The 62,364-nt window shown below is 40.3% G+C and overlaps 1 protein-coding gene across 3 annotated transcripts; it reads left to right on the forward strand.

The window, feature by feature from the left end:
* Nucleotides 1-1,143: 1,143 nt before the first annotated feature.
* Nucleotides 1,144-55,686, forward strand: pkn3 (protein kinase N3). Of its 3 annotated transcripts, XM_039764334.1 has the most exons (22): nt 1,144-1,390; nt 4,920-5,196; nt 9,300-9,445; nt 12,182-12,323; nt 17,799-17,950; nt 18,068-18,272; nt 18,490-18,660; nt 20,085-20,194; nt 21,116-21,259; nt 21,653-21,728; nt 25,856-26,045; nt 28,966-29,065; nt 29,601-29,656; nt 29,953-30,025; nt 34,546-34,637; nt 34,714-34,890; nt 39,620-39,682; nt 44,236-44,312; nt 46,182-46,324; nt 50,236-50,343; nt 50,554-50,634; nt 54,177-55,686. In XM_039764334.1, the coding sequence occupies exons 1-22, from the start codon at nt 1,370-1,372 to the stop codon at nt 54,384-54,386; spliced, it is 2,814 nt and encodes a 937-aa protein (XP_039620268.1). In that variant the 5' UTR covers nt 1,144-1,369; the 3' UTR covers nt 54,387-55,686. The 3 variants fall into 3 exon arrangements, with proteins under 3 accessions (XP_039620268.1, XP_039620269.1, XP_039620270.1); XM_039764335.1 differs by lacking the exons at nt 1,144-1,390; nt 4,920-5,196; nt 9,300-9,445 and adding exons at nt 11,677-11,813; nt 11,961-11,980; XM_039764336.1 differs by lacking the exons at nt 1,144-1,390; nt 4,920-5,196; nt 9,300-9,445 and adding exons at nt 11,782-11,813; nt 11,961-12,006.
* Nucleotides 55,687-62,364: the final 6,678 nt, after the last annotated feature.

Genomic DNA, 62,364 nt, shown 5'->3' on the forward strand with positions numbered 1-62,364 from the left:
CACTAGTTCAAATGGAATGGAACTGTGTGAGTTTTTTTACAGTGGCTGCAGTGCCAATCCTGCCACCAACGCCTACATTTTCCCGGCAGCAGTATAACGTCATACCCAGGATGGTGCAATTGCAGATTAAGGGCCTTGCTCAAGAGCCCAATGAAGTGGAATCACTTCTGTCATTTACAGGATTTGAAACAATTGGAAAAAAACAAAAGAAATGTGACCAACTGCATTTCAAATGTTGTATTTTGCTTTGGGTAAAAGAATTGGCCAAATAAAAAAATTGAAGTGCTTTGCTTAGAAAAATTGTACTAAATTAGTTACTAAAATGTTTTGAATGCCATGCTTTTAAATCTTAAGAATTAAGAGCACCCTATTTAGAAAAATGGGACTTCAGTTTGAAGAGGTGAAAGGAAGAACAGAAGGTGTGCATGGGGAAGGGAGAATGAGTTTGATGGTGGGCCATGATGGTGGATTTACGGGAGGATTGATCCAATTCCAGACTGGGAGGAGAGTGATATAGTTTTGCGTCTGGCAGAGACACTTTCCATTCCTAATATTTGGTCTTTTACCATTTCTAACAAAGTGAGAAAGGAAGAATCTAATTTCAGACCAATATTTAGTTGAAGAAAGGGGATGCTTAAGCAGGAGACCATTTTCATTTTAATAATTGCCCATCAGGAAGTGAAAATAAAGAGGGAGATGGGTTCGTTAACATTAACATTCCTGAATATACTGCGACAAGTGATGGCTAAATAACAATGTCGAGGAATTTAAATGTGTGTTTCAGTGAGATGGAGCGCATGCGTATTTTTCAGAATTGCGTCATGGAGGTCCATTGTTATCCGACAAGGCGCTTTATTTGCACGAGAAGCTGTTGGCACCATGTCAGACCACAAAAGTAAATCTCTTAAACTTTCCTTAAATGCAATAAAATGATAATTTATGTATTATTTTACTTGAATTTTAGCTAAAACACGACTCATATTCCTAGTAGGTTTTCCAATACTTCCAGTCGTCCAGTTTCTCCACCCACCTCAAACGTTCATTCGTCACAAACTCGATGATGGACACCGTTCTCCTCCAATCGAATGAAAGGATATGAGGCGGGTACCAACATTTTAAACTCTCGGCGAAGGAGACGAAAGAGAGAGAGAGAAAGAGAGCGGGCGAGCAAGAGAACGAACGAAGGAACGCAAACAAGTGCAGCAGCAGCTGTGGAAAAGTACAGGGAAAGTTACGAAGACGTGCAGCAGCCTTTGTGACAGCTGCATTAGTTCGATGGGAAAATGTTTTCTCAATTTGCCGGCTTGAATGACAGTCACCGGAAAGGTGGAAAATAAATCAACAGGAAAAGTAGAGGAAACGTGTTGGAATGGCGGGGGGCAAGTTGCAGGTAAGCCGCGAGCTCGTAGACGATCTTTCAGTCCTTCGCCGCGCTCTTTTAAAAATAAGGCAAAAGTTTGTATATTTTAATAAGCGTTCCGTTAATCTAATGGTGCGCATTCATTTGCTGACCACGCACCGAAAGGCGCTATACAAATATGAGCACTTCTGCAGTGCTAATGTCCCAACTAAATAGAAGATCGTGGCTACTAGAAATATAGAACTAGTGAGAGTTTGTTGAGTACTTACCTAATGGAAGAGTGAACGTTTCTAAGATTTTCAGGCACGGAGTCTTTTTATAAGAGCGCTGATCGTATGCATTTTAAATATAGCTTTTTTTTTTTAACTCCGATTTGATGATAATTTTTAATACTAGGGAATCAGTGGATTAATTGACTGGCCTTGAGTTTCAAACCCTTTGCCCACTTGTAGCATAGCTGCTTGTCTGGGATGCAGGAAGTGAACTGACCTGCCTCAGGATGTATGAATTGTGCATGAAGTCCACCCTGGGATATAAGGATATGATGTGATGCAGTTCAGAAAATGCAGGGAAGTTACAGTAGTTATTGAACTGGGATTTGAAATGGTCTTCTGGGCTTATAAACAAATACTGTGATGTCAGGTAGTTAAGAGGTGTGCAGGGAGTCTGGGACAAAGCTAGGAGTCCCCAGATTAAATCTTTAAAGCAGTGAATATTTGGAAGTGTAAAGTGTCTGAGCTGAATGACACATTAAAATTTAACTTTTTAACTACTTGGGACATCTTTCTATTTGGGACTTATGCCATGGCTCAAGGACACATAGGTGGTATTTGGTGGCTAAATTAATATGATTTTGTGAGAGGTGATTTTTTCTGTTAAATATGATCTTTGTGGTTTTATTATATTCCAATCATATTGGATGACTTGTATCCTTGTTAAATGTAGCTGTTAACTATTAGCCTTAATCTTTATCACTCATAGAAGTTATTTTAATTAAAGCCTCTTGATCTGTGACCCAGTCCTGCTGTTATTTTTGCACAAGGTTAAGTATTGATAAGAGTACCAGTGTAGCAGAATTCTGACTCTGAGGGTTTGTTTATCAGTAACCTGCTAGAACATGAGAAATGAAGCCAATCACATACTTATGTAACCATGTATTTAAGAACTGTAGTTCAGCCATTTCCTTCCGTTTACAGTGTGACTCCACACATGCATCAATAAATGTATTCTTCCCATCCTAAACTGGATTTGTGAATCTGAGTATGACAATTTCTAGCCCCTTTAACTAAAACTAACATAACTCTAGGTCAAGGGCACAGAAAATAAAGTTAAGTGACATAGGGACATTTAAGAATTCACTAAAGTTAATGAAAGAGCTGTAATTTCCAACCCCTTAACTTGCTGGACACAAATCAGTGAGGTAATTTGTCTTAAAGACATGAAAGGAGTGAATGACTGATCCAGGAGGCACAGGATTCCAAGCCCTTTATCTTATTATAAAGTACTTGCTGGAGAAATACCTTGACTGGAGAATCTAATGATGCGAAGTGGCAGATTAACTGGTAACCAAACCTTTTAAACACTGGGAACACCTCTGCCGGTTTGGGACACAAATTCGTAAAGTGAAGACAGAAAGATAGTCGGTGATTGAAATAGCCTCTGATTTCAGACCTTGTGTGTGCATATGAGTGGTGCATGTGAAGGACTGGGATACAGTCCAACATTGTTTTTTGTTTTGTGTCTTCTGATGATAGATCGCTCCTGATCACCTGCTTCCCTGAACTAAATTAACCTGGTCTCAGAATATTATGTTGTCTTGTGTGGTAACTGAAATTATGGCCTGTTTTACACTTGGTTTGGAGACATATGGAAGATGGGCAGTAACTGAATTTATGAGTTTCCAGGTTTTTAAACCTTTTAATCTCCCCGTCTGAAACACGGGTAATTGAAATGCTTGGCTCGGGAGTATGCAGAAAATTGGGAGACTGAACTGGTGGTCCTCACATTTCAAACATGTTAATGACTAGAACCAAAGCTTTCTCTTTAGGGTGCTAAGGAAGTAGTTTGATGTTGCTTGGAGCTTCTTTTAAGTGCAGTGGTTTAATATGGTGACTCTACTTACGTTTTATGCCGTGTATGGTTGTCCTTTCATTAAACTTTATGCATGTAACATTTGTAAGTCTTTTTAAATAAATAACATCGTTCAGCTTGCTTAATGGAATTCATGCCTGTGGGGGTAAGTCTTTCCTGGTAGTATTGGGTGCAATGTGGGAACCTGCCTTGGATTGGATGCAAATCCATATATATCCATATATATATATGCTTACTCACATTGAAGGCAATTTGGAATCGTCACTTATAGCAACCTCGATGTCTTTAATGATGCCAGAGAAAATATCACAAAGACTTAAGGAGAGTGTGCATACTTCATGTATAGGGTGGTCCAAATCTAATTCTGCAGTTTTCATTACGTTATAACTTATTAAGTTTATTGCATAGAAAATCACCTGAAAAGTTCCGGACCATCAAAGTGTGTGAACTGACGACATGAAGAATCATCTTTGCACCGAACTGGAATCGTCCCTGCATAAATCAAAGTCATCCAGATGATCTGGATCTGCATAATTAGATCTGGACCACCCTGTATTTGTGTAAATGTGTTCGAATAAGAAAGTAAAAATATTGGGAGTCAAATCTATAACTCAAAACTGACATACAGTTAAGGTGGAAGAGTGCTGGATTAACTTTTTTTGCCTTCTGCTTTTGCTTATTTTTTAATTGAATATCTGATATTTTATGTTGCAGCTTGTCATATATGTTCAACACATTATCATTATATATGAGAACAGATTATCGATAGACATCCTTGATGTAAATTTAAATATATTAAATTAATTGGACATGGCGTCAGTATGTCGTGGGGCTTCTACTGAGCACTGCCAAATGGCCTTTCATGTACGTCTAGCATTTGGGAATGCAATTTTCTTTTTTTTTTAATTAGATTGAGTATCTTCTTTAATGACTTGATGGAGAGGTCCAGTGTATCTGTATTTGAACATAACACCAGATAGAGAAGAATATGAAAATAACCTGCAACTCTGGGATGAAATACATTGCTAAATAAAAGCCAAGTGGTTTTAAATGCGAGAGCTGAAGTGTGACTCATTGCTTTGGTGGCAATAAATCATTTGCTTTGGGAGCGTTTTTCTGCTACATTTGCAGACCGAGTACTTGGTTGAAAAACAAGCATTTTATAACTTGGCATTTCTAATTTTGGCCTCATTTGACTTTCTCCTGCACCATCTTTAATTGGGCCAGATCTTAAATTTTAAAATCTAATGTTAACCTATGAACCTATTGTGCAATGCAGACTATGCAGAACTAAGGGCAGTTGTACAACTTGTATAGCTCCTTGGCAAGCCTTCTCCAGGTTACACTCCTCTCCATTGCCCCACATTTATGCAACGTATTACTAATTAGTCTGTAGCAAACATATTAAGGTCTGTTTACTCAATCCTCCGTTGTTGTTGTTGTGTGTTTTTTACTTTTTGTCCTTCAGAACAGCTGTCGGTTTGCCCTCAACGAAGGCAATATCCTTGACCCAATCTTCCAGCAACATCTAGACGATGCACGGGAGCAGATCCGCAGGGAGATTCTGAAAGAGCTGAAGATTAAGGAGGGAGCAGAGAACCTGCGCAAAGCCGTTAGTGACAAAAACCACTTGGCAAATGTGGAGGGGGTTCTGAAGGCCTCCAAGCGTAAATTGGAAAAGCTGCATTGGGAGCTGCAGGAACTCAATGCACGAGCTGTGGCCAGAGAAAAAGAGAATGGGCCAGGTATGTTACAGTAGATGTGTAGATTCAGTACTCCGATTTTTCCAGACAAGCTGGTCACTGTCGCAGTATCTGACAAAAATGAAATGGGCGGTAGACGTTTCTGAAAAATGCACTTTATTTTCTGATTTCTGGCACCAGTATTCTGTCGTGTGCTTGTTCTTCTTCTGTTGCCATGTTGGGATTTTTTTCTCCCATTTTTCAAAGAAGGTCCTATTAGTTTGATTGACATTCCTAAATTGGCTTATGTTGATGTGTACCTACGTGGGCCCTGCAATGGACTGTTCAGAGTTGCTTCTTTCTTTGTTTTTCCGCTGTGATCAGAAGTTGGATTAAGAATGATCTGTTATGTCTAGAGACCTTAAATTAACGACATGTATATCAGGATGGGTGGCAACTAAGTTGGCCTGCTTTTCAAATGTTATGCATCTGGGTCTGTGCCATGACTCTGCTGTGCATTAAGGGGTGGAGATTCTCCTTGTGCTAAGTGCTGTGAGGATTGGCTTTGGCTTCCTGTAATGGAGTAAGCAAGATCAGTAGATATGTGGTTGGATAAATGGATTTCTATTGATGCTGAGCCATCATGTGTATGTACAGTGGTGTGAAACTATTTGCCCCCTTCCTGATTTCTTATTCTTTTGCATGTTTGTCACACAAAATGTTTCTGATCATCAAACACATTTAACCTTTAGTCAAATATAACACAAGTAAACACAAAATGCAGTTTTTAAATGATGGTTTTTATTATTTAGGGAGAAAAAAAATCCAAACCTACATGGCCCCGTGTGTTAAAAAATAACCTAACTGTGGTGTATCACACCTGAGTTCAATTTCCGTAGCCACCCCCAGGCCTGATTACTGCCACACCTGTTTCAATCAAGAAATCACTTAAATAAGAGCTGCCTGACACAGAGAAGTAGACCAAAAGCACCTCAAAAGCTAGACCTCATGCCAAGATCCAAAGAAATTCAGGAACAAATGAGAACAGAAGTAATTGAGATCTATCAGTCTGGTAAAGGTTATAAAGCCATTTCTAAAGCTTTGGGACTCCAGCGAACCACAGTGAGAGCCATCCATCCATCCATCCATTTTCTATCCCCCTGAATCCGAATACAGGGTCACGGGGGGTCTGCTGGAGCCAACACAGAGCACAAGGCAGGAACCAATCCAGGGCAGGGTGCCAACCCACCGCAGGACACACACAAACACACCCACCACACACTAGGGCCAATTTAGAATCACCAATCCCCCTAACCTGCATGTATTTGGATTGTGGGAGGAAACCGGAGCGCCCGGAGGAAACCCACGTAGACATGGGGAGAACATGCAAACTCCACGCAGGGAGGACCCGGGAGGCGAACCCGGGTCTCCTAACTCCGAGGCAGCAGCGCTGCCACTGCACCACCGTGCCGCCCTCACAGTGAGAGCCATTATCCACAAATAGCAAAAACAAGGAACAGTGGTGAACCTTCCTAGGAGTGGCCGGCCGACCAAAATTACCCCAAGAGCGCAGAGACGACTCATCCGAGAGGTCACAAAAGACCCCAGGACAACGTCTAAAGAACTGCAGGTCTCACTTGCCTCAATTAAGGTCAGTGTTCACGACTCCACCATAAGAAAGAGACTGGGCAAAAACGGCCTGCATGACAGATTTCCAAGACGCAAACCACTGTTAAGCAAAAAGAACATTAGGGCTCGTCTCAATTTTGCTAAGCAACATCTCAATGATTGCCAAGACTTTTGGGAAAATACCTTGTGGACTGATGAGACAAAAGTTGAACTTTTTGGAAGGCAAATGTCCCGTTACATCTGGCGTAAAAGGAACACAGCATTTCAGAAAAAGAACATCATACCAACAGTAAAATGTGGTGGTGGTAGTGTGATGGTCTGGGGTTGTTTTGCTGCTTCAGGAACTGGAAGGCTTGCTGTGATAGATGGAACCATGAATTCTACTGTCTACCAAAAAATCCTGAAGGAGAATGTCCGGCCATCTGTTCGTCAACTCAAGCTGAAGCGATCTTGTGTGCTGCAACAGGACAATGACCCAAAACACACCAGCAAATCCACCTCTGAATGGCTGAAGAAAAACAAAATGAAGACTTTGGAGTGGCCTAGTCAAAGTCCTGACCTGAATCCAATTGAGATGCTATGGCATGACCTTAAAAAGGCGGTTCATGCTAGAAAACCCTCAAATAAAGCTGAATTACAACAATTCTGCAAAGATGAGTGGGCCAAAATTCCTCCAGAGCGCTGTAAAAGACTCATTGCAAGTTATCGCAAACGCTTGATTGCAGTTATTGCTGCTAAGGGTGGCCCAACCAGTTATTAGGTTCAGGGGGCAATTACTTTTCACACAGGGCCATGTAGGTTTGGATTTTTTTTTTCTCCCTAAATAATAATAATAACCATCATTTAAAAACTGCATTTTGTGTTTACTTGTGTTATATTTGACTAATGGTTAAATGTGTTTGATGATCAGAAACATTTTGTGTGACAAACGTGCAAAAGAATAAGAAATCAGGAAGGGGCAAATAGTTTTTCAGACCACTGTATGTATAAAAAAATGGGAGAAATGCAGTTTTTGAAAGACTGGCTTATAATTCTACTGAATAAATCAAATATATGTTGTGAGTAAAAATACCTGGAAAAATGAATACCAGTGTTCATTTTAAACTGGGTTTTGGCCTCCCCACCCCCTTTCATTCACTTTGCTTGTGTTAAATTTATGGAGGGTTTTTTTCCCCAGTTTCAAAAACTGATTTCAAGCCCTTGTGTAGTAGGTAATAGTATGACTGTGGGGGCTGAAAACTCTGGTCCTGGGAGACTAGTGTCCTTCCTTTATAGCTGTTGATGTAATTTATTTACATTGCTTATTCAATTTATTTTTGTATACTACAATGGGCGTAGGTACAGAGTGCTGTAACAAATTCTTAGGTAAAATGCAAGTGTAAATTTTACAAATTTACTACATATAGAATTAGTACACGAAAAGAGAATAGTAGTTTGAAACTGATAAACATTGCTTTTCATTTATGTTAATCTATCAATTACTTGTTGAACTATGGACATTTGACAATGGGATTCCTGTTCTTATTTTGATAATTTTAATATGGGCACATCACCAATATGTTTAAATGACTTTGAAGAGATTTGTATTCCTGCCATTTCTTTTTTTTTTTTCTTCTCTCTATTTAAAATTTCCAGTATTAAGTTATCTGACATTTGCTAAAACATCATCCATTGCAAACAATAACAATGGTGCTGATCATCTGTTGGAATGAAAACTGCAGTGCATTACATTACTTATCCCATTTTTTTAGAATATTATATAATGCATGTATCTCAAGTGCTGAATATGCCCAACAGAGTGCGACAAACAGAAATATATACACACAAAGTATCCAAACTCCTTCAATTTTTCAAATGTTATGTCGGTCATAATCAATACAATGGGATGCATCTGAGTCAAGTTTTAAGTGTCTTAGCTATGGTTCTGAATACTTGTGCCAATGTGATATTTCAGCTTAGTTTTTTATGCGTTTGTCTATCTTATGTCTAAGATCCTGTTTTCACTTTGTCATTCTGGGGTATTAAATGTTGCCTTATAAACTAAAAAGTTTATTTAAATGATTTTAAAGCTGCAAACGTAAATGTTTTAAAAAGTAAAATAATCTGAACACTTTCTGAAGTCACTGATATACTGTACACACATTTTGTTAATGCAGGATAAACGCTACTACATTGTGGCTGCGGACTTTAATTTAAGGAATACAGGCTTGAAGCAGGAAGCCTGACCTCAAGAGCATTTATTGAATATGCAGTTGACTTTAGCCTATAACTAAAATGTTAGTTTTTGAGTTCTTTTTAAAGTATTGTGATGCTATTGATGCTGTGATAGATTATTAAGGAAGGCCATTGTAATCCATGATGTTTATACTTAATCTTCCTCTTTGGTTTCATTAATGGTGAAATTAAACATGCCATTTCTAGATTCAAAATTCATACACTTGATTTGTTTCTGTTTTTTTTTGCTAGAAACTGGAAAATAGACTTGTATGTATTTAAATGCTGTTTCTATTTGGAAGACTTTTTTTTTATTGATTCAGATGATGTCAGTCCCTGTCTTTGGAAAGAAACAACCACCCCTGCAACTGGCCGAATTCAATCCTTGAAAAGACAGCTTAACATAGAGATGAAAGTAAAGCAAGGAGCAGAGAATATTCTACAGATGTATAATAATGGAGCATCCAAGGTAGGCCACTCTGCACCAACTAGTCCCATATGTTAACACCTAACCTTTCTTCTAGGTATATAGAGATGGTAACTGAGCAGAAGTAACATTTTATAACTCTACAGTATGTTCTAAAACTAAACCATGTTGGGTTATGGCAAAGAATTTATAATAGTAATAATAAAAAGAAAAAACTGCTGACCTTGCATTTGCAATCTTGGCCAATGGAACATTGATTTGGAAACTATAGAGTAAACCCTTCAAGGTAACAACTTTAGTTTCTTAAATATAACATAAGGTTTAGGCAATTAGATGCATGCCCTTGTAGCTGAAATACTCTGTGACTAAACACATTCCTGTCTTGAGCCGTTTTTTGTTTTTTTTCACCACAAAATACAATAATAATATTATTAGTTTTCCCAAAGCCAAATTTGTGAATCTGAATCGAGACATCCGAAACAGGTTAAAATTAAAACCAGAGACCACAATTAATATTTATGATTTAAGGGTATTTGTTAAAGTAGCCAGTAGTTTACCTGCCTGAAGAATCTAACCAACTGCATTCCAATATCCTAAAGATGTCAGGCCTGACTCTCTGTGCTCTTTTTGAATAAAATGATTAAAAGGCTTCACATAACGGTGAAGATGCTTTGTTTAGAAAAGTTCTTGCCTTCCTTCAAAAAGCAAGTTGATTTTTATAAAAAAAAATATATATATATATACACTGATGAGCACTGTTGATAAAATATGGAGACAGACAATGAGTGTGTTTATATGCACTTCAATCACTTATTTAATTAAGGAAATCTGGTTTCTGAAACGCCATGTAAACCCTTAAATTGGTTAGAAAAATAGAAATATTGGTCTCTGACAAACTGGATTAACACACAGATTTGTCCACGAGTAACCCAGTGGCCATGTAAACCCTTAACTGGGTTACAGTTAACAATTTTGTAGTCTGTGCATGTTGGTTACATTCTGTTAGCCTGTGCATGTGTTAGCTTTGCACTCGCTTCTAGCAGCCACAGGTAGAAGACAGTGGAAATGTCCACAAAGATAAATTTCCTGAGGCAAATGTTCAGGCGACTGCATTATTCCTTTTCCTGGTTAATATAATCTGTCTCAAGATTTTAGAAATGGCTAAATTGTATGCTGTTGAACTGAACCTACAGTGCTAAGCTCGGCAGTACAAACTCTAGGGGGTAGTAGGATAATCCATTAAATAGACTTAAAGTAGTACTTATTTTCTTAAATTAAAAATACCCATTATTACAGTAGTACTTGGTGTAAGGCAAGAAGCGAACATTCTGCCACGCCACACCTTTGCATGGCTCAATCACATAGTCAAGCAGAAAAGAGTGTTCTGTGTGCATTTCTGTAACAGAAACATATTTAATATAGGGTCAGCTTAGCTCTTATCTAGCTATCTGCTATAGACCTTCTGAAACGGTGTGATGTATCAGCCAGTGTTTATACTGTAAATCAATGCCTCCGGTCGGGGATATGAAAAGGGGATTGATGTGACGTACTTCACAGCACATGAAGGGCTAAACTTATGTACAAAACACAATAAAATTATCACAGGTTTCATGCTTGACTTTGAAATCATGACGGCTAATGACATTTAGCTCTTTCTGAATATTTGTTTGTTTGTGCAGTTTAATGACGTTGGAGTGTTTTTCCAAAGGATAATTCTCATAACTTTATTTATGCATGTAAGCAGGTGTGGGTTTTTTTTTTTTTTTTTTTTTTTTTTTTTTTTTTTTAAACGGGTTTCTGCCCTGACCAGGTTACTGTTCTTATCCTGGTTTTTTGTGTGCACATAAACACACTGATTGATGCGCAAAGGCTTGTGATGAGCCCAGGATCTCTGTATTTTTTTTTCTACTTCATTAAAAGTAAGTTTTTCTAGCTCATGATATATTATTGCTAAAATTTACACAATAATCATTTTATTTATATAGTGCCTTTCCCATGCTCAAGGCACTTAACTTATTAAGCTGTCATAATGATTAGCAACAGTTTATATAAAGAGGATGAAATCTCACAATGGGCAACATTATTTATCTCACTCCCACCCCCTGCCCCGTTCAACTCTCCCTCTGGTGTAAACGTTTCCCTGATTTTATTTCTTTTCGTCATTGATTTGTTTGTGCTTTCCTGCATTCCCTTAGTTTTCTTCCTCACACACACCCTCCCCCTCCCTTTGAGTTTTCCTGCTCACTGCAGTGTGTGTGTGTGTGTGTGTGTCACTGCAGAGCTATGTATTTACCACAAGGATGCTGGAGAGAAGGAATCGGAACAGGCCAGTGCTGCGGATGCTTAGACAGCACAGAGGCCAGAAATTACTACAGCTTATGGAAGGACTGGAGGGCCTCTGCAAGCTCTTGTGAGAATCTCATTGAAAGTCACACGAACCCATTTTTTTTTTTTTTTGGTATTGCTCCTTTCTTTTTAAAGACACAGTAGGAGTGTCTTGCATCAGTACCCAAAGAAGTTGCAGGTTAATGTCTCTTGTGCTCTTACTTATTGGCAGGTGTCTTTGAAGGATTTCTGGTAAGAGAGAGCACCCTCATATCAGGGTATGTGTTGTGCAAAATAGAAGCATTGTTTCTTTATTAACATTTAATCTAGTTTGGTTTTGTTTGTCTGTCTGTCTCTCTCATTAAAAGTTAGTAAGAGACAACCACTGGAAATTATTTATATTGCTCTCCTTTATTTTTTGTTTTTCTTTTCTTTCCCCAATTTTCTTTAAAGGACCGCAAGATGCTTTCAACAGCTCAGCAGATGCTCCAGGATAGCAAGACTAAGATTGAGTTGATTCGCATGCAGATATTCAAAGTTGCCCAGTCTCCAGGGGGAGCAGAGGAGACCTCTGAGCTTGAAAATGATAACGGAGGTATGTTAAGATATAGCAAGTTTGTTTTTTTTCTAGTAGCCTTTTGGTTTTCTTCTTATAATGGGGCAAACTGCCCAATGTGTGCATACATTGCATGGAGTTACTGTACAGGGAAAATTAAATCGGATCTTTATTTTCTGTTTTTTGGTGTGGAGTCGCATCCTTTACAGTAACCCACATTCCCAGACTGAAAATCTGTCCCGTATATTGTGGAAGAGGCAGGTCCCTTTTGCCCCCTAAATTGCGTATTTTCTTTAGGTTTCCATGACTGATGTATATTCTCCTGTCATCTGCATGTACTCGGGTGAGTTTTCACTGTAGTTGGCAGAAACTTGGAGGCCACTTTATAGATCCACTTGTCCAGCACGGAGCATGATCAGATTTTTTTTTTTTATTCCTTTCAATGACCCACGAAACTTCTTCCTCCAAAAAAAAAAAGGGGGGTTCTTTGAGGTATATTCGGCAAGGTCCTGAAAGCACTGGTCCATGTTGGTTTGATAACATCATGTTGTGAAACATCTATTCTACCATAGCCCATAAAGGATCAGATGGTCTGAAATCTAGGGAGTGTGCACGTTATTGGAGAAAACTGAAGTCATTATCACGCTACTGGAGCCAGCTTAAGATGATGCATGCTTTCTGACATGGTGTGTTATCCTTTTGAAGAAGAGTACACTGTGGCTGTAAAGTAATACAAATGATCAGCAGCAGTGTGTGGGCATGCTATGGCCTTTAAATATCCAGGTTTCCAACCAAGGAGTTTTTGCGAAAAAATATTTAGCGCTTCAAATTTTAGCTGATGGAAATGCTAATTATCGATAAAATGTTGTACATGTCGACATATTTTTCCGTTTAACTTTAGCACATAAATTCCATATCGATACTTCAGATGTCGCATAAACTACATTGGAAACACTTTTTGTCGGAAAAAAGGGCTTTAACGCAAATAAATGTGTCACATGATACATTTTCATCACGTGCAATCAAAACGAGAATAGCGGAGCGGTTCGCATGGTCTGATGAAGAGACTCGTTATTACTCGTGATGAGCCAATGCAGTAGCGGATAGGCTGGGTCTCCTGCTACTAAAAGGGGTACCTGAACTCCCTCCACATCAACTGTAGCCTGGGGGTGTGTCTCAGGATGTCTAAATAATACAAAAACCGCAAAGGTAATTTACTGTGCCAGTCAAAATATTTAATAAACCGTGTGTTTCATTATCTAAACATTTTTTTCTTATTATTAAATGGCAGATGTTTTAGTATATATGAGAAATTCTCTCATTATTATTAAGTTTAGTTTTTTTTCGATTAAACATCTTAATTTTGTATTAATTCAAATTTTAGTTTTAATTGAAAACCTTAAGGGAAGCAGGTTACAGTACTAATTCAGTTGTTATCGCACTGAGAAGGGATGTTGAAAGGTAGGCTCACCTGTACAGATCCGATGCTGCAAACACAGCTGCATCATGGGCACTTCCAGGAGTGCCAATGCAAATGTCTCGTTTTATGCTCCTGTCATCAACAAGGGCCTAAAGAACAATAGATGGCCACCATTTGCGATTAATGTAATCGTGGTAGCCTTCTGTCGGGGGAAGAATAGGCACATGCGTGCCATCCAGCGCACCGTAAATCTGTGGCACAAGATGCACCAAGGAATTGCGGTATGCAATTTCATTGGCCTCCGCTACAGTCGGAAGTCTGATATAACGCCGCGTTAATTTTTCTTTAATAGCAGTGCACACAGCATATACACATCGATGGACGGTAGTTTTACTAACCCCAAAAGTTTCTCCAACTACTCTATACTCGGCACAGGTTGCCAGCTTGTAAAGGGCGATGGCAATCCGCTTTGGGGTTGGAACCGGTGGTCGGTGACAACCTATGATGGGCACAACATCAGGACTGATGAATCCACACAACATCTCAAACATCGGCCGTGTCATTCTAAAATGTTGCAGCCAGAGATTTTCCGTGAAGTGTCTCCCCACCACCTCCATCCAGAAGGTCTTATTCGTCGTCTCTCCCATACCCGTGGGTTTCGTCGCACTGGGGTACTTTCTTCGAGCTCTAGGGCTATCAGACAAGCAACTGCTTCATTCTGCTGTCGTCTTCGGATATTATGTACAATTCCAATTATTTGTGAAACTGAAATAACAGTAAGCTGGCAAATTTCAAAAAACTCTCTGAATAATCTCTCCATTTCTTTGTTTCTTTGTTTAGTGGAGGGGGTGTAACGTGGAAAACAAAAGGTAGATAATTTGCGACATACACAAAATTATGTATGGAAACGGCTCAAGGGCAGATTTTTTTTCGCGATACAACAAAACTTATGCGACAGTTCGTTTTGGAGGGGATGACGTCATCACGCACACCATTTTATCAATAAAAAGCCAGTTGGATGGAAACAGGCTGGAGACAGCAAATTTCGCACATTTTTTTTACGTATATTCTGCTTGTCGATAACAAAACGTCGCAAAAAACTGGATGGAAACTTGGCTACTGATTATTAGTTTGCTATTATGAGGTGTAATATGTGTAATATCCCCAACATCATTTACACTACTAGCTCCAGCCCGTACTACTGACACAAACAGGATCAGATGTCTTCATAAACAGCATAAATCCATCCCAGCATTGGCATGTTATATTTGACTGTTGTTGGATCAGGCAGTATTTTTCCAAATTTAATTTGTCTGGTAATTCTCTGTCCACTGTAGATGAATCTTCTTGTTTTTAGTGGATAGGAGCGAAATATGGTGTGGTCTTCCAGATACTATAGACCATTCATTTTGGAGATGCCTTTCCACACACTGCTTTTGTGAGAGGAGTCATTTGTAGCCTTCCATCTCTGAACCTGCTCACAGAACCATTACTGACTGTCCTTGGTTTGTTTTTTTTTTTGTTTATTTATCACCACATTCGCTCTGTTGGCTCTAGAGACTAATGCTTGAAAATAATCCCTGGAGTTTGAGATGTTGACACTAAAATGTCTACTATCTCGGTCATTCCAAGATCAAAAAGCACTTGAGGCCATGTCACATTATATAACTTATCCAGCGTTTTTTTTTTACTCTTAATCTTCATTTACGTAATCCTAGTGAATCGAAGGCAGACGTGGCGCACTCCCTTGACCGCCAGTCATGGACTGTGACGTCCTCAGCGACTTGGTCCAACTAGCCAGTAATTCTCCCCAACCAAATCAATCTGTTTGGTTTAGTTGTAGCGTCAGGTTCTTTGCTCACGAGAAATGGTAACTTCAGCCAGAAGTATGATACATTTACAGTGACAAGGAGTAAGGGCGTTTTAGACTTTGCAAGCGTTTGTGTGATATTTTGTGTTTTATAAATCATGAAAGAATGGAGGGGGGAAAAGGGCTAAGGGCTAAATACCTGTAAACCTTTGCACAGGCCTTGGCTCTTTTTATTGTCCTTCTTGCCATCATGGAGTTTGCAGATGTTGTTGTATATTATCTCTATTTGTCTATCGAAAGATATGGATGATGTATACTGCTCAAAAAAAAATTAAAGGTACACTTTTTAATCAGAGTATAGCATCAAGTCAGTGAAACTTCCTCTGGGATATTGATCTGGTGAGTTAAGTAGCATAGGGTGGTGTTAATTTCAATAACACCAAAGCAACTGAAACTGATTAACAACAGGCGCACTAGAGGGGCAACAATGAGACAACCCCCAGAATAGGAATGGTTTAACAGGTGGATGCCATTTTTCCTTCCTCGTCATTTCTGACTGTTTTTTACGAGTTTTGCATTTGGCTATGTTCAGTGTCACTACTGGTAGCATGAGGCGATACCTGGACCCTACAGAGGTTGCACAGGTAGTCTAACTTCTCCAGGATGGCACATCAATACGTGCCATTGCCAGAAGGTTTGGTGTGGCTTCCAGCACAGTCTCAAGGGCATGGAGGAGATTCCAGGAGTCAGGCAGTTACTCCAGGAGAGCTGGACAGGGCCGTAGAAGGTCCTTAACCCATCAGCAGGACCGCTATCTGCTCCTTTGGGCAAGGAGGAACAGGATGAGCACTGCCAAAGCCCTACAAAATGACCTCCAGCAGGCCACTGGTGTGAATGTCTCTGACCAAACAATTAGAAACAGAGTTCATGAGGGTGGCCTGAGGGCCCAGCATCCTCTAGTGGGCCCTGTGCTCACTGCCCGGCACCGTGGAGCTTGATTGGCATTTGCCATCGAATATCAGAATTCGTAGGTACACCACTTGCGCCCTGTGCTTTTCACAGATGAGAGAAGGTTCACCCTGAGCACATGTGACAGACGTGAAAGGGTCTGGAGAAGCCGTAGAGGATGTCATGCTGCCTGTAACATCGTTCAGCATGACCGGTTTGGTGGTGGGTCAGTGATGGTCTAGGGAGGCATATCCACGGAGGGGCGCACAGACCTCTACAGGCTAGACAACAGCACCTTGACTGCCTTTGGGTATTAGGATGAAATCTTTCGACCCATTGTCAGACCCTGTGCTGGTGCAGTGGGTCGTGGGTTCCTTGTGATGCACGACAATGCCCGGCCTCATGTGGCGAGAGTATGCAAGTAGTTCCTGGAGGATGAAGGAACTGATACCATTGACTGGCCCCCACACTCACTCGCCTGATCTAAATCCAATAGAACACCTCTGGGATATTGTTATATAAATTATGTTAGTGTATTATATAGATGATGGAAGATGCAGAAGAAATATTTTGAAAATCGGAGTACACAGAGTAGATGAAGCAGTTTCATTAATAAGTTTCAGATTTCAGACAAAGCATGATCAGATTACCCATGGCTTTATAATCTGAAAAGGTTGATGAAGTAACTGTCTACAGGTCACACAGAGAGTCATTGGGATAGAACTAGTGACATTGGAAGTCTTCAGATCAACAATGAAATTTATTTTATTGTCTGATTGGACTGCTCAGCATGTGTTTGTGATATGGAATGAACTGAAAAGGTTCTGCAGTTTTAATCTCGCCACTTAACTCCTCCCCTCCAGACCTGGCAACAGCCTAGTTGCTGATCTCTTGAATTCTCTGGAATTTTTCTAGTACTGTTACATCTTTTTTGTAGCCTGTAGTTCAAAACTCCCTATGGTACTCCAGATGAGGCGTCACCAGTGCATTATAAGGCTTGAACATAACCTCCTTTGGCTTGTACTCCTTATGCTATATAACCTGACAGTCTGTTAGCCTTCTTAATGGCTGCGGAACTCTGTCTGGCAGTTGATAGTGATGAGTCCTCTAAGTCTCCTAAATCCTTTTCATAGGTAGCACTTTCAATTTGCACACCTCCCCATTTTGTATTCAAATGTAACATTTTTACATCCAACGTGTAACACTTTATATTTATATCTGACACAAGTCTGCTGTTTTTAGTTAACATTTTTACTTTTATTTTTTAAATTACTGTGACAGAAACCTTAAACACTGAATTTCCTCTGAAGACCTCTCTCTCTCTGTCTGCCTACAGCTCGAATTTCTGGTACCCTTAGTCCCTTGGAGTTGCGGGTTGAGGAGCTGCGACACCGCCTGCACATTGAGGCTGCAGTGGCAGAAGGAGCCAAAAATGTAGTGAAGCTGCTGGGTGGACGCAGGGTGCAGGACCGCAGGGCACTTGCTGAGGTAGTTGGGATTACTGGTTTTCCTTTATGTTAAGCTTCCTTGCTTGTGTAACACAAATTTTGCTTTTAAGAATGGAGGTTTCCTGACTGATCATCTTCTCCCCTACACTTTTTAAAGGCGCAGTCCCGTCTGCAAGAATCCTCTCAAAAACTAGACCTTCTACGGCTGTCACTGGAGTGCAGGCTGAATGAACTGCCCCATGAGCACCCCAAACGGGACCTAATCAAGCAAGATTTGATCTCTGGAAGCTCCCCATCTGTTTGTCTCCAGAATAGCCGCATCCAGACCGCCTCAGCGTTCCTGAAGCCTGCTTCCCTTACAGGTATTACTCTCTTAAGAGGGTGCTGTATAGGGGTCTGTAGGTGATAAGTAGTACTTGAGGAGAAACTAATTAACCGGTCAAGTAACAGCCAATAGTTGGGGATCTGGGGATGAGAGCAGAATCATTTGAGTGAATAAAATGGCATGTGTCAGAGTAACTCAAGGTCTGCTGGCACATGATGTGGGCTAATGCCATACTTTTGGAATTGTCTGTCCAGGCAAGCTTGAAGTCCGGCTCATGGGCTGCCAAGACCTGCTGGAGTCTGTGCCAGGTCGAAGCCGATTAGCAAGTGTATCGTTTGTGCCAGGAAGCCCCTCTGATGCCAAATCCTCCCTGAAGGCACGGACTGGAATGTCCAGTCGTCACTTAAAGTCTGATGAACCAAGCAGTAAGTCTTCATGGCTCTTCATGCCTTTTTTATCTTTGGAGAAATGAGCTGGAGAACTACGTGATCTGGTTAAACTGTTTTCTGAAATATGTTGGAGAGCTGTCCACTGCACTTTGATTTGTGGTCAATGTATTGTCTAGACAAAAATGAAATGTTTAATAAAATTAGGAGCTCAGACTTTCTAGTCTCCAATTGGCTGGCATCCTATTGAGGGATTGTTTTTGACTTGTGCCCTATGCTTGCTGGAATATGCTCAGCTTCTTGCCCTGCTCAGAATAAAGCAGATTTAGAAAATGGATGGATGTGTGGATCTTCTAAACAGTAAAGTACAGCACATATCAGGTCAGAAAACGCCAGCCTGTTTTGAGGTTGAGTGAGGGCACTATATCAGTTTTGCAATAATAAACAATGGTGCCATATCTCTAAGTTACTTATTGGTGGTACTTATTTTTGCACTGATGCTTCACAGTTTCAGCCCAGCTTTCTGTTTGTGTGGAGTTTATGAATATATATATATTTTTTTTTTTGTTGCTGCATATTCCATAGGTATGCAGGTGAGGTTAATGGGTAATTCTAAATTGGAATTGTGCTCATGCATGTTAGTCAATGGCACCTTATCCAGGGCTGAGAACCTGCCTGTGCCTCATGCTCCTATGGTAGGCTCCAGCTCCTTATAAGCCTAAAATGGAACAAGTACATCAAGGCAATGAATGAATAAATAATATCAACATTTTTGATTTGCCATATCTCATCATGTCAAGTACATATTTTATTGTAATGATTTAAATATTCAGCCTTGAAATCCAATTTAAGTTCAAAAATGATTAATACAGCAAGCAACTGTGCCAGCTACAGACTGCCTTCATTATTTGCTCATTTTAATATCTAATCTCCTAACCTAGTATACATTTTAACTTGGGTTGTCTTCAAATATACACATAAACTTTACATTGTTCTCAATGGTAGTTATGTGCAAAATTTTTCTGGACATATGTGTATATTTAAAATTTCTAGATTTGTTTGCTCTCCCTTAATGTGAGTGTTTCCTTTTGCAGTTGTGCTAGCAAAACAGACCCTTAAATAGTCTGTGATAAAAAAAAATTGTCCATCCATTACTTAAACCTGCCTGATCTGGTTTATAGGTACGTAACGGTAAACTGATGCCAATTCTGAAAGCATTGGGCTCAAGACACAATCCAGCCCTGGTACTGACTACAGTCCATCAATGGGCACACCAATATACATGCCCATATGCACTTATATCGGAACACTTTATTGTTGACAGTCAACCTAACTTGATTGTAAAACTGGAGTATTTGGTGAAAAAATCCACTCAATTATGTATTTATTAATTTCCCATAGTTCTATTACAGTGGGAGAAAATATTGCTGATAATTTGTCCTTTTTGTGTTTTTATGTCAAAGTGGAGATCAGTGCTGTTCTAAAACTGGATAACAAAATGGTTGGTAGGACCAACTGGAGACCTATCAGTAACCAGGCTTGGGACCAGTGCTTCTGTATCGAACTGGAAAGGGTAGGTGTTGTAAATGTATTTTATTTTTTTTCTCTTTGTAGGATGCGTTTCTTTTTATTTTTAAGTAGCCAAATGATTGGGGGGTTGGGGGAGAGGTGTGGTGGTAAAGGTGTCTTTAGAAATAATTGGAACAAGTGCTTATAACAAGTAAGTGAGTTCAAATCAAGAAAATTAAAACGTGCAGGTTGATTCTTCAGTGAAACATAAGAGCATATTGGTATGTGTGTGAATGTGCCTTTCAGTGGGCTGGTGTTTCTCACTCTGTGTTCAGTCCTGGAATGATGGACTTTAGCTTCCCTGTGATCGGAAAGCAGGCAATACAATAGTGAACAGTGGATACAGAAAATGAATAAAGAGCTTAGATGCACCTTTTGTAGGGATAAAAAAGTATGACAGAAAGGAGCTGACTGATAAAACCAAGAGCAATAATGTGATTTGACATTTAGAATGAAGACCAGCACCACATCTTAAAAAAAAACAACAAAAGAAAAAACCCATGATCTCACAACTTCAGTATCTGTACTGTGATTTCAGCTGGAGATCTTTCGAATGTAAAAGCTTTGGCATCCCCTACATTCTCTTAATATTGTGTAATGTCATCCAGTACTCGCTACATGCTCTGAACTAATAAAGCAAGACATTTCACTTAACTCGGAGTAACTGGGTATCTCAGTGTCATGATGTCAAATGAATTTTTAAGGCATCTGTAAATGGCAGAGGAATGTGGGTAGAGGAATATGAATTAGCTGAGCTGAAACTGGACCTGATATATATATTTTTTTTTAATATGCTGCTTATTGTTCTGAAATTTAAATTATAAGCAGAGATGTGTGTTCTTTTTGTCTTGCATATCATTTTTGAAGCCAGCATCAGCTAAGTAATCCTCTATTATATCAAAAATGTGTTCCCTTTCTCTTTCAGTCTCGCGAGCTAGAAATTGGGGTATACTGGCGGGACTGGAGAGAACTATGTGCTGTTAAATTCCTGCGACTAGAAGACTTTCTTGACAATGAGCGGCATGGCATGTGTCTGTACCTGGAGCCACAGGGAATGCTGTTTGCGGAGGTAAGTGAATTAATGACAGAGCTGAATCTAATATTCTCTGGTGAAAGGGATTCCACTGTATGAGACTGGTTAGCATTGAGATATTGTGGGTCTTTTTAGAGAAGGTCCCTTATGGAGGATGTCCACGTATTTAACATGTTCTGTTTATGGTACTTTCCAGGGCTTTCCTCTATATTTCCAAATCATTTTATCAGGTGTTTTGATTTTTAATTAATACTGCTTTTTGAATGGGAAATCCTAATGATTTATCATATTGTAAATAGCTTAGTTGATATTTTTTTCCTGGGGAGGCAAGTTAAAATCCTTGTTCTTCCAAGTAATCAAAAAGATAAGCTAGGTTTCTTGCTGTTGTTGTTGCTTTCAGTTAACATGTTGACTATCTACATTTGTTAGGTGACTTTCATAAACCCTGTGATTGAACGTCACCCAAAACTTCAACGGCAGAAACGTATCTTTCCTAAGGAGAAAGGTAATATATGTACAGTGTGTATGTGTTTTTTTTTTATTTATTTATTTTTTTTTTTTAATTTCATCATGGAGTTTCAAAAAGACAAACTGGCCTGCTTTTTTTGTAAATCTTCATAAGGGCCTAGGATGAATTCCTCTGACCAGTGAAGGCTATGAAGGGTCTGTAGGCACAATAAGTACAGCAAAGAAGCCTATTTCTACAGGAGATCGAAAAGCGCTTATTCCTGGATGTAGTGAGACCAGCAAAAATGTGTATTGGAAGCTTTATGAAAATGTGAAACTGGCAAAAGAAATTGCAAATGAACTACTACATAACCTTGACACTACACTTCCACAGGGTTGGAGAGAAATAGTTATAACCTGGGCTTCAAATGGCCAAGCAGGAAAGTATGGTGATGTCTCTATTACAAAAGCTGGGAGCTGGAAATCTGAATTTACACAGTACCCTCTTTCATTATAGTATGATCCTTCACAAACTTATTACTGATCATTAACATTTCTTATTCACTTAAACGAGTCAAACTTATTTCTGTTCTAATACCAGGCAAACTGAATAACAGGCCACAAAACTACTGACTAATTAGTTAATTGAATTGAATTAACGAATTACTAGAGAGAACCTGCTTTACAATATAATCAAAAATACTAGAAAAAAAATATTTGTAAAGGAAATATTTTTAATGTATTTTTATATATGTATATGTGTACACACGGTATATTGTTTTATATGCTTGTATATGAGAAACCTGCAAGGCTTCCTGGTTATTGTGAGAAAATGTGGTAGCAGCACACACAGTTGCTAGAATCTAATGGTCATAATGTGTAGAGCAGAGTAATGCATGGTTTTGGGCATTACTGTAGTGTCAAATATGGGCAAATGCTTATAGGACAAAATGCACTAAGCAGTTATTTGTAGTTTACAAAAGGCAAGGTGGGCTACAATTTTAGGAAGATCATGCCAACATAGATGTGATATTAAGACAAAAATGTTGTGTACACCCATTTCCACGTACACTTTGAGATGTATAAAAACTAAACTTGCAGTAAAGCCATGCACATTTTCACAGCAGCCTCAACCTGTGCATATACTAGTTTCTGCTCTTTTGCAGACTGGCAGCATCCATTGTCAAAGCAGTGCTACTTGTTTCTAATTCAGATCAGATCTGGATCAATAACGCAAGATTTATCAAATACACCAAAATTAATGGTATACTGTTTACAAATTTAATTCATTTGATTGTACTCCTTCTTTAACAATATAATAGTGCACAGAATGGCCAAACTATTGCAACTGCCATAGCTGATTTAGCGTTGTTAGAAGACATTGCAAATGGAAGAATTAGAAGGGAGCACGTATTTAGAGATGATGATGACTGGCTTCTAAGTCGATTTTGATTTCCAAGAGCTATACTCTTGTAGATGAGTGCTGAACTGGTTCTAGCTTTACGAAGGCAGACTTTGAGAAATTGTGCTGCACCTGTTCCTTTGCAAGTTCTGTCCACTTTTGGGTTTTTAGCCTCGGGAGCTTTTCAACAGCAACAACCGGTTTTCCAAATGTAATCGAAGTGGTCAACTGCATGCATGTCACTATTGTAACAATGCTGGACAAGTTACATCAGCCAGGGATGAATCGCCTAAAGAATGAGCTGGCATTGCATCAATTATAGCATGAGAGCTTATAAAAAAACCAGCAACTCCGCACAGTCGCAGGGGCTTTTTCCATCTAGTGTGGCAAAAGGCAAACAGTCCTTTTAATGATAGTGAGTCCTCTCAAAGAGCCATGTAAAGAGCAGAGAATCTGTCCTTTGTGGTGCTTTGTGCCAACGCTGCACTATAAAGGTGCCTTCAGAGAATGAATTTGCTTGTTTAAATAGCATCCCCCCCCCAATGTGCTGCTCTGTAGTTCACAGAAAGTATCTTATTGTGCATGCATGTAGCATACAGCATAATGTGGCACACAATCATGGCTTGTCCATATCTGATGAGATGTGGTGTGATGAACCTTACCCACCAAATGATTAGCATAATAACTTTGTTTGAATGTGATTAGCAGAATGTGAAAACAGGTGGTCAATATTACATAGTACAGCCCTTATTCCTTAGATCACTGGCCACATCTCTTAACAGCATCATTTTATAACTCCAGAACAGTGTCCATCAGCACACAGCTATATTGGTCGCTCACCGGGTTCCGAGGCAGAGATCTGTCAGCAGCCTGTACCTGAAAATGAGCTGGGTACAGCAGCACCATCACCGCATCACCACAGCTTTTGTAATATTGTCTAAAACTGAATAAACAAACGTGAGGTTGCGACACGTCTTTGGTATCTAACCACTTCTTTTTTTTTTTTTTTATTTCAGGTACTATGCGACTTTCTGAACTTGAACATTTGAGTGTCTCTGTTACTCTGTATCACTCCATAACCACCTTTTGTTGCTTATAATACCACTGCTTACACCAACAAATAGTACATTTTTCCTTGCCTCCACTTTGCATTCACTGAAATTCTTACTTCCACATGCTTTTGCCATTGTCTTTTGCACAAACACTGAAAGGAAGGAGCTACAGTATTTATATTGATTTGCATATTCAATATGCAAAATTCTGGGAGGAGTGAGTTTGCTGAGTGAGTGAGCTGTAGGTGCGTACACATGCATGGAACTTGGTGTATGCACAGTTTTATGCATCTGAATTTTTTTGTGTGTACATATTTCCAGATTTGTCCGTACGCAATGTTTTTAATGTGAATTCTACTCATGGCATTTATACTGTAAATGAGGTGGTTTAGCAGTTGATTCAATGCTTTTTGGTTCCGTTCTCCCCACGTGACTTTGAACAAATCACTTAACCATTTGGGGATTCCATTTAAAAAAAAAAAAAGAAAAAAAAATTTTCTCCCATTGTTTGGAAACTTTTTGTGAACTTGGACTTGGTTATGAATTCTATATCATGTCTTGGTAGATTATCACTAGATGGGCTTGCTGAGACCATGATATAATCACTATAAACTTTTCTGCCTGTCAGGTTGTTTTTTTTTTTAGCTTCCTGGGAATGAGTTCTTTTGTAATGTGGTGTGTTACATAGCCTGAATCTATATAGATATAATATAAAAAGGCGATACCCCTCCCTTGGTGATATGGTGGTAACAAATAACATAGCAGAAATAACTTAGCTTTCTTTAATGACTGCTTATGCTGCATAACAGATGAAGGAAGCCAATGGCAAGAACCTAGTTTGGGAGTTGGGGGCCCAATGTGTAGAGTCTGCTATTTTCACCATGCAGTGGAAGGATTTTCAGGATCGGATGACATTGTTTTCCATCCATCTGTTGGGTTCAAAGGTGTGCAGGGCAATGTTCCAAGGCTAATACTCTTTCTTCATGTGCAGGCCCCCATTTTGGTGAATCATACCATTCCAAACAAGGCAAAAGAGGATACAGTTTCATGCTGACTTTGACAGACAAAAATCGTATACAATGGTCATCAGTCTGACTGCCCATTTCTCAGTTGTCCCTAACTGTCTTGTCTTATAATGCTTGCCTAGCAGTTCTTATATGGTGAACCCCTGTGCTAAATCTGGCTCTGTGTCAGCTGTACATATGAGTAGAAAAAGGCAGATTTATAAAACATACTGTATTTGCACAGACCACAATAACATATTAAACTTGTACACGTATTACACCTGTACACTACATCTGTAATACAGATGCAATCTCTTATGCAGTGGCCTTTTACTCTTTAGATAGCTGGTAGTTTTTGCCACTTCCTCGTGGTGTCATTCACTGAACATTCCACTTTTTGCTGGGAAAATGCTTTGTTGGTTACTACCACCTTGGTCTGGCTTAGCTAGCCTAGTCCTGTCTGGACTTTGGTTTCCAAACATGTGCAACGACTTATCATTTTCACTCGTCCATTGCCTGTCTCCCAAAGTTATCACTCATTAGCATTACAGTTATAAGCCTCATTCACATAGCCCAATCTGGTGCAAGAAAGACTATCATGTTGCTGATGCCGGTGTAGAACCTGGGACAACAGAATATATTGATAGGACCAAACGTCTAACTTTTATTTATTTATTCTTTTTTTGTGAGTTTATTGAGGATTATTTTCTTTAACTTTTTACTTTAGGCAAAGACTTCTTGCGAGCAGCCCAAATGAATATCAACATTGCAACCTGGGGCCGTCTGATGATGAGTGTGCTACCTCCTTGCAGTTCCATGAGCACATTGAGCCCCCCACTCACAGTTTCTTGTCACCCTGAGTTTGTTTCGCCATCTGAGAACCTTGCTGGGTCAAGCCCGACCACACCTTTCCCTGGGTAAGAAACAAAACATAGGCAGTCATATTAATCATTGGGGCTGTTCATATTGTTTCCTTACTGAGGAGTGCACTAAAATCCATCACTATGTGTTAAGTGCTACTTGTAAATCACAAACATAAAAAGCAGTATATAATTAATTGAAGTATTAATTCCTCAAATGTTAAGTGAATTTTATTGCTCTCTTTATTGGATTTTTATTTTGTTTTTCTCTTTTGTTTTTTTGTTTACGTATTTACTGTATTTTTCCTCTTTTACATTTATTATATAGTTCAGTTTTTTTGATATTATTATTATTATATACTAAGAGGCTTCGCTCGCCCACCCACGGGTTTGGTTTACCGGATATACAATTTAAAGAGGTTGTTAGTTTCATGGGAATTGTAACATATGCTTTATTTTCACTTTTATTTTAAAACTTTTGTAAAAACAATACTTTATTTCTGGCCCTGGGCGTGGTTACATATCTTTCTCGCAGGATGTGTAATGCTGAACGCACGCTAAGGAGATGCTGTCGGATCATCTGCTGTCTTTCTGCTGCTGGCGAGCTGCATGTTTTGCTTGCCTCTTGTCGTTGTTTTAACACAAGAGTGTTCCTGCTCACACTGAATTAGTATGGGAAAGTTAACGTTTACAATATCAAATTACACTGGCTGTTACAGACTGGAATCAAATGTATGTTTTTATTCTAAAATAGTAAGGACACGAGCAGCTGACTTCTCAAAACTTATTCGTCCGGGATCGAACCCGTGAAGCTTTGATTACCAGTCAATAGTTGATACCGTTGCGGCACCAAAGCTGTTGTAGCAACTGCGTGTCAATGTCACACCCTAATGCGGGTTGTTTTTCTGCAGTTATATTTTTGAATGAAAGCGCATTTGTTCTGTTATATTTGTACCTTTTGTGAAAGTGTTTCTTTGATATTTGGAATTCAGGCTTCACACATTATACACTTCATGTTTACATTTTGTCAATTTATTACTAAAACATGAAAAACGTTTGTTTTAACGATGTGTTTACATAGATCGTTGTAGACACAGAACACACATGAAATGCAAGTGTTCCAAATAACGATAGTATTTATAAAAGGTGTCATTTTTTCTTAGCTTCTCACTCTATACAACTCTAAGCAACTGACACGCAGGTAAACAGACTTGAGCTGAGAAAACTGTGCGGGGTGGGGGATGTGATAGCAGGCTGCTTGCTTTTTGCTGCTTAGCAACACATTTAGAGGACAAAAGACACTGACGGAGAGGTGCGAAGCGTTTTAAGGTGGGACGGATCTACGAGTTTTTTCATAGCTTCTGGTAATTCTGGTGTTAAGAGCTGGGAGCACGTGAAGCGTGTCTGCCAACAGCAATCCAACAACTGCTAGGTTAGATGTCAGTGGACTTGTTTTAAATGATGTCTCGCATGACATTGTAAAAACAATACTTGTCTTTCATCTACGGCCCCAGGTGTGGGTAAACCTCTTTCTCACAGGACGTATAATGCTGCTCGCGTTGTCAAGGGGGGGAAGGAGGAGGCTGAACGCATGCTAAGGAGGTGCCGTCGGATTGTCTGCTGTCTTTCTGCTGCTGTCGCGCTGCCCGTTGATAATTTTAAAGCCTGTAGAGCAGCTGTCCTTTTGCCACTTCGTGTCCCTGCTGCTCGTGTTGTGAAGGGGGGGGGGATGGGGGGGTGTCTGAACGCATGCTAAGGCGAAAGACTGGATCATCTGCTGCTGGCGAGCTGCGTGTTGTCGCTTGTCATTGTTTTAAGAGCTGGGAGCAAGTTAAAGCGTCCCTCGCGGGACTTCACATTGTCTTCTGAGAAGACCACGTCTCGTCTCCCTCCCAAAGATTTTTTTTTTTTTATAATAGAGAGATGTTCCTTTTTTATTTTTGTTTCGTTTACACTATTACCGTATTTGCGTTCTCCAATTGTGTCTTTGTTTCTATTTTTATACTTAAGTTTTCAAAAAAAATGCTTTTGTGTTTTTGTATTTGATTTATATGCAGTAACATGAGCTTCCTTTTTGTTGGCAATTTAAAATATTACATACTTGATTAGGTAATGCATCGTGAAATTATTATAAAGTAATTATAGGCTGATTATTTCTACTCTTTCCTATCCTTACTGAAGAGTGTAGCCACATCTGAATAACTGAGTATTATTAGGTGAAATGATATCAAAGCACAAGGAGGAGTCTGTTCAAGGTGGCAGTCCTATTTTTTTTTTTAAGCTTATTAACTTTTATATGCTAAGAATAAATGGGGAGCTGACCGTAGGATTTAGTCCTCAGTGGGCTCATTTGGGATCTCAGATGAGAGCCAAAATATTTTATATCCTAAAGTCTCATAGTTTTCCTTTTGAATATAAATTGGCTTGAGGCCTACATTTGGCAGTATTGAAATTACTGTAGTTGAATATTATAAAGGACAAGAGATTTTTAAAAATACAAAGAGTAAAAGTGTTGTGGTTCATTGTGGCATCATAAACTTGGTGTCTACACTTAGTGAAAGCTGGTTTTAAAATCTCTCCTGGAATGAGGCCAGTGTGTGCATTCAATGGCACCCTGTTTCAAACTCTGTATCCTCAATGCCACAGAACTGTCTCTCACGGACAATGGTCTAGTTTAGGGATTATAGGGAAGGATTTAGAATTGCACATGTTAAGAGTTATGATGTGAAAGGCTTCTATCGCAGTGCAAGTTAATGAGAAATTTATAAATGGTGCAAACAGAATCCTGAATTCAATTAAACATGTAGTATTTGTATTTTAAGTTGTTTGCTTCATCATCCTTTTAATGGATAATTTGGTAATATGATGAATGAGCTGGCATCTGTCCAGGGCTAGCTCCTTTGTTGATAATGAACTGGATTAATAATTTATTTAAGACTGTAATGGTTCTTATTTATTTATTTTATTTTTCTAACAGTGACCTACCAGTCATCAAACTCAATTTTAGTGAAGAGCGGCCACAAAAACCCCCACGCCTCTATTTAGGAACTCCTGGCCAGGATGCAGCCATGTCACCGGTAATTTAAATTTAAGCTCATCTGGTTGGCTAACAATTTCTCAAAGCCTAATTGTAATATTCATTAAAGAGTATGTTGATTATTAATTTTAATGGACTTTTTCAAATAAGAGTCTTAGTGGACCAATGGTCAGTTTCACTGAACTTGGTTCCCAGGCATGAAATCCATGGGGGATTATGTTTCCACTTAGTACATTATGCAGATAAAGCATTTGATTGTCAAGCTGTGGTGCTTCCATACTCCTTTGTGAATCCATGATTTTGTGTCACACTGTCGCACGCTCCTTAAGATATTTGCTACAACCAAGCAAATAGATGAGGTTTTTTATTTGGGGTATCATGGATTAGAAGCAGGGTGCATCCCTATGTGTCATGGGCATTGGAGAAAGACACTAATTTGAAACAATGAGGGAATGGAGCCTTTGTCTGAATTTCTAGGATTAAAACTTTCATGTTCTGTAGTGATTACCAGACAGTCTAATCAGTAGGGTGGAGCATTTTAATTTATGTTTTGCCTTCTCTTCTCCATCTCTCAGAGTGTAAAAGGAAATCTTAACGAAGAAAAAAGGAACAACGGCATCGAAAATCACAGGTTTTATCTAATGTTCCCTCTCACTTGTTTCTTCTTTCTTTTATTAATAATACATACTGGTAATTTTAAAGCTTGACAGTAGTGTGAGAGAGATTTTGTTAACAGAACAGATGGCAAAGCTTCTTGAACACCCACACCATTAAAAATGTTAAAATGGGAGCTGCTGAATTCAGATAATGGGTTCTGTGCAAAGCCTGTAGTGTAAATAACTTGTTGCTGCTATAAGATGTAGGGTGTGTAAGTATGTAGCTACTGATTTACATACTAAATACATACATTTTATCTTTTTTTGGTAGTATCAGGAAGGATGGCCTGCAGATGGATGATTTTCAGTGCCTCTCTGTACTTGGAAGAGGCCATTTTGGGAAGGTGAGATAATCGTTTTGCTTTATCCTTTGTGATGCCTTTCAGAGCAGTACTAGAAAGGTTATCTGGAGAACCCATGATGCCTATTGGATTTTGAACACTCACAACGTGCAAACTAAGGCTGACCTACCTTTGTGCCTACTTCTGCTCGATAACTTATTTTTTTAGATTTAATAGTGATGGTCCCTCTGCTGGTAAACATCCATTAATAAGTAAAATCTGTGCTGTTTGGATTGTCAGGACTCTAGTGTGAATGTGTGTGTGCTTAACATGCTGCTCTTTGGTGATGCTGTTTTCCTGTGAAGTAAAAAAAAAATATGGAAATGTTGACTGTTCAAATTGCAGTCCAGCCTAGTTTGCTTTTGACTGTTAATATTCCCCAAACAGACCTGTTGCATCAGGACTTTTCTTGTTCTTCTAATGGGCATAGTCATGTTTGGTATTCTGCAAGTCTATTGACTTACATAGATCCATTTTTATCTTTAACTGCAAAATGCAGTATACTAAAACCAGCTTGTTACATGCATAGTCTACCATACTTGCTGTATTTGGTAAACCCAAGGCTGCTAATGGGATGATGGTATTTATTATCATGGATGGTGTTCACCAGGACTTCTGGTTTGTATGCCTGTATTAAGCCTTTATGCAGCTTTCATAAGCTTGAGCATCATGGTATCAACGAGCAGCGAATAATTGAGCATCTTCACCAGCTATTTGTGAACACAGCCAAGGGGTACAGAAAGTGCATCTCTATATTTGCAGCATTCAGCCTTCATGTAACCTTCATATAACGGGCGCTGTGGTGCTCCTTAAACAGTTTTATGCCTCCTGCTGTGTTTAGCTGGTAAAGTGGAGATGATGGGCTCAAATTGTGATAATCCGTTGAGGGATGGATCCCATGGAAATATAATTTCATGTTGGGGAACACTTGGTAGTCACACAGAGACAGGTATAGAATAATAGGATGTGAATGGAATCGCCTTGAATCCAGTTTCACAGATCAGCCTTTAGAACATCTCCCTATATATAAAAAAAAAAAAAAAAATCCTGGAATGGAAAAGCAAGACAATGATACGTGATCTTCTCGGAAGTTCTCGGAAGACATTTAAAAGACCCGCGAGACACAAAGACTGGCCACGGAGCGTCTTGCAGGAACTGTAAACATGAGACTTGGTGCCAAGAGATTGTTCTAGGGCAGTCTCGCGGGGGCGTGGAACATAAGATTCTTGCAAGACATGCCCTTCTTATCAAATAAGAGCACAGACAGCCAGCAAAACATTCAGTCATGTAAAGTCACGTGGCACACACAGATCCTGTGCTTTCAGCAAAGAAGAAAGAGCAGCGTGGAGAAAAGAGACCCAAGGCACGATACACCTGCAGAGAAAGGTACAGAATATGAAAGCAGTAAAATTCGAAAGTATTGTTGTGTCCCAGCCAAGCTGAAGCCTTTTTTGTTTTAAGTGACTGTTAGGTCTGATCGAGGGAGGGCAGAGTACAGCACGGCAGACGGATAGCTGGGTGCTGATTGATGCAGTAAGGGGTGGTGAGACCAATGGGAGGAGGGGTTGGAGAGGATGCTAGAAAGTTGTGTTTGGGGTTACGCAGTCAGCGATTGTTAAAGTAGAACATTTGTGACACTTTGTCAGTCGCTACAGTACCAAAAAAAGAGAGTACAGATCGCATTGACGCAAACAAAAGGAAATTGGTTTAAGTCAGAGAATTTCAAAGATGGGATTTAATTCACATGCATTTATTGGTTACTTTGCAAAAAAAATTAACTGCTGATGATGTGGATTGTTTTGTCTGTGCTGAAATTCCAAACAGAGAAACCAATCCTGAATTATGGCACAAAGTCATTAAACATGTCTCACTGACCTCGTTTAAAAGATTCAGCAAGTTGGGACTTGAAAGATTCAAAATATTGTTTTTACAGAAGTTCTGAAATAAAAGTGAAACTAATGAAATAGCAACAATTCAAAGAAAAAAAAAATCTTAAAAGTGTGTATCTGGAAAACCAAACACGGGGGTTGGCGAGCGAAGTGAGCAGGGGGCGAAGTCCCCTAGTCTATTTAAAAGAAATCCACAACAGCTGTAAAGCCATTCTGCGAAAGATTTGTATGTGTGCATATTTATATAAAGAGATAGATACACTATATATAGGGAGGGGAAGAAGGAAAGGGGGAGAAATATAGATATACAGTATAATAGAGAGAGAGAGATGCATATCTACATCTCTTTTTTTTTTTATCTGTCTGTCACTGTCTCTCTATTTGTAGCTAGTACTCCACAAAGGGAGAAAATGAATCACATATTTTAAAATAGTTTTTTTATTCCTAAGCTTTTGGCATCCTACCAGGTGTCCGTCGTCGTCGTCGTCATCATCAGAGATAAATGATTAGACATACAGAAATCAAAGGCAATATATTACAAATGAGGGTGTGTTGGTCATATGGTTCAAGTAAAATTCAGGGCTAATATTAAAAGTGCCAGAGAGCTGGCTGAATCATGGCTCTCAAATGGTGATGCTATTTAGTAACTTTTGAAGGGGAATCCCGCATATGCAGGCTCAAAAAGAACAACATCTAAATAATAAAGAGAAACTACGACCACCACCCTCCTTATTGATTCTCTCCCCCCACACCCTCATTTGCTTTATATTGCCTTCGATTCCAGTATGTCTAATCATTTGTCTCTGATGATGAAACTTGACAGGTTGTTTAAAATAAGAATAAAAAAACTAAGCTTTCAAAATACATGAGTCATTTTCTCCCTTTGTGGATTACGAACTACAAATATGCAAACTGTACCACAGACCTTTGCTTCCATACATAGATGGAGAGAGAGAAAGAGAGATACAGATTTGGAGGGCGACATGTAAACTCCATTCTACCTGAGCCTCTCTGACTCGACAAAGACATTCCTAAGCTTGTTTAGTCATAGATATAAATCTGACCGCTAAGAAGTATGGATATTAGAATTGTTAATTTTTTTTTTCAACTTGATGGTGGCCCTAATTCATCCTAATCTGCCATCTTTGAGATTCCTGCCTGATCCGGTGACTGAATCACCAGTCATACGTTCATGCTTTCGTCTTAAATCATGGTTATATGGTGAAATGCTTTGTTGTTGAGATTTATTTCAATTTGTGTCACAAACCAAAGTTACTTCAAAGTAAGCAGTCAGATCAAATGTCACTATTTGAATATATTTCAAAAATATTAAAAAAGACAGATGGAAAAAGAACATTGGTTTGCTTTATTTCACACTGATTTTTGTAACTCTATTACTCCCCACACACTCTGGATTATTGCTCATTTCACAAATCCTCCCTTTTTACATACCACGTACAAATTTTGCTCTGCCTATGTCTATTTGTATGTTTAAACAGCATGTATTATCCTTAGTAAAATTAAATCTGCTTCTTGAACACATTCCTTCAAAACTTAAGTTTGGGACTGACTTTTCTACCCCATCCTTTGCTCTTGCATCTGAAGTTGTGCTTAAAACAAGTTTTTAAATATTACTTTGGCTCCCCAGCAGAATTGTTGTGCACCTAATACTGTCCCAGTTCACTCTTGAAGCTAATGACCCTCATTTACTGCTGCTGAATGCCAGAACTGTTAAGCATCAATCGCTGCAAGCGAAAGCGGGATCTCTATCTCATTAAAGACACAAGAAAATGACTTCTGTATTTCTGATTGTCCTTTATTCTTATAACAGCTTTACAATCAATCTTGATAATGTTCAGTTTAGTTACCTTAGCCAACACACAGTTTCTCTTTCAGTTTGCTACTAAAGTGCTCACAGATGTGACATACAATGTCTAATAGAGTATGCAGTAATGAAAAATTAATATTCAGGGGTATTTATAACTGTAAAGGGAGAAAAGTGAGAGTTTAGTCTTGTGTGTTATTACTTAACTGCCTACTTATAAATGCAGTACTCAACTGGCATTGCACACTGCAAAGTATCAAATCGGGTCTCTCCTGTCCAAGATATCCTCTTTTGTTTTAAGTAAAGTTACAAGTACTAAGAGATGGACAAAACTGCCTCAGTATGCTTTTTGTTTGATTATGTCACTTTTTTGTGAAGTGGCACATTCATTTGAAGGTTGCAGTTGGCATCCGTGTCTTTTTAATCAAAGTTAGAAGCTCTGCATGCTTTTTTGACATACTGTGAGCAAAAAACTAATTTTAATCATAAAATTTGGTTGATGCCCACTTGTCATGAATGTTATTCACACGCGGTTTGGCAATTATTCAGTTTGAAGGAGGAATGTCACATTAGGCAACTAACTATTTGGGTCACTTTAATGTCGGGTTTCAAAAGACACACTGATGCTTTCCTAGACATCCATAGTTTTCAATTATTACTTTCAGGGAGGAGGGCTGCTATGCCATCCCAAATTTTAAACTTTTGACAGGTTAACATTGCACCCTGTAGGTAAATATTGATGGTCTCTACCTTTCATAGCTATGACTGTGTTCCTAATTGTGGTGTGCTGCTCTGTGATTGACCCACAGGTTCTTCTGGCTGAATACAAGCAAACTGGAAAGTTGTATGCTATCAAAGCTTTGAAGAAAGGTGACATTGTAACCAGAGGAGAGGTTGACAGGTTGGTTGCAGCAGACTGGGTGTGGGCATTTATTTATTTGGTTCTGTACACTTATCACTTTCTGTCTCCCACATAGCTTAATGTGCGAGAAGCGCATTTTTGAAACTGTCAACAGATCCCAACACCCTTTCTTGGTGAACCTGTTTGCCTGTTTCCAGACCCCAGAGCATGTCTGCTTTGTCATGGACTACTCTCCAGGTGGTGATCTCATGATGCACATTCACTCTAATGTCTTCTCGGAAAAGCGGGCACGGTAAGAAATTACAAAAAGTTTAAAGTGGGAGTATACAACCCTGCTGCTTCGTGAAATTCGTCTTGAGACTTTGATGTGCCGTACAGCTTCTGGGCTAACACCGATGTGGCAACAGACAGGCTGTATAATCTTTTTGACATCCTCGCCTTTCAGAGTTGGTATTGTCACAAAGCCCTCTGCAAAGTAGCACAAAGTGAAACAAAAGGTTTTATAAAGCTGAGGCGCATAAAGGATGATCCAAATAGTAGGAAAAAAATGGATTTCACACTAATGACAGGATAGACTAATTCATATTGTATAAATGTTCTTGAGAGATGCTGGCTTTCTGCTTCAAGCCTGTACCCCTAAATTAAACCCCATAGCCTGTGTGTAGAAGGGCTTTTCCAGCAATAGCAAAAAAAGTTTGTAAAATTTTTATCTCTCTATCTTGAGTTGGTTTTAGAAAGTTTTTTCAGGCCCGTTTATTTATTTTTCTTTACATTATTTTGCTGTCTTATGCTAAAAATCATTTAAAACCTTCATCAAGCAACAGTCTATACACCTGAGTGACAAAAGGAAAATCAGGTTCTAGTAGTTTTTGCAAATTTATTAAAAACTAAACTGAAATATCACATTGGCACAAGTATTTAAAATGACTCTAGAGAGAATCCCATTCTGTTGATTATCATCCATCCATTATCCAACCTGCTATATCCTAACTACAGGGTCACGGGGGTCTGCTGGAGCCAATCCCAGCCAACACAGGGCACAAGGCATGATACAAACCCCGGGCAGGGCACCAGCCCACCGCAGGGCGTGCACACACAAACACACACACACACTAGGGACAAATAAGAATCGCCAATGCACCTAACCTGCATGTCTTTGGACTGTGCGGAGGAAACCCACGCAGACATAGGGAGAACATACAAACTCCACGCAGGGAGAACCCGGGAAGCGAACCCACGTCTCCTAACTGCGAGGCAGCAGCGCTACCCACTGCGCCACCGTGCCACCTGTTGATCATCATTGATGTAACATTTCAAAAAATGAATGGGTTTGAATATTGAGTGTATGTGTGTATCTATATCTATTGTGGTAAAACGATAGTAAGAATCAGGTTCAGGAAAATCTTGGGGCACAAGCTGGGTAGCACCATTTTAATTCAATAAATAAAGCAAAACAAATGCATGACGGTGCCAAATAACAGAAATGCAGGTTATAGCCCTCTCTTGTTTCGAAATTGCTGCATGGTTGAGCAGGTCTTCCTTTGACGAGCTCTGCCCTATGTGTACCCTTGGCGCCTTTCTTCTCCTCTCTTCACCAACAATCCCCTTCTTGAGTATATCCCCGGAAAAAACCTATTTCACAGGCTCTGTTTTTATTTTTATGCACCTTTCTTGCCTTCTGCCCTCTTTTATGGGACCTTAGTATTGTATTATATAGCAGATGTGTTCTTCAAACGGTGGTCCTTGTCCGTGGAAATTTTCTGCCAGTCCACGAAAAATTTTGCCTGAATCATGTTGTGGCTACATGATTCGGGCACTACATGGTTGTGGGGTGAATAGGATGTTGCACGCGACATTGAGTATGGGCGAAGTGTGCGGCCACGAAATGTCAGTATTGCGTAAGCTTGCCTGTTAACAGTACTTTACAAAAATTTGTATTTTATCATGCTTGTGCGTACTGTTATCTAATATTGTGTTGTGATATTTCAGAAAACAAGTTATTTCTTTTGTAAAATTTGAAACTCTACAAAATGGAGACAAAAAAGTCAAACGGCAAAGCCTTTTAACCTTCTTTAGTAGAGGCAAGGACAGTATTCAGGAGAAAAGTAGTGATGGTATGCCAAGTACTAGTGCTTCAAGTTTAGAAGAAACACAGAAAAATAAATATGTTGATACTTTGGAATGTAAATGAAGAAAGAAAACTTTGTTAGACATTGCGATAAGGAATATTTAAAGCTTGGTTTTGTTATAGACCCTGGCAGTGAACTATTGCCACAGCCTTTGAGTGTAGTATGTTCTGAAATTATGTCAAATGACGCTATGAAAACTTCCAAACTTGCTTGTCATTTGCATTCGAAGTCACTGGACTTTTTTCGAAAGATTACATGATCAGATGAAAATTCAGAAAAGTCGAATGAAAATGGACGTCACTCAGGAGTAGTTGCGAAAATAGTCATGCACCCAGAAGTTTTGTCCACTCACTGTATGATCTACTGGGAGCACCTAGCTGCAAAGAAGCTTTCTGCTGAACTAAACACTGTGATGAATGACACGGTGAAGATCATTAATGAAATTCGTAGTTGAGCAATGAACTGCAGGCTGATCACGACGCTGTGTGAGAGTATGGACTCACACCACCAACTTTTCCTTCTCTATGCAGAAGTCATCTGGTTATTGTGAAGAAGGGTTCTTGCACGCCTTTTCAAACTGATGGAAGAAGTAAAGCACTTTTCTGCGAGAGTGAAAATCTGACCTAGTACAGCCTTTGTTGAAAGAGGAATGGATGGCTATGCTTAAATATATGGCGGACATAATTAGCCTTCTTAACTATCTTAATACTTCAGGAGATTTGTACAAATATTTTTACACTGATAAATTAAAAAGAAGCTGGCTCTTTGGGAATGATCGCGTACCAGAGGAAGATATAGAAATGTTTCCACTTTTGGAAGAATTTTTGATTGCTGCTGATGTCAACCAGAAAGTCCTATCTAATTATATAATATGCTGCCGTGACTGTCCGTTTTGTCTGTCCAGGATTTTAAATCACCTGTAGCTCACAAAACTGTTTGATCTATTGGCCTGATATTTGGTACACATATACTACGTGAAATCTACTATCTGCTTTTGGGGTAATGATTGACCTCCAAAGTTATTCCTCTTTTTTTATTTTATTGTAGAAATCAACTCCCGGCAGTGGCCAGCAAGGCGGCCGTGCAGCGAATGCGTACTGGCGCCGTTCTCATTCCCTACAACCTTTGCCGTCCCTTCCCCTACCTCTTAATATGTTAAATCATTCGTGAGGCAGACTGAAGACTTAAGTGCCAGCTTAAGTGAAAAATGAAGGAAATAATTGCAACACAAACGCCGAGTATGAAAACGGATTGCTATGGTCAAGTGTTATCATGCAGTGCGCAGTTTACTGGTTCAACATAATAAGTCAACATTTAAGGGCATTAGCTGAAAACTTTAATAATTATTTCCCCGAAAATGAGGATCTTCGTAAAGGTAACCTCTGGATTAATAATCCCTTCTTGGAAGATATAAAATCATGTGCACTTGATCCTCGTGAAAAAGAAAAGCTGTTCGAGTTGTCTTCTGATGTCACTCTGGTGTCCACACATAAAATACAATCATTGTCTCAATTTTGGATATCACTTGAAAAAGAATATCCATCTCTGAGTTATAAAGCGATCACATTATTGGTCCTTTTTTTTTTTTTTTTTTGACTTCTTATTTGTGTGACGACTTTTTTAGCCTTATCAGTAATAAAAAAAACATACCGAGAAATTGAATGGATGTTAATGCAGCACTTTGTCTTTCGGAATCCACGCTGCAGCCACGTATATCAAATTTTCTAACATAAAAGCAGCAGCAGATGTCACACTAACTAAAAATTGTAATTTTATAACATTAGATTCAATAAATAAAATACTATCTACATTGGTTTTTATTTCTGTCTCAGGTGTCAGCCAGTCTGTGAAATATTTCTCCTATTTTTGCCGGTTCGCAGGTGTAAAAAGGTTGAATGCTGAATTATAGTATTGTGTGAAAACCACTGCCTCTATTTCTACAAAAGTGCCAGTTTTTTCCTGGATAGTCTAACTTACAGTTTAGTGTATTAACATTTTAGATTTTCTACATATAAATATCTAGACAATTTTTAGTGAGGTTATCGTTTTTTTTTTTTATTAATTATTTTTTCCATTTTTGGTGAGCGTTTGCAACTTTTTAACCTCTAACTTCAAAACACAACATGATATCAAATTGATTTGTACTTCAAAAGAATTACAATTGTGTAATAAATCGACACCCAGCTCACAATTTTGCCTAAGAACACAGCCATGAATAAAGAATGGGACCAAAACATCCTCAGAGAGCAACTTCTCCCAACCATTCCAGAACAGTTTGGTGACCAACAATGCCTTTTCCAGCATGATGGAGCACCAGGCCATAAGGCAAAAGTGAGAACTAATAGGTTCTTCCTCAAGAGGCGGGTGGACAAACAAAAACCCACAAATTCTGACAAATTCAAAGCATTGATTCTGCAAGAATGGGCTGCCATCAGTCAGGATTTGGCCCAGATGTTGATTGCCAGCCTGCCAGGTCGAATTGCAGAGGTCTTGAAAAAGAAAGAAGGGCCAACACTGCAAATGTTGACTCTTAAACTTAATGTAATTGTCAATAAAAGCCTTTGAAACTTCTGAAATGCTTGTAATTCTACTTCAGTCTACCATAGAAACATCTGACAAAAGATCTAAAAACACTGAAGCAGCAAACTTTGTGAAAGCCAACACTTGGGTCGTTCTTAAACCTTTTGGCCACAACTGAATACAGATGTAGAAAGAGAGATGTAGATACAGTATATCTATCTGTGGGTCTTTATAGAGATAGATGTACAGTAGTGTGTGTTTGGCCAATGGCTAATCTATACCTGTTTTGTTTTTATTTATTTTATTTTTTTAAGTCTCACCATGAGAGACCTCTACTTAATAGTGTGTTGTTGTGCTTTTTCAAATATAAAGGTTCTATGCTGCTTGTGTGGTCCTGGGATTGGAGTTCCTTCACATTAATAAGATTGTGTACAGGTAAGTAACTTTTGTATCCATGTTGTATAGGGTATGTGTGATCTTGGTTTAGAAGGGTGTGCAAGTGCCAAGATATAAATCTGAAAAAAATGTTTTTTCTTCCATTTGAACAGTTTTGCACTGTAATGGAGGCAGAGTACACTGGCAGTGCCTGGGATAAGTTCTTTTAGAAATTCTTAATCATTTCTTAACTTGTATAATTACATGTGATACAGTGTTATCTTTTTCATTTTAGCTTTTTATTATAAATTTGACTTTTAAATCACAACACATTTAGTGCGCCTTTTCAGTTGGTGGTAGAATTTGAACAAACAATTCCAGAAATTTTCCTGAGAATACTTTTTTCTTTGACTGGGTTGCTGTGTGCCAGAGCCCTTCTTGGCAGTATTGGGTGCAGGTTAGTATCCAGATCCAAACAGGACATCCAGTTCCTTACCTTACTCGCATCTGTACTTGCTCTTTCCAAACCAATTTATATATCCTAATCAGCCTAGCTACACATCTTTTACCAAACCTCACTCTGAAATGTGTAACATGTACAGCCTATTACAGTTGTTTTCAAGAGCACTGGAAAGTCTTCGGCTACAGCAGCTCCCCTATTTTTTGTGGTACCCTTCAATGTCGGGTGGCAAAATGATTATCATTGCTATCTATCAGTCAATATGGAGTTGACACACTTTCTTCTAGATATGATGTTGTGGTGTCCTTGGATTAAAAAATTTTTTTACAGTCCCCGCTCTAGTAGGAATTCTGTCTAAAATGAATTGGATTTTCTTAAATAGGGCGTCAACGGGCCAGCCTAGTGATAGTGGTGGTAACTTTTGATCATTAAAATAATTATCAGTTACACCACCTTAATTAGTCATCGAGTACTTGCAGTAGAGTACAGTTGTCTCCTGTGCATTTTGGGAGTTTCAAATTCGGCAGATAATCCCAAAACTGGAGGAGAAAGTGTGTACTGTAATTTGTGAAATTTGTCACCTAACTCTCCGTGAAGTTGCTGATGAAGTAGGCATCAATAAAAGTTTGTGTCGCACAGTCTTTACTCAAACTACAGATAGATACTTTATTAATCCCAAGGGGGAAAGTCACATACTCCAGCAGCAGCATACTGATAAAAAACAATAACAACAACAACATTTATTTCTATAGCACATTTTCATACAAACAGTAGCTCAAAGTGCTTTACATAATAAAGAATAGAAAAATGAAAGACACAATTATAAAACAAAATAAATCAACATTAATTAACATCGAATAAGAGTAAGGTTCAATGGCCAGGGGGGACTCCAGACGGCTGGATAAAAAATAAAATCTGTAGGGATTCCAGACCATGAGACCGCCCAGTCCCCTCTGGGCATTCTACCTAACATAAATGAAACAGTCCTCTTTGGATTTAGGATTCTCACGGAAGGGCTTGATGATGATGATGATGGTCACGTAGACTTCTGCCTTTTAATCCGTCCATCATTGTTGGAGCATCATGAAGCTTTGAGTAGTGCCACCACCACAAAGAAACCGGAAAAAGAAACAGAAAAGAGAGTAGGGGTCAGTACCGATTTTAGAGCCACCATGAATAGTTATTTTGAGGAAATTGAACATACAGAGTATCAGGATTAAGTTAAATTACGATTAAAATGAAGTTATAAAAAGGCCATGTTAAAGTAATGTGTTTTCAGCAGTGTTTTAAAGTGCTCTACTGTATCAGCCTGGCGAATTCCTATTGGCAGGCTATTCCAGATTTTAGGTGCATAGCAGCAGAAGGCCGCCTCACCACTTCTTTTAAGTTTTGTTCTTGGAATTCTAAGGAGACACTCATTTGAGGATCTGAGGTTACGATTTGGAATATAAGGTGTCAGACATTCCGATATATAAGATGGGGCGAGATTATTTAAGGCTTCATAAACCATAGGCAGAATTTTAGTCAATTCTGAATGACACAGGTAACCAGTGTAATGACATTAAAACTGGAGAAATGTGTTCGGATTTTCTTTTCCTAGTTAGGATTCTAGCAGCTGCATTCTGCACTAGTTGCAAACGATTTATATCTTTTTTGGGTAGTCCTGAGAGGAGTGCGTTACAGTAATCTAGTCGACTGAAAACAAACGCGTGAACTAATTTCTCAGCATCTTTCAGTGATATAAGCGGTCTAACTTTACTTATGTTTCTTAAGTGAAAAATGCTGTCCTAATGATCTGATTAATATGTGATTTAAAATTCAGATTACAGTCAACAATCACCCCTAAGCTTTTTACCTCCGTCTTCACTTTTAATCCTAATGTATCCAGTTTATTTCTAATAGCCTCATTGTATCCATTATTGCTGATCACTAAAATTTCAGTTTTCTCTTTATTTAACTTGAGAAAATTACTATTCATCCATTCTGAGATACAAGTCAGACATTCTGTTAGTGAATCAATAGAATCAGGGTCATCAGGAGCTATTGATAAGTACAGCTGTGTGTCATCAGCATAGCTGTGGTAGCTCACGTTGTGCCCTGAGATAATCTAATAACGGAAGCATATAGATTGAGAATAACAGCGGACCCAGGATAGAGCCTTGTGGAACACCATATTGGATATCATGTGTCTTCGAGTTGTAATTCCCACAACTAACAAAAAATTTTCTCCCTGTCAGGTAGGATTCAAACCAATTTAAGACCCTGCCAGAGAGGCCCACCCATTGACTAAGGCGATTTCTAAGAATGTTGTGATCAATGGTGTCAAATGCAGCACTCAGATCTAAGAGGATGAGAACAGATAAATGGCCTCTGTCTGCATTTACCCGCAAGTCATTTACTACTTTAACGAGTGCAGTTTCTGTGCTGTGATTTGTTCTGAAACCCGACTGAAATTTATCAAGAATAGCAGGTTTATTGAGGTGGTCATTTAACTGCATAATGACTGCCTTCTCCAGAACTTTACTTAAGAAAGGCAGGTTAGAGATGGGTCTAAAATTTTCAAGAGCTGAGGTGTCGAGATTATGTTTCTTAAGTAGGGGTTTAACTACAGCAGTTTTAAGACAGTCTGGGAAGACCCCCGTATCTAGTGACGAATTTACTATGTCCAGAACATTATCAATTAGCACGCCTGATACTACTTTTATATTAAATTAAAGAGTGATAACAATGCAGGTATAACTTTGTATAATGTTAACGTTTAACCCACCCCCAGGGGTGGGATTGAAGAGCCACATAGTGTGGGGTCTCCTCAGTCTGTCAATGGAGCAGGACGGTGACAGCAGTCTGTCACTGAAGCTGCTCCTCTGTCTGGAGATGATCCTGTTCAGTGGATGCAGTGGATTCTCCATGATTGACAGGGCCTGCTTAGCGCCCGTCGCTCTGCCACGGATGTTCAAATGTCCAGCTCTGTGCTAGCAATAGAGCCTGCCTTCCTCACCAGTTTGTCCAGGTGTGAGGCGACCTTCTTTATGCTCCCATCCCAGCACACCACCGCATAGAAGAGGGCACTCGCCACAACAGTCTGATAGAACATCTGCAGCATCTTATTGGAGATGTTGAAGGATGCCAGCCTTCTAAGGAAGTATAGTCAGCTCTGTCTTCTCATACACAGAGCCTCAGTATTGGCAGTCCAGTCCAATTTATCATCCAGCTGCACGCCCAGGTATTGATAAGTCTGCACCCTCTGCACGGTTACCTCTGATGATCACGGGGTCCATGAGGGGCCTCGTCCTCCTAAAATCCACCACCAGCTCCTTGGTTTTGCTGGTCTTCAGTTGTAGGTGGTTTGAGTTGCACCATTTAAGAAAGTCCTTGATTAGGTTCCTATACTCCTCCTCCTCCTGCCCATGATAGCAGTGTTGTCAGCAAACTTTTCCACGTGGCAGGACTCCAAGTTGTATTGGAAGTCTGATATATGTTGGCTGAACAGGACCGGAGAAAGTACAATCCCCTGCGGCGCTCCTGTGCTGCTGACCACAATGTCAGACCTGCAGTTCCCGAGACACACATACTGAGGTCTGTCTGTAAGATAGTCCATGATCCTTGACACCAGGTATTAATCTACTCCCATCTCTGTCAGCTTCTCCCTAAGGAGCAGAGGCTGGATGGTGTTGATGCATCATGTGTCTGCAAAATTTGTGCCGTGTCTCCTGACAGATGAGCAAAAAGATCTGTAGGGTAATTATACTCTTGGACGCATTGTTTAGTCACTAAATAAATAACCCTCAAATAAAACTCACAACTTAAATATTATGAATCTTTAAATAATCTTAAAAAAAAAAAAATCAACAGGGAAGTGAAACATTTAAGAGATTTTCACTTGTAGGTTTAAATGGAAAGAAGCTGAACTTTCCAAGTGGAATCTGACCAAAGCAAATTGTGTTGGTGTAGTGCGAGAACTTGCAGAGTCACAAAGATGGACATTAACATCAATTGAAATGGTAATCTACAGTCCTGATTCATAGCCACTAGGGGGCAACATTTACTATAATATGCTATCTAGTATATATGACCTTGTAAGAAGTGTTTATGAAACTTCCAGTTACTTTTTACAGCAAGAGCCAATAAGTGTCCTGTGCTTGTATGTTAACAGAGACCTGAAGCTTGATAATTTACTGCTTGATGTGGATGGCTTTGTGAAAATTGCAGATTATGGACTTTGTAAAGAAGGTGAGTATCCTGCTTTATTTTCTCCTGTTACCCTGTATGTCTTTGTCCCATCCCATCCCACTTTAGATTAGATCTGCAATGGAGGCTGTTGTGCATGTGCTGTGATTATCATCTTAAGTGGATAGTCCAGTGGGTTAAATCTTTTCTGCTTCACTGAAGGGAAATGAAATGCAACATTTCGTACATTAATTTGGTCTGTTACTTGCAATTGGTGCCAAATATCTGCAGCAAAGAAATGATTAGAGGCTATGGGATCAAATCTGAAACATGCAGAAAAGGCAGCTCACTTACTGAAAATGATGGGTGGCGCAGCGTGGGCTCTGGGGAGCAGTTGTGGTTGCAGGAGCAAATCATCCCCCTACCCTAAACCCCACCAAATCTGGCTCTGTTAGTCTTGGATTTAACACATTTGTGTGATTTGAAAAGATGACTCGTGTCCACTCTGTTTCTTTAACATTTAATAAATGGAAGTACAATATATAATTTGAGATAAACCCTCCCCACTGCACATAATCCTCAGAAATGTTGCAGTAGTAGTTGTAGCTACTTTAGGACCATTTTAGTAGTACTTGAACCTTTTCAGTTTTAGGTATAATGTCCTCTGTTACTCTGTTGTTCTGGATTAGCCTAATATTTGCCATGTTAGGTTTTGACTTAAAACTTTTGTTTTTGTTTAATTGTAACATGTGAAACAGTTATCCACTTCAATTTGGTTATTTTTTTTTTTTACTTCCCACCTAAAATGAGATGAAATCTAATTAATATGGACATCAGCCTTAATATTTGTAGTGCACCATCTATTGGAATGGATTTTTTAAAGCATGTAGTAATATAATGCATTGCCTTTGTTGTTCCAACAAATGGTGCATCAAAATATTGTAGTAAGAAAATGCATTACTGTAAATGTTTGTGCAGCACCATAGGTTTCTGGTAGATAGACTTTGACACGGGATTCGTAAAAATAGTGTTAATGTGCGTCATTCCAATACACCTATGCAAAAGCAGTGGATATGTTTCTGGTATATGACATTTGATATGGGAGTCATAAAAACAGTGTTAATGTTCCTGATGTACCATCTGTTGGAATGACAAATGCATGCATTTTATTACTAAACATGTTTGATGCACCATCTGTTGAAGTAACAACATTTATTTATATAGCACATTTTCATACAAAAAGTAGCTCAAAGTGCTTTACATAATGAAGAAAAGAAAAATAAGACAAAATAAGAGATTAAAATAAGACAACATTAGTTGTCTTAGAAATGTTGGAGACTCGGCAAGCGAGTGGACACACACACACATAAATACATACTGTCAGGGATGCCAGGGGCGACGACCCGGCCGGGACGCCTTGAAGGACCGGAAGTGGGCGTGCGCCCTTTTGGGATCACGTGGGGGCTGCCATCCTGGTTGCTTTGGGGGCCACGCCCACTTCCGGCCATTCAGGGCGTCCCAGTCGGGTTGTCGCCCCTGGCATCCCTGACACTACACACACAGGGAAAGAGAGAGAATGAAAGCCATGTAGGTAATCCTGGGTTATAGATCTGTGTGGCAGGAGCACAAAACTATCTTGGCATCACCCATGAGCACAACTAGGACTATTTGGGACAATCTAAAATTTCTTTGGAAAACCTGGAGGAGATTTTATTAATGCTTTCCTCAAACAGAAGAGGTTCAGCAACCTCAGTTAAATTTTTAGACACTTCAGTGTCTTTTGAGTGATGATTTCAAATTAAGCTTTTGTGGTTTTTTTTTTTTTTTTTTTTTATATACCCACCATTAAGTTTTTGTCTGAATTCTGGATGGGCAGAAGAGAGAGTATGTGTTTGGTTTTATGTTACATAGTTGTATTGTGTTTTTTAACAGGAATGGGTCATGGCGACCAGACTGGCACATTCTGTGGAACCCCTGAGTTTTTGGCTCCAGAGGTGCTAACCGAGAACACTTACACGCGGGCAGTTGATTGGTGGGGAATGGGTGTCCTGATTTATGAGATGCTGGTTGGAGTGGTAAGAATAATTTATTTACTCCGATTGCTGACCATTGATTTTGCTATTTATTGATTTTTTTTTTTTTGGTGCTTTACCAGTAGTACAGTTAGAGAAGTACAAAGAACCATCTGGTTTGCATTATAAATCTTACACTCTAAGGTATGGTAATATTACAATGATTATTTCGTTTTTTGTTCTCTGTCAGACCTGGTCTGCCCTTCAGCTGTGAGGCTGCTTGTGAGTTCTGCTGATTCTAAATCCAAGTGGACATTGGAGTATTTTTAGGTACATTTGCTGTCTATCCGTTGTTACTCTATATTGAGTTTACACTCTTAAAAGTTGATTTATAAATCCATTAAAGATTGTGTACTGAAAAGTACTCTGCATAATGTGCACCTGGAGTGCAATGTACAGTTCTAGTCACGGGGCTACAAAATTGAATGTCCAAGAGCGTCTCACATCTTAAGGGCAGCTCCAACACTAACACGCTGGAGGAGATTTGAACAGAGACAGGTATGTGGGGACCTAATCCAGGTATTCAGAATTCTTAAAGAAATAAACCTCGTCGAGAGGTTTACTTACCTCGGCAGTGACATTCATGTCTATGGTGACTCATCCTGTGAAGTCAGTAGACGGATTGGGAGAGTGTGGGGGGTCTTGAGGTCGCTGGAAAGGTGTGTGTGTGGTGCTCCCTGATATCTCGGCAAAAGGACGAAGGTCCAAGTCTTTAGAGTCCTGGTGCCTCCTGTCTTGCTATATGGTTGCAAGACATGGACTCATTTGTGTCTCTCTGGAGAATCCGTGGCTACTGCTGGTGTGAGTTTGAGTCACTCACGGAGTCCCGAATGAAGCACATTACCTGCATTATAAAGGGGAGTGGGGGTCAGTTACGGCACTACAGCTATGTGGCACATTACCCTGAGGGTGATCTGGCTCGTAGGATCCTCATTGTTGGGGACCCGAGTGCCTAGACCAGGCCAAGGGGTCACCCATGTAACACCTGGCTGCAGAGTGTATCATTTCCGGAGGGTGGGACTGGACCGCATGTCAGCCTGGGGGTTTGCCAACTGGGATCCCAAGCTGTTTCGTTGTGTGGTGGGTAGGGCAACGCACTGTACAAGTGCATGCTTCCCAACTTGACTTGACTTGATACATAAAGCTGATCCACCAGAAGTCTTTTTTGATAAATTAGTGATTTACTTATTCCAGGACATCGAAGAGATTAAAGGGACTTATGAACCACATTCGGAGTAGGTGGGCGTTAGGGGACTCCGGCAGAGACATAACACCACTAACACCTTGCACAGATTGAACAGTTCCTTCTAACTGAATGACTGAGCCAGGAGGATCAGGGAAGCTACCAAGAGGCTGATGGTAACTTTGAAGGACTTATAACTATCCATGGCCAAGACTGGATGGTCTGTATATATGACAACAGTCTCACAATCTTTGCAATGTGGCAGGGTGGTTATAAAGAAGCCTCTTCTGAAAAAGTACACACTTAGTCTTGTTTCTGCTTTATAAAATAAACACTTGGAAAATTCTGATGCTATGTGGCAAAAGGTTTTATGGTCTGATGAGACCAAGATGGAATTTTTTGGACTAACCTTTAAATGCAATATTTGGCAACAAACTTGGCACACCACCTAAAACTCACCATACCCACTCTGAAGTACAGTTGGGTGTTTCTCTTTAGATGGGACTAGGCGAGTGGTAAGCCTTGATGGCAGGACTGACTCGAAACAATGTAGACTTCAAGTTCTGAAATCGCCAAGGGGGGACACCCCCAAATCTATATGACTTGACCTTTGTGTGCCGAGCAGAAGATTGGGAAATACTGTGCAACATTTATCTACCAGGTACCCCTATGGTGCATTGCTAAAATCATTTGTCAGCTAGGCACACATCTGACACAAGTTAGCAGTGAGTGAGAGCTCTGAACTCTGGGGGCCAAGGCTGTGAGTACCGTGTTTTACTGTAATGACCGCCGGAAGAAAGATCAAGAAAGTCTCTGCAGACAGCTGGACCTTCTGTGCTACGTACAGGGGCACAAATAGCTTACTGGAACAGAAACTGGTGCCTTGAGAGCTTTAAGGTACAAAACAGATCATTGAAGATTGAGATGTAGTAAATAAATAGATAGATAGATACTTTATTAATCCCAAGGGAAAATTCACATAATCCAGCTGTAGGAGGAGAGAAATACATTTAGTGGGATTATACTTGAAGCTGCAACAGTGAAGTAGCTGTCTGTTGCGTTATTTGGCCAGTGGTGGCTCACTTCTTGTTGACAAATATGTTTTGGTGATTAAACCCCCTCTAGCAAAATGCTAAATTGACAATTAGCCATATTCTTTCTCTCATGACATTTATTTTAAGAGGGCTTAAAACACATCTTTAATATTAGTTGGCAGTAAAAAGCGACTGTGTACATTCGGACCACTGGCTACACTGCTGTTGGGTTAAAAAAAAAGCCTTAATTTGCAGCTTCATCTGAGTATTTAAAAAGAAAAGAAAGCTTCTGTCTATGCCAATGCAGGGGGCACTTTTTCATTCTGGGCCAGTTTCAAAACAGCAGAATTCATGTCCCATGCCGTAGGGGGTAAAAGGAAAGCCGTGGAAGATGTCTTAATACACAATACAGTGGACCCTTGACTTACGAACTCAATTCGTTCGCGAGGGCTGGTTGTAACTCAAGTTGGTTGTAAGTCAAGACTATTTTTCCCATAAGAAATAATGGAAATACCCATAATGCGTTCCGAACCTCCCACTGCAACACTTACTTAACCTTTTCATAAAAAAGGGTTGTATAATTTGCATAATTAACCAAAACACCAATAATTTTTCTAATGTACTAACCAAAAAGTTATATAAAGTGCGTAGCCTACCAGAAACAACAATTTCACACTGTACTCGCCATTTAATTTGACATCTTTGGGCTGCAGGAAGGGAGGAGGAGGAGGAGAATGAAACGGAAGGTGGTTATTGTTTAGAAGGAGCCTCCTTATGCAAATCTTTTCTTTGTAAAATTATCGAGATGGTGGATGCGTGGTACATGAGTAAATACGGTATTAGTGGGATCGGTCACATGAACACCACTCTCATATTTCCGCACAATTTCCTTCTTTGTTTCGATTGTGATCGCTTTCTTTACCTTCGTTACCTTCTCTTCCTTCCTTAGCAATTATGCGTCTTGCTGCCATGGTCCTAGTGAATTATATATATAGATAAGTCACTGCACTGACCGAAATTACGTCCACAAACGCATGTATCTGGGCTCCGACTGACGCTTACGAACGCTCTCGGCTGTTTGTTTACAATCTCACAAGCGGATACACGTGACCACATTCGGGTCGTAACGCAAGATGTTGGTCGTAAATCAAAACAAAAATTTTGGTTGTAAATCAAGTTGTTCGTATGTCAGGCCGGTCGTATGTCAAGAGTCGACTGTATAAAGAATGGTCGGGGTGGAGAAAAAAAAAAAAACCGGAAGTACAAAGTTAAACAGGAAACCAATAAAACTCCACAACACCAATGCGTTCAATGAACCGTAAGGGACTGTGATGTTCTCCTGACTTGAAAGAGATGAGGACAGTTCCTTGATGTTGACTGGAAGGAGGTCCCGTCTATTGGGGAACCACCCACAAAATATTAAACAGCAAGTGTGTTGTCAACAGAGCCACTTAGTTGAAACTGTATTAAGAGGCAAATCATTATGAAGGGTACTGGATGTGTCATGAGTGACTAGCAATGCATGTGCCAATAATGCCTGTGAGGACATGTTTGTTGCATTCAGATGATTTTGAATCCTCAGTAGTGGCAGAGCGACGATAACCAATTCAGGCAAAGGATAGAACTAACTGTCCAAAATGGGCAGCAAAACCACTTTTGAGAAAGTGTCTAACTTGCCTGCCTGTGTGCTTGTGAAGTCTCCATTTCCAGGTGACGATGAAGAAGAGGTGTTTGACAGCATTGTGAATGATGAAGTTCAGTACCCAAGGTTCCTTTCGCCCGATTCCAAATCTGTCATATGCAAGGTAATAAGGGTTTTGAAATCTGGTTTGCTTAATTTTATTTTTATTCATAAATTGATAATCTTCTGCATGAGCGTTTATACTCACTCCTGACACTGAAAGCATCTAAAAGCTTGCTTGGGTAAATCCGTTAAGCCTGTCCCAGGAGCTGACGTAAAACAGGATTCTGGCTTGTCGTTTTTTATTTTTTATTTTTATTCCTTTAAAAACCAGTTGCTCCAGAAAAATCCCGAAAAGCGGCTCGGTGCAGGGGAGAGAGATGCAGAAGATGTCAAGGAACACCAGTTCTTTCAGGTAAGTCATTAGGATTTAGGAGTTGACTTTATAGTCCCTTCAACAGCATAGTCAGGACCTTAATTGCACTCATCTTGACATTTTAAAACTCTTAATAATTATTCGGAAATCTGCTAATGGCTATATTCCTGCAGAATCATTAACAGCTTTAAACAATTAGTTCAGTTTCTATATAGTGTGCGTCAGATTGGTTTGTGCTTCTTTACATGGAATACACCATCAAATGCCATCTTCCAGGAGGGTGCTATGCATTGGTGGTGGTTAAAGTGTCTCTCCACTCTCAATTTAAAGTGCTTTGAGTAGTGAGAAAAGCGGTATATTAATGCAAAGAATTCTTAATAGTGTTAATAAATGCTGGGCTGTAGCTAATTGGCACATTAATGCCTGCTACTGTATCATCCAAGTGGGTGGTACACGATAGGTGTGGTTGAAGAGGTTTCCCTTGTGTCTACTAAACCGCTTTGAATAGTGAGGGAAGCACAGTGTAAATGTAATTATTATGATGATGTTTGATTTATGTGCTGCTGCCTTGCAGTTAGGTGACCCGGGTTCACTTCCCAGGTCCTCCCTGCGTGGAGCTTGCATGTTCTCCCCGTGTCTGCGTGGGTTTCTTCCCATAGTCCAAAGACATGCAGGTTAGGTGCATTGGCGATCCTAAATTGTCCCTAGTGTGTGCGCCCTGCGGTGGGCTGGCACCCCGCCCGGGGTTTGTTTCCTGCCTTGCTCCCTGTGTTGGCTGGAATTGGCTCCAGCAGAACCCCGTGGCCCTGTAGTTAGGATATAGCGGGTTGGATAATGGATGGATGGATGTTTGATTTATGCAGCCTTCTATTGGTAGCACCTATACATACTGACAGGAGTGCAGCTCTTGAGGGGGGTCTCTTGGCCTTTGCTAAGGTAGTTTGAAAATGTAGCCATTTCATGGGGCAGTGATTCGGCCATCCTGACAGGACTGAGACTGGTGAGTGGAGTGACTTCTGGCCCTTGCTATGATATTGAAGCTGTGGTAGCCAACCTCGGCCAATGCCGTCTGTGATGAGTGAATGTTACAGAGGGGGAGAGTATTGTGGGGCGTACATGGAAATCAAGGCTAATAATTTACGCTTTTCCAGTATTAACTTGTCCACCAATACGAGGTGAGACACACAAAATTACCAGACTGGGCTTGGGGCTTTCCTGGAAAACCTTTCTGGAGGTTGGCCAAACGTGAATCTATAAGTGTATCTACTCATACACGCCCTCTCAAACAGCTGACCGGCTTGGTATATCTTGTGAATAGCCCAGTCAGTATTTGCACAACAATCGCTACACAAGTTGTCACTATAATGTCTGGGGGGAAAAAAATCGAACAGTGAATCAACATCAGATTTGTAGCGAAATTGAACAAAACGGCCACAGAAACTTATAAAATGATAAACAGTGTGCGGAGATAACAGTTTGTCTCGCGCACAAGTTTTAGAGTGGCACAAACGTTTCAAGGAAGGACAAGAAAATGTGGAAGACGTTCAACTCCCAGGTCAAGAGGGAGGTGGGTGCTTCACCAAGACAACGCTCCTATGCGCAATGCTTTTTCCGTAACAACATAACTGACAAAAACATTCCTGTCCTCGATCATCGTCCCTATTCACCCGATTTAGCTCCCTGTGATTTTTATTTGATCACAAAAATCAAAAGTGAGCTGAATTTTTCTTTAATGGATGAAGCGAAGACTGAAATGGCAAACCTGTTGAAGAGCCAATGGATGATGCATATGGAGCGGTGTAGAGATCAGGAGGGAAAGTATATATTTTACCATTCCGGTTATTTGTGTCTCACCTCGTATACTATATATAGATATAGATACAGTATCTCCCCTCACATTTTTGTAAATATTTTATTATATCTTTTCATGGGAAAACACTGATGATCCGACACTTTGACACAATGTAGAGTAGTCCGTGTACAGTTTGTATAACAGAGTAGATTTGCTGTCCCCTCAAAATAACTCAACACACAGCCCTTAATGTCTAAACTGCTGGCAACAAAAGTGAGTCCACCCTTAAGTGAAAAAATGTCTAAATTGTAACCAGTTAGCCATCTTCCCTCCCCGGTGTCATGTGACTCACTAGTGTTACAAAGTCTCAGTTGTGTTAAATTTGGTGTTCTCGCTCTCACACTCTCTCATACTGGTCACTGGAAGTTCAACATGGCACCTCATGGCAAAGAACTCTCTGAGGATCTGAAAAACAGAATTGTTGCTCTCCATAAAGATGGCCGAGGCTGTAAGAAGATTGGCAACACCCTGAAACTGAACTGCAGCACGGTGGCCAAGACCATACAGCGACAGGTTCGACTCGGAACAGGCCTCGCCACGGTCGACCAAAGAAGTTGAGTGCACGTGCTCAGCGTCTTATTCATAGGTTGAAGGGGTGGGGGGTCAGCCTGTCGGTGCTCAGACCATACGCCGCACACGGCAACAAATTGGTCTGCATGGCTGTCGTCCAAGAAGGAAGCCTCTTCTAAAGATGATGCACAAAAAAGATAGCCTGCAAAAGGTTTGCTGAAGACAAGCAGACTAAGGACATGGATTACTGGAACCACGTCCTGTGGTCTGATGAGACCAAGATAAACTTATTTGGTTCAGATGGTGTTAAGCGTGTGTGGTGGCAACGAGGTGAGGAGTGCAAAGACAAGTGTGTCTTAGCTACAGTCAAGCATGGTGGTGGGAGTGTCATGGTTTGGGGCTGCATGAGTGCTGCTGGCACTGGGGAGCTACAGTTCATTGAAGGAACCATGAATGCCAACATGTACTGTGCCATACTGGAGCAGAGCCTGATCCCCTCCCTTCAGAAACTGGGCCACAGGGCAGTATGCCAACATGATAACAACCCCAAACACACCTCAGAGATGACCACTGAGGGTAAAGGTGCTGGACTGGCCAAGCATGTCTCCAGACCTAAAGCCTATTGAGCATCTATGGGGCATCCTCAAATGGGAGGTAGAGGAGCGCGAGGTCTCTAACATCTACCAGCTCCGTTGTGTCATCATGGAGGAGTGGAAGAGGATTCCAGTGGCAACCTGTGAAGCTCGTGTGAACTCCATGCCCAAGAGAGTTAAGAAAGTGCTCGAAAATAATGGTGGGCAGCCACACAAAATATTGACACTTTGGGCACAATTTGGACATTTGTCACTTTTGTTGCCAGCGGTTTAGACATTAATGGCTGTGTGTCAAGTTATTTTGAGGGGACAGCAAATCTACACTGTTATACAAACTGTACACGGACAACTTAAACAATGTACCAAAGTGTCATATATATCTTCAGTGTTGTCCCATGAAAAGATATAATCAAATATTTACAAAAATGTGAGGGGTGTACTCACTGTAGATCTATAAATTAAAAAAGAAAAACCGTTTTAAAAATTTTGTGAACACTTTTACCTGATAAAACAAAAGGATTCCTAAAAATCTCTTGACTTTAGAAGCAGAAAACTTTGAAGCTGCCGTCTCGCGCTGTCATTTTGCCCAGTAGAATGCATTCTAACAATCTCTTCTCTTCAAACAGGAAATTAACTGGGAGGACCTCCTGCACAAGAAAGTGAAGCCCCCTTTCATCCCAACAGTTAAAAGTCCTTGCGACGTCAGTAACTTCGATGAAGAATTCACGGTGCTGAAGCCGGTCTTGACGCCACCGCACACGGGTTGCTGTCTTACACGGCAGGAGCAGGAGCAATTTGGGGATTTTGACTTTACTGCACCGCAGAGGAAGGTTTGACTTTTATAGTAAATGTTGGCTAGACGGGACTCCTCAACAGCTTTTGTAAATCCTGGCTGTATGAACCATCACGGTGTATTTACTTTATGGTTAGTAAGTCATTCTTCTTGTCTCAAATGTTCCAACAAGGCACTGAATCCATTTGTGGCTATTCATGCCAGCACTATGAAATGGGGTGGGAGGAAAAACTTGGAGCATGTGAGCCTCTTACTGCTAGGTTTTTACTTTATGGGACCACCATGTATCTGTATGCCAAGGATAGACTTTACTGTGGTTGGCGTAATTAAGAATTTTCTGCCTAGAGGGCAAGCTGCCATAACCCAACCAGCACCTCTTCCTAAAGCAGTTGGGGCTGAGTTGGTCCTTTGTCCTAATGGGTGCTAGTGGGCACGGAGTGGACTGGACTGCATTGCCTGCCTTACTTTTATTCATCCAAAACGTTTATATTTTGTCTTTTGAGTGATCCCTACTGCCCAAACTCTTAGGCTGAGCTGTATTTGGCTCACTGATTGTCAGAAATCCATTAAGAATTTGTCTGCCATTTTTCTAGGCTCTGATGAGATCCCTGGATTTGCGACAACAGTGGTAGGCCTATTGTTACTCCCATCCTGGTCACTCAGATTGATATTTTTGTGAGTTCTACAATGGTAGGCATGGCGTACATTTGCAGTGACCCCACGGGTATATCCAGGGGGTCCATGCCAATTGCATTTGGTGAGCCAGCCACAGAAGGAAGGTCTGCTCTGTTATCTTCACGCGACAGCGAGGTCCACAAATCTGTTTGACTGTGACTTTGCTGTATGGTCTCCGTTTTCTAACTTTATGAAGTGCCTGAAAGTCTTGAAATTTCCATTTAATAGTTCAAAGAATAAGGAGGGTGGGTGATTTCATTTGATGAAGTAGCCATGCGGACTTGACGTTGAAGTTGAGCTTTGCTTTTGACAATGCAATAACGGCATTCGTTCCTTGTTGTTGTGTGTGTGTTTGTTTTTACTTCTTACTGGGAATGCCTTTAATGTCTGAAATATTTAATTCCTGCAAACTGCCAAAGCTGCTGAAATGAATCAAGACGAGAACATGCGAGCTGTGGCTGGGTGTGTATTTCAAGGTGCATGTCCTGAGTGTGTGACTCACTGCTGAACAACACGTCTACTGTGAAAAGCATAAAGCACTACGTACCGATTGACAGGGCGACATTATTTTTAGTATAAATGTGTCTGAGGGGAGAGAGAGTGAAAGGTGGAAAAAAAGAAAAATCTATGTATATCTATATAAAATGAATAAACCTTTTTCACTAAAACGGTGTGCCATTTAATAATTTTGACGTGATGTGGTCACAGTGAGTCAATCTAAATGGGATAACCAAGCCTCACGTTCTCATTCTGAAGTCTGGGAGCTTTGCTGCTTGGTCACTGCCTTTGGCAGCAGTATAGTGGGCCTACGGGTTAGGGGCGGCCACAACACAGCTGGCATGTTGAAGGTTATGACCGTGGGCACCAAACTGCTACTGCACAGCCTTTCAAATGTTTCTACCAATTCAAACAAATAATCCTGTCTCACCCACTCATTCATTGGTCAAGAGCCCTGTCTTCAGATCAAAAGCTGTTTCCAGTTTTGAGTGCTGTTCTGATTTTCCATAGGTGGTTTGTCTTCCTTTATAACAGGGTAAGTGTCTGTGTGTCCGTCCTGGTGCTATGTCTCTATCATTCTAAAAGATGGTGCATCACAAACATTGTTAGCAGTAAAATGCATTGTATTTGTAATTCCAACAGATGGCACATCACAAATATTAACTCTGCTTTTATGAATCCTGCTAGACATTAAGCCTGTTACAATAACGGGCGCTAGAACAGCAGTCCATAAACATTAGTAGGAACAGTCTATATTAAATGGCAAGGGACCTTGTATGTGGCTGTAATATGCGTCACTGTATTGTGTGCCTTTAATTTTCTCTCTCAGTAATACTGGTTTGTATTTCCGTAAAATGCCTGTAATTTTGTCGGAAAGTAATACAGTGGAACCGAAGTAATTAAGTAATTTCCCCCATAGGATTGTATGTAAATACAATTAATCCGTTCCAGATCATATGAACTGTAAGTAAATATATATTGTTTTAAGATTTTAAGCACAAATATAGTTAATTATACCATTGAATGCACAGCGTAATAGTAAACTAAATGTAAAAACATTGAATAACACTGAGAAAACCTTGAACAGAGAAAACTAACACTGCAAGAGTTCACGCTATAGCCTTACGACCCGCTCGCTAAAAACACCTTTTTTAATGAGTTTTAAGCACAGGAAAAAAAATTAACATTTGAAAAATCCGTAATCTAATAAACAACCAAGAAAAGTAACATTGCAACAATGCACGCGTGTGCCTGTTTGTGTGTGTGTGTGAGTGTCTGCCTGCCTGTGTGTGTGTGTGAGTGTGTCTCTCTGTCGGGCAGGCGTGTGTGCATGTCTGTCCGTCTCTCGCGTGGGCCTGCCTCTGTGTGTGTGCGCGTGCATGTCTGTCTGTCTCTTGGGCGGGCCTGCGTGTCTGTCTGTCGCGCGCACGCACCTGTGTGTATCTCTCTCTCTCTCTCTCTCTGCACACACAGGGAATGCACAGGAAGAGACTGAACATGTGCCGTGTGGCCCTGCGCATGCGCACTTCACCAGAAGACACACACACGGACACTGGACGCACACAAGGGTTTTATTAAAGAGGATATGATAGTATCACACAGATGAATTTATTGAACGGTGCACTGCAGACGTTAATGCTGAGGTCTACATCGATTAGATTTCAACCCATCACTTTATTAGGTACACCTGGCTAGGACCAGGTCGGACCCCCTTTTGCCTTCAGAACCACTGTAATTCTACATGCCATAGATTCTACAAGGTGCTGGACACGTTCCTCTGGGATTTTGGTCCATATTGACATTGATGGCATCACGCATTGCTGCAGATTTGTCAGCTGCAAATCTCCTGTTCCACCACATCCCAAAGGTGCTCTACTGGATTTTGATCTGGTGACTGGAGACCATTTGAGTCCAGTGAGCTCATTGTAATGCTCCTGAAACCAGTTTGAGATGAGCTGAGCTTTATGACGTGGTGCGTTATCCTGCTGGAAGGAGCCATGGGAAGATGGGGACACTGCTGTCATAAAGGGATGGACATGGTCAGCAACAATACTCAGGTAGGCGGTGGCAGTTAAACGATGTTCAGTTGGTACTAAGGGGCCCAAAGCTTGCCAAGAAAATATCCCCCAGTCCTCTATACCACCACCAGCAGCTGGAACTCTTGATACAAGGCAGGATGGATCCATGCTTTCATGTTGTTGATGCCAAATTCTGACCTCACCATCTGAATGTTGCAACAGAAATCAACTTGTCAGACCAGGCGTTTTTCCAATGTGAATTGTAGCCTCCATTGACAGGAGCAGCATCTGGTGTGGTGTCCTGCTGCTGTAGCCCACCTACTTCAAGGTTTGACGTGTTGTGTGTTCAGAGATGCTCTTCTGCAGACCTCCGTTGTAACAAGTGTTTATTTCAGTTACTGCTGCCTTTCTATCTGGTCAAACCAGTCCGGCCCTTCACCTCTGACCTCTGGCATCAACAAGGCATTTTCGTTCACTGGTTATTTTCCTTTTTTCAGACCATTCTTTGTAACCCTAGAGATGGTTGTGTGTGTGGAAAATCTCAGCAGTTTCTGAAAAACTCTGACCTGGTACTCCTCTGGTACCAACAACCATGGCACGATCAAAGTCACTTCAGTCCCCTTTCTTCCTCTTTCTGATGCTCCGTGTGAACTTCAGCAGATGGTCTTGAAAATGTCTACATGATCAAATGCACAGAGTTGCTGCCATGTGCTTAACTGATTAGATATTTGCAGTTACAAGCAGTTGAACGGGTGTACCTAATAAAGTGGCCGGTGATTTCACGTGTGTGAGCACACAACAGGATGATTCGACATGTGGATGATGTGCCATGAGTAGCACAAGATTTTTTTTTTTTTTCCCCATGAATGTTTTTGATAGTGTTAGCCATTGTGCAATGTTGGTCACCATAGATGCCTGTTCTATCTGAAGCTTTATCTTTTGTTATTTCTGAAGCTTTGTTTCTGCCTGAAAACACGAGATTGTGTTACTTACCTTGTCGTTTGTAGGTTTTCAAGTATCATTTTTGGGTGGCGTAATCCTTTTCAGCTAATCGGGCACTTGCCCGTTTGCTACATCTCTATTTGTTGTAGTTTTGATGACTGGCGTCTGATGCAATCTGTTCTCTAACATCCATCCATTAACCAACCCGCTATATCCTAACTACAGGGTCTAGGCGGGGTCTGCTGGAGCCAATCCCAGCCAACACAGGGAGCAAGGCAGGAAACAAACCCCGGGCGGCGTGCCAGCCCACCGCAGGGCGCACACACTAGGGACAATTTAGGATCGCCAATGCACCTAACCTGCATGTCTTTCCACTATAATCAAAGACCCCCACTATCACTACAGGGTTTGCCAAGACCGTGGCTGCAGGTTTTCATTCTAACCTTTTTTTTTTTTTGTAGTAAATGAGTGCCCTGTTTGTGCTGCCAATTAACTTCTTGTGAATTCATTTTAATTGAATTGCTTTTTTTTTTTTAAGATTTGATCCCCTGAATTTCTTCATCGCTCCGCTGAATTGCTTTGTTTCTTTCCTTAAATGGCAGCCAAGCAGAAATGAAATGTGAAGTGAGGGAACCAACAGAAGACCAACTAATTTCACTCCAACCAGCTGCTTAATGAGGTGCCAATTCTTGTTGTTAATTAAACTCGTTCTTTAATTCCATGGCTTGTTGCTGCTCTTGTGGTGCATTAGCAGACGTTTCCGAAATCTTCGATTTTCTCTTTTCTAAGAGCACTGGGGACCTGAACAGCATTCCTGTGACCTTCACCTTTCTTTCTTTTCAGATATTGTATGATGTACACCAGTTGTTTTTAGCTCATTTTGTATCTCATTATTGTTTGGCTGCTAATTAAAGGAAGAAAATCAATGAAGGGGTCTGAGTCTTCAAGAGAAGGTCAAGTAAAATGAGTTCAAATGAAGTTAATTAGCAACCAAAACAGGTCACTAATTAAGAAAAGGGTTGGAATGAAAACCTGCAGCCATGGCGCTCCTACAGGACTGGAGTTGGCGACCCCTGCACTAGAATGCTGAATCCCCTACCCCCCCATACCGTGGAGACTCCAGAGGAGTCATCCAGAGATGACTGATGGGAATGCGTGGCAGCCATGATGCGTGTGTGTATGCGTTCAGAGCGTGTATAAACTGGCCCTTAGTGTTTTGTTTATCCCTGATAAACAAATCGAAAGCACTTAAGATTTTCTTGTTGAAATTCTCACCTGTAACTGAAATTGTCAACAAATGACAGTAAGAAAGGTCTGCCTAGTGCCCACTGCTGTACTGATGCAGATTTAGTACCCGTCCTTCACATCGTATGTTTCAAGATGGCCTGTGCACCAGTGACCAATGTCACAATCGGGAGAGTACAAGTGTGTTTCTTTGCTCAGTTTTTTAATTTTTTGTTACTTGCCTATAAAGAGGGTAGAACGTCAGTGTCTGATCTGCAAGATTGACGTGCCCCTTGTGTGATCGATTGCTGCCATAGCATAAGGCTTAGTGACTTCCACATTTAGTTGGGCACAAACATTGACAGTTGGCGCATTGTGAACAGTGCTTACAGGGCAAGCGTCCTTCTTGTCCATTTTAGTTCATTGCAGCCATTTTGTGCCACGGTGAGCTTTCAGTCGACCAAGTTTACCAGACATTTCACTGTAGTTCGGTTGTAATTTTTTGACTTTTTTAAGAATCGACTCTCCCCATCAATCATTGGTCAAGAGCCCTGTCTTCAATTCCGAAAGCCACTCCTGTGAGTCTTTGAGTTTGCATACACGCTGATGAATCTGGTAGCCACTATTTAACAGGATAACTGACATGTGGACGTGCAACAGGAGTAACGCAACATTTTCTTTCTTTCGTTTTTCACATTGCCTGCCACTGTTTAGCATTGGTTACCATTGAGTTCTGATGTCAATATTCTTTATCCTCATTCTACATGAAAACGTGAGATTAAAAATTCTTATTGGCTACCATGACAAAGTACATGGCACAAGTAACATTTTTTTAATTTCATTTTTTTGATGGCTTATTTATTTAATGGTAGGTAGTGGGTTTGCTATGCTGCCTCTGGCACCCGGATGCCTTAAATCTGTGCAATGAAACCAGAAGATTATTGAGGTATTTCTGAGTGAAATTTACTGCCCAGTGTCAGAAAGTTCTCCGTTTTAGGTCAGGGTCCTCCAGCAAGACACGTCCCAGAATAGGGGTGGTGGGGGAACCAAACCTGCAAAGTACTGAAGTGGCCTGATGTGAATCCAACTGAACATCCAGTCAAAGTAAAAAGTATGAGAACCCCTAGGAATTCTCTATATTTACGTCTAATTCCCATACAACACATAGTCGTATCTTCACGTCGGTCACAATAATGAACAAACACAGTCTCCTAGAACTACAGATACACAGATTTTCAGAGAATATTTGACTTAATTGAATAAATCATTCCCAACTGTGAAACTGAAGGTTGGAAAAAAGTAAGTGAACCCTAAGCTAATGACTCTTTAAAAAGCTCACTGCAGTCCGAATTTCGCACACCTGGAGTCCATTTAATGAGACGAGTTCAGAGGTGTGGCCCAGAATGACTGATTGATGGATCACAAACACTATAAAGTTTGAGCTTTTGACAAGAAGCATATCTGGATGGGAATCATGCCTCACACAAAAGAGCTGTCTGAATAGCTATGATGGAGAATTGTTCATCCACGTAAGGCTGGAAAGGGTTACAAATTCATCTCAAAGATTTGAGATATTCATCAGTCTACTGTTAGGCAAGTTGTCTATAAATGGAAACCATTTGGTATTGTGGCCCTGCCAAGATGACCCCAAGAGCCTAATGCAAAGCCAGCAATGAATTGAAGGACCACCCTAGAGTGACAGCAAAGAACTTGAAGTGGCGAACATCTCTGTTCACGAGCCAACTATATGCAAAACATTGAACAAGAAAGGAGTCCATGGCAGAACACCAGGCTATCAAAGAACATTGCTGAATGCCTGAAGCTTGCGAGAGAGCACTTGGACACTCCACAACGGTACTGGGAAAATGTTTTGTGGAGTGATGAAACCAAAATTGACCCATTTGGGAGGAACAAGCTGAACTTCATTTGGCGTAAAAAGGGAACTGCATATCAACATCAAAACATCATCCCTACAGTAAAGTATGGTGGAGAGAACATCAGGATTTGGGCCTGCTTTGCTGCATCAGGGCCTGGACAGCTCGCCATCATTGAGGGGCAACTGAATTCACAAGTTTATCAACAAATTCTCCAGGGTAACGTGAGGGTGTCTGTCCGTCAACTTGAGCTCAGACGAGGCTGGGTGATGCAACAGGACAACGAGCCGAAACATCGCAGCAAATCCACAGCACAATGGCTTCAGAAGAACAAACTGCAGTGGCCCAGATCTCAATCCTACTGAATGACTTGAAGACAGAGAGCCACACACAGAAGACAACCAAAGAGTATGGAAGAGTTAAGGCAGTTCTGCGGGGAAGAAGGGGCTCAAATTCCCCCCACATGATGTGCAGGTCTTATCTGCAGTTACAGGAAGCGCCTGGCTGAGGTCATTGCTGTCATTAAACCCCAAGGTTCACTTACTTACTTCCACTACCACTGTGAACGTTGAATGTGTTTGTAAACTAAAGACATGAAAGAGTAGAATTATTTTGTGTGTCAGTGGCTTAAGACTCATTGTGTAGATCAGTCCCTGTGACTCAGATCAGATCACTTTTTATGACCAATTCATGCGGTAAACCAGATCATTCCAAAGGGTTCACATACTTTTTACTATGACTGTACATGGAAAGACGTGAGAAGGCAGCCATCAAGCCCGAGAGAACTGGA

Source organism: Polypterus senegalus, chromosome 9 (genome assembly GCF_016835505.1).
Source record: "Polypterus senegalus isolate Bchr_013 chromosome 9, ASM1683550v1, whole genome shotgun sequence".
NCBI lineage: Eukaryota > Metazoa > Chordata > Cladistia > Polypteriformes > Polypteridae > Polypterus > Polypterus senegalus.

What these genes read in the sequence shown, in the direction of transcription:
- pkn3 (XM_039764334.1), top strand. Translation starts at nt 1,370, where the DNA reads ATGGCGGGGGGCAAGTTGCAG. An exon ending in ACCAGAGGAGAGGTTGACAG is followed by an intron (nt 34,638 to 34,713) that starts GTTGGTTGCAGC and finishes TCTCCCACATAG; the next exon opens with CTTAATGTGCGAGAAGCGCA. An exon ending in TTCTCGGAAAAGCGGGCACG is followed by an intron (nt 34,891 to 39,619) that starts GTAAGAAATTAC and finishes TCAAATATAAAG; the next exon opens with GTTCTATGCTGCTTGTGTGG.